Source organism: Vulpes lagopus, chromosome 9, assembly GCF_018345385.1.
Source record: "Vulpes lagopus strain Blue_001 chromosome 9, ASM1834538v1, whole genome shotgun sequence".
Classification (NCBI taxonomy): Eukaryota; Metazoa; Chordata; class Mammalia; order Carnivora; family Canidae; genus Vulpes; species Vulpes lagopus.
Window position 1 is genome coordinate 16,226,269 of NC_054832.1, and position 72,089 is coordinate 16,298,357.

The 72,089-nt window shown below is 43.8% G+C and overlaps 1 protein-coding gene across 2 annotated transcripts; it reads left to right on the forward strand.

The window, feature by feature from the left end:
• Positions 1-3,138: 3,138 nt before the first annotated feature.
• On the forward strand, positions 3,139-53,775 carry ANXA13 (annexin A13). 2 transcript variants are annotated; one of them, XM_041769332.1, is made up of 12 exons: positions 3,139-3,230; positions 4,393-4,515; positions 24,383-24,458; positions 33,623-33,717; positions 37,049-37,219; positions 39,806-39,839; positions 39,945-40,024; positions 40,543-40,611; positions 41,057-41,158; positions 45,717-45,792; positions 49,282-49,394; positions 53,116-53,775. In XM_041769332.1, exons 1-12 carry the CDS (start codon positions 3,216-3,218, stop codon positions 53,233-53,235), a joined length of 1,074 nt encoding a protein of 357 aa, XP_041625266.1. In that variant the 5' UTR covers positions 3,139-3,215; the 3' UTR covers positions 53,236-53,775. The 2 variants fall into 2 exon arrangements, with proteins under 2 accessions (XP_041625266.1, XP_041625268.1); XM_041769334.1 differs by lacking the exon at positions 4,393-4,515 and having other exon boundaries at positions 3,147-3,230.
• Positions 53,776-72,089: the final 18,314 nt, after the last annotated feature.

The window sequence follows — 72,089 nt, forward strand, 5'->3', positions numbered from 1 at the left end:
GAGGAAAGTAACTGATCAAACCTTCTAGGAAGGGTTAGTGACACAAAGGGTGGTTTCAAACCAGCACAGATGTGGAGTAGGAGAACTTGGCCCTGAGAAGCCTGGGGCTGAGAGAAGGAGGCAGAGACTTATAGAACCCAAATCAGCCAACATCATAGGGAATGGCCAAAGTATCAGTTGTTATTTTACATCTTCTTGTCATTCCCCACCCCTATTCTACTGCAAATTTCTGGAGGAGAGTTTTGGAAGAGTTTACCTCCTACTCCCATCCTCCCACCTGAGAAACAATAGATTTCAGCCCCTTTGATCATTGTTCTCTTCCTCCAGTTAACAAAGCTCTTTCCAATCTCTGAGTCTCTGCACAAACTAAGGGCATCTGATCTGGAACACTTTATTTTTTCAAATGATGGGCTCCTTCTCATCCTTTAGTTCATAGTTTAAATGTTATCTCCTTGAAGAATTTTACCACTGCTTAAAGAAAATTACGCACACTCACACACACACATTCACCTCTATCATAGCATCCTGCTGGTTTTCTTCATAAGTTGCAACAACAATTTATAACAGTTTGTTCCTTGTACACTTGACTACATTCTAGAAAGAGAACATTTGAATCTATCTTATTCACTTTTATAGTCCTAGCAATTAGCACATCCAAGGCACTCAACAGATAAAGGTTAAAGAAATAAAGAACGAATACATATGATCAGAATTTAATAAATCCATGAGAATTTTAATACTGTGTTACATGGGAATTAGCATAAAATAAAGATGGAATCTTGGACCAGATGAGGAAAGATGAATTATTTAATAACTATCTGGGATCTATAAAATAACCAAAATTAAAGCTGAATCCATTCCTTCCTTATTCTACATGCAATCAATTCCAAATGGATCAAAGAGATATGTCTTAAAAAATAAAGCCATTATGGGGTACCTGGATTGGCTCAGTCAGTTACCTTCCAACTCTTGTTCTCAGCTCCTTGATCTCAGGCTCGTGAGTTCAAGCCCTGCGATGGGCTCCATGTTGGGCATAGAGCTTACTTAAAAATAAAAATTAAAAAATATATAAATAAAAAAGAAGCCATTAAAAACCTTGATAAGGTATAAGAAGTCTTAATCATCTTAATGTAGAGATATTTTTTAAGCAAGCCAATGAATCCATAAAAACTAATACTTTCTGCACTCACATATATGTGCTCAAAATACACCCTCAAACAGAAACAAAAGACAAACAACAAATTGGTGGGAAATAATTGTTACATTTGGCAAAGGCCTAGATCTTATTATAAAGTGTTGCTACAAATAAACAGTGAAGAGGCTAATAACTCAAAATAAAAATAAAGGACATAAGCAGACCACAGAAAAATTCATGCAAATGACCTTCAAGGGGTATGATACATAATTTAAGAATATCAAAAGAAAGGAATATAAATCAAACACTGAGGTAACAATTTTTCATCTTTGAAATTGGCAGAAATGAAAAACCCTCATAATATATAATGTAGCCAATATATAGAAAAAATGAGCCCTGGCATATGATTGTAGGGGGATACATATTCTACCTTTTGAAAGTCAGGCTCAAAAATAAGTAAAGAAAGAAAGAAAGAAATTGGAAAAGAAATTTAGGCTCATGGATCAGCTGGACTTTGAGTAGTTCAACATTTTGATGTCTGCGCAGAGGACAACTGGGAAAAGATCTATCAGGATTTTTTTTTTTTAAGATTTTATTTATTTATTTGAGAGAGAGAGAGAGAGCAGGGGGAGGGGCAGAGGGAGAGAGAGAAGCTCTACTGAGCACAGAGCCCAACGTGGTGCTTGAACCCTGGGTGCTGGGATCATGACCTGAGCTGAAGACCTGAGCCAAAGGCAGACACTTAACCAACTGAGCCACCCAGGTGCCCCATCAGAATTTTAAATGTACACATTCTTTGGCCAACAATTACATCCTAAGATTTTATTCTACAGATAAACATTCACATACAGGCAAAGATGTAGAAATGAAGATAGTCATACAAAAGGCAAAAAAAAAAAAAAAAAAAAACCTAAATAATCTTGAATAGTGGACTGATGACATACGTTTTGGCTAATATTCATAGGAGACCACTGGAAAAGAAATGTACCAGTGTCATATATCTCTTTAATATATGAAGCATAAAAGGTATAGAAAAAAGTATTGTGGGGCACCTGGGTGACTCAGTCTGTTGAGCATCTGCCTTCAGCTCAGGTCATGATCTCAGGGTCATGGGATTGAGCCATACATTGGGCTTCCTGCTCAGTGGAGAGCCTGCTTCTCCCTCTCTCTGCCACTGCCCATGCTTGTGCTCACTCTTTCTCTCTGTCTCTCAAATAAATATTTTTTAAAAAAAAAATAACATATTGTACAAACCCATTTGTTGACAATAAAATGAAACAAAACAAAAAACACAGGCCAGAGAAAGAAAGAAAGAAAGTAACAGAGTAAGGAAGGGAGAAAGAAAGAAAGAAAGAAAGAAAGAAAGAAAGAAAGAAAGAAAGAAAGAAAGAAAGAAAGAAAGAAAGAAAGAAAGACAAAGAGATAGGTAAATGGAGGGATAGGCAGACATGGCTATGTATGCAAACCATCCAGAAACCACTAGGAAAGGGCCTGGGAAGTCAGGAGGCTTATTTTTCATCATACCCTTTCACACTATTAGGGGGAAAAATTACCATCTGTACATATTACCTTTTCAGTTCAAAAACTAGCTGGATTATAAAGATGATGTTGGCATAAGTCAATGTCACTCTCCAAAGGATTCTGTGCAATAATAATAGTGATGTTAGTAAAACAGTAAGATTTTTTCAGCCTTGTTTGGTTAATGCTTTTATTATCACAATGTATAAGATTTTAAGTAAATGCCCCAAATAAAAAAATAAATGGACTCTTTCAATAATCTAGAAGTAAGACAGGTTTAGTAGAGAATAAGCTATTCACTTAAAAAGCCTATACTTGACGTGTTAATAAATATTTTACTTTGGAAAGATGGCCTAGAAATACAGCTTGGGAAGGCTAAGCTCATTTGTAGCTATCACCACTCCCTACCCATCCCATCCCCAACAATGTATTCAAATTCAATACCAAAAGTTACTTATTAAACTCAAGAGATATTACACCCTGGGAAAACTATTATAAACTTGGCCTGTAGGAGAACTGATCTCCTAATGAAATACAGAACAACTGTCTTAGAAAAACGAAAATGGGCAATCGTCATGTAAGTATTTATTAGCTTTGGGAGTCAAAGTTTTCATTTTAGTTAGCATGTGGAGAAATTTAAATTATGAAATCATGATTTTATATTTTATCATTGTGATTACTACGCATTGTTGGTTTTCACAACAGCATACCATGCTTTTAAAATGCACTTGGAATATACTTTTTCTCCATTAGTAAAAAATCTCTTAGGAGGGAAGTATTTAAAACAAACAAGTAAATAGTGCCCAGCACAGAGCAAATGGTTAATATGTATTTGTGGACTGTATGATTAAAGGTGTTACTTGTGGCGAAGTTGCACAAAACCTTGCAGACTCAGACTCGCAGACTATGCCCATCAGAGTTTTGTGGGGAAGACAGGTTCATGTTGCAAATATCCATAGACTAAGGTAAAAGTATTCCTACAAGGCTATATAATCTGGGCTGAAAGGTAAAAATATTCTAGTATTCTTTATAAGCAGCATCAAACAGTCAGATGTTTGCAGATATCCAGGGAATGGACTTGATGTTTGGGGCTTATTTGTTGTTGTTGTTTTCCTGAAATGTCTAGGCCCATGTGAATACTGTGTCTATAAATTATTAACGAATCAAAACTAACTAAAATACTACCATTTGGAATCAACAATGTGCAAGGCAGGTCAGAGTTAAATCTTGATTTTTTTTTTTACATTGAAAAATACATATCTAAAGCTGTTGCAATAAGCATTGTAGTAAGGTCTTGCTCTACGTACTATAGCTTCCCACGGCAACAATGATTTATTCTAAGTAAGTTAGGAACAAAGAGAATAAAACTCCAAAATTTTCTGTAAACTATAACTTTGATTATAAGATTTTTTTCCTTTGCTGTAAATTAAACTTTCCCTTAGTGGTTGTAAGCCTACAAATAACGTCTTCAGGGAGGTGTCATATTTAAAATCTTCTGTAGGTAACATTTTTTCTTTATCTTTTTTTTTTTTTTTTTTTTTGCTAGCCAAGATTAGGAGCCTTCCATTCATTATATCTTTTGGAGATACTAAAGCCTACTTTGAAGGTACTTCTGATAGCTGCAGAGGGCCTCTGCCATAGCAGTTTAGGAAGATGTTTCCATCTTTGTGTCATCCCCATGGGGCAACTGGCTTGTGAGTGGTCTAGCATTTTTATGTATTTCTTTTTTGAATCCTCAGAGCCAGTCTTACTCCCTCTCAGAAGGCAGTCAACAGTTGCCCAAAGGGGACATCCAACCCTCAGCAGCCGTGCAGCCTCTCAGCCACCCATCAGGGAGTGGAGAGCCAGAGGCCCAACAGCCTGTAAGCACTCAATTTTCCCTCCAAATCATAGGTATGACTGGGCTCTCTCAGGGGCCCAGTATTGCTCACCAATGACGTGTCATATGGGACCCTCCACAATCCTCCAGCCTGAAAAATGTCATCAATAGGTGTTACTTCCAGGCAGGGAAATCTTCCCTTGGAAAATATTTGTTACAACGTTTGTAGCTAATGTAAAAAGGTAATGGAGGGGCTCAGCTTCCATGCCCAATAGTGTCCCCTTCCTTATGCCCCTACAGTGGAGGGCATGTTACCACAGTATGACCACTGTGACATTTTAGAAAATGTAAATGGGAATTTAACATGGCACAAGGAATGAATATGTTCTAAGATTGTGTTTCTGAATAAGTAAATGCAAAACCTTCAAGGACAGAAAATCGTCCTGCTAGTGACTTAAATCATTTGCCTTAGAAGACAGCTTGAGTATGTACAAACTTCAAATAACAATGTTTCCAGTTCTGGAGCAACTGTACAACCAAAACAAATATAGAAAACTAGATACTAGTAAAATACAAGATCAGAATGTGCAAGTAGATGCATGTAATGGATAGAGTATAATAAACAATGTTATTTTGCTGAGATAAAATGGCCACAGTCAGTGTAAAAAAAAAAAAAAAAAAAAAAAAAAAAAAGGTCCTGATTGCTATAATGTGGTTTCTTTTGTGTTGCAGCATGTTTAAAATATAATCTGGTGTGTGACTTCTTAGTTCTCCTATAATGTTTCTCCATCTAAAACTGAGACACTTTTGTTTGTAGGACTCCCTATAAAATAATCAGGACTTCTCTTGGCTAAAATGCATGATTTTTGTACTAAACCTTCCTCCGTTCTCTGTTCTTTTATCACTGGCCTGCAACAATTAAAATATGGCTGTTTGGTGTATATACAATCATAAAGAGAAACGCAAATGCAGGTGTTGAAGTAGTGTGCCAGGACTTGGTCATCCTAATGATTCAATGCACTTTTTATTCATGTTTAAGTAATTAAGTTTTAAGTTTATGTATTTAGTAAATACATATTTTAAAAGTCCACCAGGAAAGTTACGAATTCCCTAAAATAAGTCCATAGACTGAGATCCGCAGACAACTGCTTGACAAACAATACTCCAATGCCAGTAGGATATTGGCCAGGAAATTACATTTTCCTAGGAACTGTGATATAGAGGCCTTCCTAGCCAATTCTGAAAACTGAAAATTACTTTTTTACTTTGTGCTTTCCTCCAATCCTTTTGCCGTCATTAATGATTTCTTTCAACTGAAGACATGGTAATTGTGACTAACCTACTTGGAGCAGAAATAACCAAGATAGAGGGTGACTATCACTTGGTAAATCACACAATGTTCAGAGTTTGCTTAGCCTAGAGGATGTGTCCTTGTGCTCAATGAGCTTTGTGCAGCCACAGAAAAATAAGATCCACAGGAAAATCTGCTTAGGTTTAGTGAGATGACTCTTCCTATTCTCTTGTGCGGGTTGTTTTCAGGAGAATCACTCTCTAGAGGAAAATATAGAATTGAGATCAATAGTGAAATCCCTTCACCACTAGAGTATGGCTGTAGGGTACGGGCAGAGCAATAGGGAGGGGGGCAAGACTTAGGGGAGCTGTGGACAAATGTGGAAATAATCACAAACTCAGGAGGATTTATGATTTCTGGAAAAGTCTTTTCAAGGCCAATGAATAGACACTAGGAATGATTTGCCTGTTCCTCAAAGTGTGGTCTCTGGATTAGTAGCTGCATCTACATTACCTGGGTGTTTGTTAGAAATGCAGAGTCCCAGGCCCATGAAGACCTCCTGAAGCAGATCTGCATTTTAACAAGATCTCCAAGCGATTCTTATATGCAGTACAGTCTGCGAAGCACTAAAATAGGAAACAAGTTCACACATTTGGCTGCACATTGGCATCACCTGCGGAGTTGTAAAAACCACTGAAGCCTGAGCCCCACCACCAGCGAGTCTGAATCAACTGGTCTGGTGATCTGCTGGGCACTGGGATTTGCAAATCCCTCCTGGGTGGTGCTAAACGTGCAGCTGAGTTTGAGAAACGCTGAACTGGAGCATAACACAATTCTTCCGAGAACAGATCGGCATACCGCCGATGATAGCAGGTGTCATTTTAAGTGCCCATAAGCGAAAACCAACTTGTCAATGTTAGAACACCTGCTCAGCGATCTGCCACGACGTTTGTGAACATGCCACATTTATGACTTGCTTGTGCCAATATTTAGCCAACATCAATATTGTCTAAAATGGAAAACAGTTCAGGACTTGTAACAGGGCAACAGGCAAGCTCAGATGCAGGTGGATTAGGAACACCCAGGAGCCACACAGCAGGTGGGACTCAGTCCAGATGCCTCAGAAAAGAAGGTAGGTTCTGGAGGCAAGGAAAAATGTGTCTGGGAATGTGGGATAAAGTAAGTATGGTTTTCACCAAGAGAGTGCCTTGAAGTGTGATTCCAGACCCCAAAGAAGAATTAGTGAGAGAAACCAAGCAGAAACCAGCCCAGACGCTGCAGGTCTCCTATCAGGAAATCTTTTATCCCAGAAAATTTGTTCTTCGGAACACCACCATGACTCATTGGAGGAAACACAAAGGGCCCCCTCTGATATCAAACCATGACAGGCAGTAAAACATATGTTCTTCATTTAAAAACAAGCCTCCCGCTCAAAGCTGGCTGCATTCTAGACCCCATCACACAGCCTTGGCTTTGGAGAGGGGTTTCTTGTCTACAGTAGATAAAAAGCAGTCATTTTTAAAGAGGTGCAAAATAGGTTGCCAAGGACAAATACACTGGCAGAAGGAAGAATGTGGGAACCGAGAAACTGACACAAGAGCTTTAAAGCGGAGGGAGCCTGGGGCCACGTGGTGTAGGGGATGGAAGCTGGTACTTGCTCGCTCTGCTGCACAGCAGCAAGAACCAAGACTCCCAGGGATGGGGGGCATGGCTGGAGGTCTCAAGGCAGCCTCCTGAAAGGATGCTGATGATCACTGACATGTCTCAAGTGCTTGCTAGACCCTGAGCTGCTGCGGGGGCACGGGCTGTGCACATGAAGTATGCAGCCTGTCACTCCACCAAGCACCCTGCGTACATGTGTCCTTCAGTCCTCACACAATTCTGTGAGGAAGGTAGTATTATTTTCCCCTTGGAAAAGTGGGGAAAGTGAAGCAAGGAGAGATGAGGTAATTTGTCTAGTGAGAGGTGAAGCACAGCTTGGGATTTAGGTAGAAGTTCTTCACACACTGCCTTGGGCTCACATTATACCAATTAAAAGCTAACTAACTGGGATTTCTAAAATGATTGAACTGGATCATCACCTTCTCTTTATCCCCATTCTTGAGCTTCCTTCTTCTCTCCTAACCCCCTATCTGGATTTTATGCTCTTCCTTAGTGCTTCCATGCTACCCTGCACTACTCTCCTTCCATGTGATTTTTAGAATGATCTGTTCACACATCTCCCCCACACTGGACTGATGGCCCACTGGGGGTGGGACTATATCTTGTTCATCTTTGTACCTCCATGACTGACACAAAACCTGGCACATAGCAAATGCTTGATCAAAGTTTGATGAATTCATCAATTCATTACCATTTATAAATCAGCCTTACTCAAACCAATGTTTTGCTCACATGCAGTCCAAATCCCTATGACCAGGAACAGCCCCAGACCAAGGTGTGAGTAAGGTCCCTGTATCTGTATTTTTTTAAAAAAACCCAAGTGATTCTAACATACCCAAAGTTGAGAACCATGTCAGGTTCTCCTACTAATGTCAGGTGTTCCTCTAGTGTAGGAAAGTGCCCAAATGCAGTCCGCAGACCATCATCAGGACACCCTAGGATCTTGTTAGGAATGCAAATCACCAGGCCCCACTCCACATCTACAGAATCAGAAATTCTGGGGTTAGGACCCTGCAACTACAGCTGAACAAGTCCTCCAGGTGATTCTGAGGTTCACTCAAGTGTGAGAATCCAATGTTGAAGCAAAAGCCTCTCATGGAAGTAGCCTGGAGCTCTGGCCCAGCTTTGGCTTACAAAGCGCTCCCATCACTCAGGCTGCAGAGATGCCCGGATGATGGTCTTTAAAGCTTAGTCTGACACCCTCCTCCGGGACCAGGCACACCAAATGCAGCCTAGGGAGCTACTCCATTCTGCTCCGCCCACCTGAACTGGGGCTGCACTCTCCTACCACTCATCTTAGCACTGCACAGAGAAGAGGCAGGTCAAGAGCCCCTCCACCAGTGGAGGAAGGAAGCCACTCTTCATCCTTCCCATCAGTTCAACATATTCTTTTAAAGAAACTCCTATGAGCCAGGTACTGGCTCTATAGATAAAAAGAGGAATAAAAGACCATAGTCCATGCCCTTAAAATTGCTCACAGTCTAGCAAGGGAGGCAAACAAATAGCTAAAACGAGGTGTGATGGATGCATTAATAGAAACGTGTCCAAAACTTGGACAGAAGAGGAACTGATTCTGGGTGGGAGGAGAGAGTAGAAGAGGCTCCTAACATGGAGAAGGGCATTCTTTATAGTGCTGGAGTACATGCACAGAGGCACAAGAAGGGTAGTGCTGCCGGAAGTACAGCTCTCATGCTCCCACCCCGGACAAAGCACTTAATCCATTAAGCATCACCTGCCTGTGCAGCTGCTAGCCCCTCCCCCTGGGCTGGGAGCTTCTGCAAGGCAGACACTGCCTCTTACTCAGGGCTCTATCTCTGGGGCTTGACACGTAACAGGTGTGCCATACATATTTTTGATAGAAAGATCCCTGAACAGGAGGCCAAGGCACAGATGCACAGGGGTGAGACCCAAAGGCCCTTGTTTGCTATGCAAAGTGTATTAGTATCCTAGAGCTAATATGCAAAGTATTACAAACTGGGTGGATTTTCTTAAAGATTTTATTTATTTATTTGAGAGAGAGAGAACAAGCAAGAGAGAGCATGAGCAGGGGGAGAGGGAGAGGGACAAGCAGACACCCCTCTGAGTGGAGAGCCCAATGTGGAGCTCCATCCCAGAACACTGGGATCATGACCTGAGCTGAAAGCAGATGCTTAACCAACTGAACCACCCAGGCATTCCACAAACAGGGTGGCTTAAGACAATGAAAATATATTCTCTCCAAGTTCTGGAGTATAAGGATTTGAAATCAAGGTGTTAGCAAGGCTACTGTTCCCTCTGAAGGCTGTGGGGAAGAATTCTTTCTTGCCTCTGGTGGCCTTAGGCGTTGCATTTCTTGGCTTGGCACAGAAGCAGCTCAGTCTCTCTGCCTCCCTCTTCACATGGCCTTCTCCTCTGTGGGTATTTCTGTTTCTCTTCTTCTTCTTAAAAGGACCCCAGCCAGTGGGTTTAGGATCCATTCTAAATCCAGGATGATCTCATCCATGATCCTGTACTAATTACATCAACAAAGATTCTATTTCCAAGTAAGATCACATTCTGAGGTTCCAAGTAGACAAGAATCTGGGGGATACTATTCAACCTACTATAACAAAGAAATTGGGTTTTATTGCTTCAGGCCAGTAGTGGTTTCTAAACTTTGCTCATCAGATTCCTTTGGAAGGCTTGTTTAAAACAGAGAGCTGGCCCCTATCCCCAGAGTGTCTGATTCAGTAGATACTTTAGAGTGGGGCCCGAGAATTTGCATTTCCCACAAGTTACCTGGTGATGCTGATGCTGCTGGTCCAGGGACCACACTTTGAGAACCAGCATCTTAGGCAACAGGCGCTAACTGATCTCAGACAAGGCAAGGACAGGTCAGAGCAGTACTTTGGATGGACCAGGTTGGAAGCCAGTAAAAAAAAGTTTTGGAGAGAAACATGGCCAAAGGCAAATTAAAACAACTGGGAGGCAGTGGCCCTGGAGAAAGATGATGAACCCCTGCTCCCAACTAAAACAGTGGCAATGGGACTGGAGAGAGGACAGATTGGAAGGTCAAAGAGATGTAACTCGATGGCTAACTTGCCAGGTATGTGAGGGACAAGGAGGACTTAGAGAGTGAGTCCCAGGTACCTGGCTTGTGTACTCAGATGAACGGGGGTGCCTCCTGGGGATGAGGGAAAGTGGAGGTTCATGCTGTGTGAGGATGAGTTTGGTTTTGGGACATGTTGAATTTGAGATACCTGTGACACCTGGGTGTAATGCTTAGCAGGTAGCTGGCTGTGAGACTCAAGAGAGACATCTGGGCTCGAGGTAGTTTGGAGTATGAATTCATAGTTGTTTTGTTTATCTTGTTTTCTTTCTTTTTTTTTTTTTTTTTGTTTATCTTGTTTTCAAGTCAATATGTGTTTGATTACAAGTAGCAGACTACAGAACCAAGAGTGGCTTAAATGACCTTGACATTTCATTAGTAGCCCTCACACGCAGTCTGAAAGGAGGGGACTTTAGGGGTGGGTTCATCATGAAGGACTCATGCCATGTCTGCCTTTCCCTGCCACCCCTGATGTGCTGGCAACAACTCCCCTCATAGGTACAAGATAATGGTCTGTGTTTAAGTTCGTGATCTCACATGATAGGATCACAAGTAAGAAGGAAGGAGATAGAGGAAAAAAGTGCCTTTCTTTTTATGTACCACTCCCCTATCAATGAGAAAATCTTTTATGGAAGCCCCAAGCAGGCATCCCGTTCTGGCTCAGTGGCCAGAGTTGGTCAAAAGCCCATCCCTAGACCAATCACTGACCAAGGGGGAGAGGAGAGCCATGAATCATGGTTCATCCCTGGGGCTGGGGAAATCATCTTGTCAGCTAGCACGCTCTCTCTCAATCTCGTTCTCTCACTCTCTCTTTCTTTCTGTATGTTGGCCTCATTCTCTCCCGCTGAAAATGAACTTTTTCTTTTTCCCAGTGGTGTGGGAGGCAAAAGTTGTCGGTGAGAAGGAGGCATGGCCTCAGATAGTTCAGATACCACAGAGAGTTCCACATAGCTCCAGATTAACAACACCAATGAAAAGAGTTTCTTTTGCTAAGGACCCATAATATGTCAGGGAAAAATTCTGATTGGCTTGGGTCAAGTACCTACTCCTTGGATGTCGCTGCAGTGGAGGTTGGCCTTACCAGTCCTTGGGGTTCGGGGATATTGCTTTCTTAGAACTATTATTTTTATTAATATTACTACTGCTCCTGCAGCTACTATTGGATGGACTGAAATAGAGAATGAAGACTCAAAGATCGGGTAGAAACATAGTCAAATAATTCACCCTTCCTGGAATGGGGATTTGGAGCGTTGCAGTGGGAAGATTAAAAATGTTTAAAAGAATTTTAAAGAAAAATTAATAGGGTTGGATCCAATGCATATTTAAACTCTTACCAGGGGGAAAGAATGGCATCCATTGTTTTGATTCTGATGGAGACAGAAATTTGCTCAAAGCAAATTTAGCTATTTTACCTTGTTTCCTTTCTAGCAAATCAAAACTTGTTCACATACTGTTGGTTATGTCCTCTGCACAGCACCATTCAATGCCATAATGCCCCAGCTCAGCCCCCAGCATTTTCTCTTTTCAATTCTGTCTACCCACTTATCATTGACTCTTGAGGATCCCAGAGTACACTTGCTTCTTTTTTTTCCTGCAAGCAATGAATCCCAAGTTTATACTCTCATTGAATTGGCAGAAAAACAGCCTTTGGCAACAGAAGAAGGAAATGGATAATTCTTTTCTAATGAGAAAAGTGCTTCATTTTTCATAACTTCTTGAAGGCATGATTCTTTTCACGGTTGAGGAATGGCTATCACCTCCCCATGACCACCTTCTCCTCCAAGTTCACTTTCGTTGATGCAATACAGCAGTAATTAGATATCTGGAGGTTTAACACTCTTCAGAGGTTTCTGACTCCCCAAACAATCTGTGGACAACCTCAAGGCAGTCACTTTCCCTAGGACACAATCTTGTTTCCAGACAGTGCATGTAATTCTACCTCTAGGAGAAACTCCGAGTTGTCCAGCCCAACATAGTACTCGAGGGCCCCCAAGAATGAATCAGCCCAGGCTGCCGGGTGCAGACTCTGCAGGTTGAGGCCATGATGCCTACAGTTGTGATGCAGACAAAGAAGCAGAGAGTGAGAACAGGCTTCTCACTTTGGACCAACTTTAACTCAGATTCTACTCCTAGTTACCTTGTCCCGGTACTCATCTTTCAGATTTGTCATTGGAATTTCTTTGAAAAAAAATTAAGGGAAGAAAGACATCATGGTCCGCTTCTAATCCTCCCTTTTATGTAACTACAGTAATTCGTTCTCTGTCACTGGGGACCTTTCCTGAGTCAGGTCCTATGTGCCATTTGTACCAGCATCCCAGCCTTCTCAACACCTTTTAAAGAAATATGTTTATGGAATTATTACAACCATCCATAGACCCTCATCATGTTAGATTATGGCACGATTGATACTAGAACCAGATAATTCTTTGTTGTGAGGGGCTGTTCTGTGCCTTGTAGGATGTTTAGCAGAATCCCTCATGTCTATAACTAGATTCCAGTAGCACTCCCCTATAATGACTACAAAAAAATGTCTCTAGACATTGCCAAATGACCCCAGAGAAGCATAATTGCTCCTAGTTGGTAGGAAATGACTTTATGAGCCACAGACCCTAGCAAAAGCAAGGCTATAGGGCAGGAGATGGTCGCCTTCATCTGACTGAATTTCTATCAACAACCGTGTGTTCCTATCCCTCTGGCCTAGAGAGTCCCTCACATGATTGCCCTTCTTATCATAGAATAGAGCCAACTCATCTCCAAGATTGACCTTTGTCCTCTTGATAGTGACAACAGCAGCTTAGAGGCAGCAGTTTCCCTCAAAAGACTGTTAGCCCATTAGTAACTTCTGGTGGCCACAATGAAAAGGGCTTCCCTACAGAAATACCCAGTACTGAAGCTGTTGAGCTGCTGGTTTTCCTGTCCAGATGAGCAGTGCTCAGCCGGAAAGTCACTAATTGAAACAATCATGAGTCTATTTGCTCATCTCTCCCCTATTTGGGTATAGCCTCCAAAAGGACAGCTCCCTTTAGTCTTCCTATAGCAGAGCTCAGTGCATAGTGGGTCAGTCACATGGTTTGTACTTCTGATCATATTGTCAGTATCTTCAGAAATGATAGTGCCTACCACCTTAGGGCACTAGATCTGGTCCCAACCCTGGAGTCACCTTTGATGGGTAACTATCACACCAACTTAAGGTGTAACACAGAGGGCATAGCCTGAGAAAGTTTGTCTTTCTGGGAAATGATCTGACTATATCAATCTTCATCAAAAGCTGTTCTCAAAATGCCAACATATAAATAATCCCAAATTTAGTAGAAGAAGGGTCAGTTTTTAATCGAAAAAAATTTCACTTACTATTTTAAGAACACACGGGCAGCATATATATGTAAATCATATCAAGATCTGATTCAAGTGAATGTTTTTCCTATTTTCAGCCCTTTCTTTTGCCAAATGATGCAAATATTCCTACCCATTTAAAGTGATGGAAATATGACCATCATTCTTGGTCCCAAGAGGTTTACAGTCTAGGGAGGGAGATAAACTAATGAATAAGTGTAGAGGGACACTACACTTCTTAGAGGGACAAGTGGCGTTCAGCCACCCGAGATTGAGCAATAACAGGTCTGTGATGCCCTTAGATGTCCGGGGCTGCACGCGCGCTACACTGACTGGCTCAGCGTGTGCCTACCCTACGCCGGCAGGCGCGGGTAACCCGTTGAACCCCATTCGTGATGGGGATCGGGGATTGCAATTATTCCCCATGAACGAGGAATTCCCAGTAAGTGCGGGTCATAAGCTTGCGTTGATTAAGTCCCTGCCCTTTGTACACACCGCCCGTCGCTACTACCGATTGGATGGTTTAGTGAGGCCCTCGGATCGGGCCTCACCTTAAGGAGATCTGATAGAAATCTCTAGAATGGAGTAAAAGCACAAAGGAGAAACTGGTGTGCTAGAAAATGTCTCACCAGATCTTGATGGGGGGTGGAGGACAAAACCCCAATTTGCACCGTGTGCCCATTTCCACAGCATAAATATGAAATCACAACTGATTTCAAGTTACTAACATGAACATAGAGTTGGGAAGAAATGCACATGAGTGGCTCTTGGAAGCTTGCAAAGTCAGCTACAGCTTGGGTGGCCAACCATCCTGGTTTGCTCAGGATGTTTTAGCATTGAAAATCTCGCATCCTAGGAAACCCACAGTCTTGGGCAATCAAACCGTTGGCCACCTTGGGCCCCATGCCCAATTGGCAGAAAGTTTTCCGTCTTTCCCAAGAGGGTCAGGAATGGTTCCAGAGAGGAGATGAGGCTTCAGCAAATTCCCTCAGGTAGATATATTCTCCACTGTTGTCAGTGGACTCAATGGTGGGCAACCAGGTATTTAAGAAATGGATGAGCATGAGGCCAGTGCTGCCAATCTCCCAACCCTTTGGCCCTCTGAAGATTTCGGAAGTTACGGAGAAGAATTTGCTTGCAGTTAACCCGCCTTCTTCGTCCCCCACTGAACACTGATGGAACCTTCCTAATAAGACAAATCTAGATTTTGTCAAGTAGGGAGAAATGAGATTTTACCTATGAAAATGTTTGGCACTTTATCAGGCTGGAAAGCAGTTACCTACAAGAATAAACATATTGGAAACCTTGGTCATCCTGCTGGCCCCCTGCTTTTCAGCCTTCAAACTGTCTCTAAGGCCCCATACCTAGGATCCCTCTGCTACTCAGAGGGCAAGATGTTTTAGTAAAGAGGGAACCAGAAGGTTTGGGGTGAAATGGAGAAATAAAAGGAGGAGGAGGAGATGGAGGAGGAAGTGTCCTGACAGCCCGTTAGAGAAAGGCAGAAAAGCCAATTTCTCCCCTGCCAGCTCTGGATCATCATAATGAAATCTCCCTGCCCAGAAGTCTCCCATTATCTTTTTATATGGCTTTGTTGAGATAAAATTGACATATAACACTATGTAAGTACAAGATGTACAATGTGTTGATATGATACGCTTGCATATTGCAAAGTGATTGCCACCATAATCTCAGCTAATACCAGCATTAGGCATAATTACCATTTCTCTTTTGTGGTGAGAACATTTAAGATCTCCTCTCTTAGCAAATTTCAAGTATACAATATAGTATCATTAACTCTAATCACGTCAGATCCCCAGAACTCATTCATCTTATAACTGGAAGTTTGTATCCTTTGATCAACACCTCCCTTTTCTCCCCACCCCCATTCTAGTCTCTGTGCCATTAAGTTTGGCTTTTTTTTTTTTTTTAGATTCCACCTGTAAATGATATCTATCATACAATATTTATCTTTCTCTATTTGCTTATTTCCCTTGGCGTTATGCCCTCAAAGTCCATCCATGTTCTTGCAAATGACTAATTTCCTCCTTCCTTTTTTTTTCTTTTTGAGAGGGAGAGAGGAGAGAGAGAATCTGAAGCAGGTTGCACACCCAGCATGAAGCCTGATGCAGGGCTCAATCTCACAACCCTGAGATCATGACCTGAGCCAAATTCAGGAGTCAGATGCTTAACAGATGAGCCACCCAGGCGCCCTGACAGTATTTCCTTGTTTCTCGTGGCTAAGTAATATTTCATTTTGTGTCAGTGTGTGTGTGTGTATGTGTGTGTGTCTGAACACTCAGGTTGTTTCCCTATATAGGTTATTGTGAATAATGCCATAACGAATCGATTTGACTTATTTCATCTCCCCAAGATTCTCCTACTGTTAGTTTACAGGTGAGAAGCAGAAAACATGATTCCATTTGACTCAAAAGGATACTGAGAGCAGAAGTGACAGCAATGCCTTTCCTGCCCCTACCCTGTGCCCACAGGGAGAGGCTGTCCATTTTGCCTTGCAAATAGTGGCAATTGGCCTTCATTTGCATTTGACTTCCTACTGTCTCATCGTCAAGGACACTTCTTGATCTCACACTCTGCAAGGGACCCGTGGCTTCCCTGGTCAGCAGATAAATCACAGGTCTCAGCTGGTATTGCTGTAAAATACTAGCATTCTCAGAGCCGGACTGAGATCATCTACCATTAAATCAAAAAATAATACTTTGAAAGGGACAAAAAAAAATTGGTTAATGAGAAGTCAATGGTAGAGTTTCTCGGTCCAGACCATGTAGATTTGAATTCCATCACTTCGTAGTTTTGTGACTGCACACAATTTATTAACCTTTCTGTCTCTTGGTTTTCTCAACTTATCTCATAGGGTTCTTGGTGAGGATTGAATGAGTGTTATATGTGAATTATTTGGCCCAGTGCCTGGCACAAAGGAAGTGGCTTATATTCTGTCGTCATGCAATTTTTAGGGTTAATCCCTTAAATTTCTCTTCAACTCTCAGCCCTGCTTACTACTTCTCAGTAAGTAAAAAATGGTTTCTGATTTAGGACAAAATTATGTAATCAGATATTTTAAAAGTGCCGCACAAAGCAACCTGTCAGGGGGCTTGTTCGACACTCAATAGGAAGCAGGTCGGGCAGCCCTGGTGGCTCAGTGATTTAGCGCCTGCCTTCAGCCCAGGGCATGATCCTGGAGACCTGGGATCGAGTCCCATGTCGGGCTCCCTGCATGGAGCCTGCTTCTCCCTCTGCCTGTGTCTCTGCCTCTCTCTCTCTCTCACTCTTTCTCTGTGTCTCTAATAAATAAAAAATAAAGTCTTTAAAAAAAAAAAGGAAGCAGGTCAAGATGGAAGGAAGTAATAAAAATAACACTGAACACGCACCACGGGCCAAGCTTCCTGCCAAGCATGTTTGATGCATACCCTTGTAACAACCCACAAGACGCTGTTATCTTTCAGATGGAAATCAGAGACTTAGAAAGCATAAGGAGAGAAAAATGCATCACGCCAGGTTCAAGGGCAGATATCTTTGTGAGAATGGATACCTATGTGACCACAAACTAGACCTTTCTCAAACTAGACCTCAGTTTCCATTAAGTCCATAGCACTTTATTTTTTTTTAAGATTTAATTTATTTATTCATGAGAGACACACAGAGAGAGAGAGAGAGAGAGAGAGTGGCAGAGACACAGGCAGAGGGAGAAGCAGACTCCACGCAGGGAGCCTGATGTGGGACTTGATCCCATGTCTTCAGGACCATACCCTGGGCTGAAGCCAGCACTAAACCATTGAGCCACCTGGGCTGCCCAGTCCATAGCACTTTAAAATCCCTACTAAGCAAGGTGAGCCCAGATCACCAACATTTGCTCAAGGTACCATTAACCAGCAGTGGCAATGGTCATTGCTTACATTGGGGGAGAATTCAGGCATGTCTGAGGCTCTCTCCAGCACAACCCTTGCCTGCCTCTACCTTCCTGCTTAAAAAGCCCAGGCCACCACCTGGTTCTAACCCTGGTCCTCATTTTTTATTTATTCAGCCTGCCCCTAATTTCATGTTGGCTCAAACAGCAGCCCCATTTCGATCCATGTGCAATGAGCCCTCGGCCCTCTGCTCTCCAGCACTTCCTCAGAGCCCTCCTGTCTAAGGGCCTGGATACCAAGCAACCACTTTCAAATATTTACCGAGCAAACTGCAGCAAGCCAGGGCTTCTGGGGGAACTGCACTGGAAAGAGCAAACAATCAAAATGCCACTCCTATTACGTTTTGATAAAGCTTCAGGGTTTACAAATGACCCCCACATCCTTATGTCACTGAGCACCTCCTACGTGCTACCAACCAAGTGCTCACTATAATCTGGCACCACGTCCCAAACGCAGCTGCATCCAAACCTCAGGCTGCCCATGAACAGGTGCACCTCCACTCAAAACCCGAGGCCACAAAGGCTCAGGGAGATCAGTCAGCTTGCCCAGGGGTGAGGGTTGGGGGGGTCGTACAATCAGCGAGGGTCAAAGCATAACTGAACACAGTAGGTCCTACTCCCAAGGCCACGTGGCATCATTATGTCTTGTGTGAATCAGTCATGTCTGTCCTGCAGTAGTTCAATGGCAGGACATAAGTAGGCACATGGGTACACAGACCCAGAGAACATCATGCTGTAGTCTCTCCCTGCACTGCCCTCCCCCCTCCACCCCTCCATATGTATGTACATATGTACCTATATATGTATGGATGGATTTAGCCTGCCTAACTCCCAGTCTTCTTTCAAGAACCAGCACAAATGTCAACTTCTCCCTAAAAATTCCTCTTCCTCCTCCCAGCTCTTTGTAGGCAGTGTGCATCCTCTCCTAAATGCGATTGGCACTGATCTGCTTCCGTGTTTATTTCCCTGGGGAAAAGGACTGCACTTCATAGATCACGTCCCCCTCACCTGGGGCAGTACTTGCCACATGGCAGATCTTCACTACTTCTCTGCAGAAGGAAGGGGAGGGAGGCACAAGTGAGGAAGAGGGAAGAGAGAAAAAGAAGGAAGCGGGGAGAGGAAGAGAGTCTAATTTGCCTGCTGCATATGCTCTTTAATTAAACTCACATGTCTCTCTTGAGAACCATATACTTAGTTTCCAGTCTTGATGCTCTCCAAATAGATCAGGTCACCAGGACTGATGAGTGGGAGTGTCCTTAAATAGGAAGACACTTAAGGCTGGGTCCTGGAACATCCTGGTTACCACAGAATACATAGCAACTGTCTGCCACTCATATCCCTCAGCCAACTTTTTCACAAACTCTATCCCCGGAATTCACTGCAAGCTGGAGGGAGGTTTTCTTGGAATGTTCCCTTCGGTCCTGAAGAGTTAAGCTTTCTGTGAACTGCACTGGGGCAGAAGCCTTTGGTCGGGGGTCTGTTTCTCCACCCAGGCCCTCATGGCTGGCGGGGCTGTGGGTGGCATCTGAACCTGATATAAGAGCTAACCTCCCTCCTGGGCAGTCGAGGTGCTAAAGCTGGCCTGTCTCTGAGTCATTTCAAAGAGTGGGTGTTCTCAGCATTCATTCTGTCCAGGTGACACTGCTTCGAGGCTCCTAGTAGCTCAGTGTATTTTGTATGCCTCCTCCTTCCAGAAAAATGGATCATTCATTTCCTTAAGATGCAGGAACATGGAGACACAGAGCAGTGCCAGAGAGGCTGCTAGAAGGAGGTAAAAACAAGACTGAAATTTCCCAGCTTATTCATGCATGAGGAAGTCAGTACCTTTTGTCGAGTTCTTGGTATTTGCTTCCGTTTGTGAGCTTGACTATACTGGCACTTTGGCAAGCACCCCAGGGCTGTATCTCAGTGAGCTCCTCACACTCCGGGAGGTGCTAATTATCACACTAGCCAAATGAGGCAGTTAACAGAATGTGGTGTTGGGGTGTCATTCTGGATTGCCCGGACTCCACACAGCCTAATTGTGAACCACTTCACTGCCTGGTGTGAAATATGTGTCTAGATCCAAATCGCAGGTGATCAATGAAAAACTGATCCCTAAGGTGCTGTTTGCAAAATGAAAACCTCGCAAGCAGGAGAGGGTTTAAAATGTTCTGGAAGGTTCATTGCTGATCTGCCTTCAGTAAATATTGTTTATATTTTTTAAGCACATGCTGTCTGCTAGGCTTCATTTTAGATGCTTTGTATGAAGGACTTCATCTAAATTCTCATAGGAGACCTATGAGTAGACTCTACTATTATCCACATTTTGCCATAAGGAAGCCACAGCACAGAGGGGTTCCCAAACTTGCCCAAGGTCACATAAGTTATGCTGGGATTCAAATCCAGTTTGGGCCATTGGAGATATATCTATATCTCACAATATCAAGTTCGGAAGATATCTCTTGATAGATAGATGGATAGATAGATAGATAGATAGATAGATAGACAGATATAAATCTTCCAAACTTGTAGAATCAAAATATGCAGAATTTAAAACCTAATATCATAAGACCTAATATCATAAAACCTAATATTTGCATGTGGGGCCCAAAGAAGCAGAGGAAACACTAGCAGTTTGGCATGGCTCCCTTTGAAAAGTTATCCCACATAATCAAATCTTACGAGGCAGACATCGTCCCCATTTTACAGGTGAGAAAATGAGGGGTTTGAGGTTAGTGGCCCAAGTTCCCATGGCTGCCAAGGGGCAGAACCACATTCAAACTTGGATTCACACGGGCTCAAAGCCCAGACTTCTGCAATCATTTTTATTAACATCTTGTCTTTTTAATGTGTCTCATGAGAGTCAGCACAAACGCTGCGAAAAGACAAATTGAAAGAAAACAAAAAAGGAATGTCGCTCTGCCTCTCTCTTGCCTAGAAAGCAAGTGGAATATCATGCACTCGCCTAAATCCTCACAGTCGTGTCTGTCCTTATGCTGGAGTCCCCTGCCCTGCCATGTGCGCCTGACTCGCATTCCTGCAGACCTGCTTTCTGTGGACGTTCTGCTCAGTGGCCGCAGGTTTCAAAAATAAAATGTGATGGGCAGACGAGCCCGAGCCCCATAATCAGCTGCCTGGCTTGCTAACAATGAACAATGGAGGTGGAATGTCCACTCCACATGCATTCCGGAGAAGGTGGTTACCCAGCTCACCAGAACAAGCCAAGGACATCCCTTTCATCAACACTGGGCGGCACTGATGAATATGGCCATTGTGGAGGCAGTCCTAGCCACCAGAGAGGGAAATTCCTAACAGATTGCTTCCTCGCCTTCCACCCTCCCCCCCTTTTAAATAAGTCCCATCCTGTGATTCCTTCACTCAGACACCAAATAGCCTGCTGTTAGGAGGAACAAGACTGAATTCTCTTTGGATTAGAAAAGATAACCAACACGGCTAAGAGTGGGTCTTAGAAGGAACCTGGGAACTTGACTTCCACCTGCCCTGCTGATGGTTGTGCATCCGATAGAGACTTTTACGCTGTGATTTTTTTTAAGACAACATAAATTTATCTTACAGCTCTATAGGTCGGTCAGAAGTCCAACGGGAGTCTCACTAAGTAAACACTGCATTTTCAATTAAGCAAAAAAGGAAAAAGTTGTCTCAGTGTCATCTTTATTCCTAACATGTGGTTCAACATTCTCCCACTCCCCATCCCACACACACCCCACCCTATATCACTGTTATTTTGGATGAAATGACACTACCTGATTCTTTTTTTAGCCTTGGATAATCTAGACATGCTCACAGGGTTTTTTCCCCCTTCCTTTTGCTCCTGTGTTATGTGTTACATGGAACCACCTTACTAAAACAGGGGATGAGGGATGGAATGCCCTTTCATACTTGACAGAGCCAGGCTGGCCCTGGTTCCAACTCAGCCATCACCTGGCCCAGTGATCTTAAACAAGTCCCAACACAGCTTCTGCAAGTCCTGGACGCATCTTTGTGCAAAGGAGGAAAAAATGTGTCTCTCTGGGGGAGAAGCAGCCCTGCCAGCACAGGACTTAGCAAACGGAACCCCAGCTGAAATCCAGCCTCTCTGCCTTCAGCCAGGACATCACCTGCATAGCTGTTCACAGAGCCCTGTGTCTCTGTTTCAATTTATGTGAAGTGGGGCAGATAGTAAGTGTCCCACCAAAGCCAGCACTGATGAGGCTAAGAGAACAGTTTATGAATCAGCTTTTTAAGAGGAGATGTCTGCTGTTCTGGTTCAATACTACTTGATTACCTGAACCCTCCACAAAATACTTCTAATGAAAAGCAAAGACACCATTCACTCTTCTGAGATTGCTACTACCCAACGCTCCCACCCTTAGAGAATTCAATCAACAGACAGGACAGGCCTTATCATATGCAGCCTGTGCAGTTACATAGGCCCCACACAGGCTTTGCATGTGCTTGAATGCTCTGATGTCACCATCTTAACATTCTAAATCCATTTGAACATGGATCCTACATTTTTATTTGCACTGAGCCCTGCAAATTATGTCACTGGTCCTGCCAACAAGCCTTCTGCAACACCGGATAGCTTTCTCACACTACAAAAGAGATTTGGAAGGAAAAATGGGATATGTCATCCCTGTGCCAAACAAAAAGGCTCCAGTCATACTTAGAACACGAGGCAGGATGGTGCACGGGATTAATAGTATGGGCGTTAGGAGGGGATCTGAGCTCAGTGCTGTGCTACATCCCGCAAGTTTTCAGACACATTCCCTAACATACTTGAACCCAGATGTCCTTCTCTGGAAATTTAGACTCCTAGTGGCTACTATTCGGGGTTAACAATGAAGAAAAGTCTCTGTAAACCAAGAAATTGGCATGTGGCAGGTACTCAACAAATGTAAGTCCCATGCTTCAGAAATAGATACTTCAAGATGGGCCATGTCATGGAATGAGTCCATAGAGCAGAGAGGTGATCAGAGGCCCTAAAAGATCCCTTGGGCTCTAGGATTACATGATTCTCCATTGAACCAAGGTCTAGAAGCCAGCCCTCCTCTAGTCCATAGATATTAAACAGAACATTTTTGGTTGCAAGGGCAGAAATCCAACTCATTAACTTTGAGAAAGTGTTAGTTTATTAATAAAACTGGGAAGTATTAGGAAACAGGCATTTCTGTGTCTGAGGATTTATACAGTGGTATTCAGTTTCTGTTTCTCTCTCCATATTTCCACTCTTTTTATCTCTGCCTTGCTTTGCTCTGAACTCATACCCTCTTCATGCAGAGGACAAGATGGCCTGCAGCAGGCCTAGACTCATTCTCTCAGCTGAACAAGCCCAGTCAGAAGATCTCTCTCTCTCTCTCTCTCTCTCTCTCTCTCTCTCTTCCTCAATATCTCAGAAAAGACTCTGACCCTGCTTGGGTTATACTCCCACTCTTGAGCCAGTCATAATTGCCAGACCGACAGGGTTTATGCCCACCTAAGGGCAGGACAAGGGGGCTCGAGCCTCATGACTGCAACCCCAATGAACACACATAAAATGGAGAACAGGGAAGCCCCCCAAAGGAATCGCAATGCCAGCCAAACAGAACATGTCTGTGCCTTATGTGGTTTCCTATTCCTTCCCCAAAGGGGCCAAAGCAAATGAAAGGTAAAAGAGGGGAATTGGGTGGGTGGTGCAGACAGTAGCACTTAAACCAGCCTTCACTGAAGGATGGGAAGGAAATAAGTGACACATGTCATTAAAGAGAATCTCTGTGAGGAAAGGCCAAGAGCTGAGAAAACACGGGGTCTGTTCAAAGCTACTAGTTGTGTCACTACAATTAACCTCACATCTTTACATTTTTAATAGAAAAGTATTTATTTTTATGCTGACCTTTTGTTTAGGCAACCAATACTGATTTTCCATTTTAGTGCTAATAGAGAATTTCCTTTTAAAAATGACTTTAAGTAAAAATCAAGTAGGTCAGCTGAAAGAAAAATAATAAGCAACTAATAATAACATAGACTTCAATAGCTGTGGACAAATTGGTGTATGTGTTATGCCAATGACCAAAGTCTGAGAAACACTAGTTTAGTTTAAGTAGAATGTTCTCTCCCCAAGGAACAGTAAAAACCAGTAACTCTGCTATTGCTGCTCCATAGGTATCTCTGGCAAATTAAATATTGTGTCTCTCATTGTGTAGGTGGCAAAGCTTTAGCCCAGGTCACAGAATGGATCTGTGATAAGATCCTAGAACCCTCAGCTCTGCCTGGCAACACCTATTCCCTAGATATACTTGTGTCTCATGGCAAAAGGGGAGAACCAGCATTCCAGGACATTGGCCCACTGTATTATTGTCTGTTTCAGAGGCAGTCACACAAAGGTAGGATTGATGTCAAAATATCTCATCCCAGAGATGGCCAGGCTGATTGTCCTTATGAACAGAGGGGCCCATTCTCAATGGTCATCCAGGGCCAGCTGGCTCCAAGGAGTACCAGTCATCTCTCTGGGGCCAGAGTTTCCCCAGCTGATTTCCACATGTAGCCACGTGTAAAGTGGCAGCTGGTCTCTCATTTGGATGACTTAGTCATCTTCCAAGTAGCTACCAATGTCAGCCAGAGATAATTCAAGAATGCCTATATTGTCCACTCATCTTTTCGATTATTTTCTGCAGGCCAAAGCGAAAAGCCATCAGGGTTTTGATGTGGATCAGGATGCCAAAAAGCTGAACAAAGCCTGCAAAGGAATGGGTATGAGATATATTTTGTTTTTTAATTTACTTTTGAAGTTGATTAAATTTGATGTCATGTCCAACTTTCCCATGATCTTAGGAAGATGACCATGTGCATTCCAAGCTAACCCAAGTTAATTACTTTTAGTTGTTCTCTTTGTAAAAGATCCCCAAACTATAATCAGATCCTAATGCTTTTCAATATTCAATATGATAGTTAAAAATGGGATACTGTGATGTTGAATTTGACCTTGAGGTAGAAGAAACTTCATGAGGAGTGTAGTCATGCAATCCTAATGTCATCTAAGCCCCTCTTATCCCTTTCATGAGAGGTGGTGGGAAATAGGGGCTAATGAAAGCTGGATTAGGAATCTGGGGATTGCATCTAGAAGTAGATTAAGTAAACATAAAACTGGGACCAAGGCCAAGAATCAAAGGTCAAAACCAGAGGAGCCATTTATGTTGATGCCTAAGGTAAGTGTATAGCCAAGAAAGAGATCAGGATCAGGAATAAGGTAACCCCAGTAACAAGGTGAGATGAGGGAGAGAGCATCCAGAAAGAAGGCCATGAGGAGAGGCTCTGAGACCCAAGGAGGTCTCTGTTGAAACAAGTTTTTAGTCCCAGAAACCTGGGTTTTAGTATAGTCACAGGATCAGTAACCATCATTATTAATTCCAGAACATTTTCACAGCCCCCAAAGAAACCCCATTTCTATTAGTAGCTGATCCCCCACTCCCCACCCCCTTATTCCCTTCAGGCTCAGGCAATCATAAATCTGCTTTCTGTCTCTATGGATTTGCCTATTCTGGACATTTCATATAAGTGGAATCATGCAGTACGTGACCTTTTATGACTGGCTTCTTTCACTCAGCACATCATTTTGCAAAAACAAGTGCTAGATTTTTACTTAAAGTAAATTAGTGAAGATTTACTTTCCTAGGAATGGGTACTGTTGTAGAACAAATATGGCCATAAATTCTTTGTGTGACTCCAGGGAAAGGACTGGGATCCATAGTGGAAGTTCTAAGAGATATTTTGCTTCAATATAAGCAACTATCTGAATAAAATAGCCTGTCTTTCCCCAAAAAATGTTGGAGAAGTTCCAAGAGAGTCAGGGTTGGAGAAGATCTGGTAGGAAAGCAGTAAAAGGGATTTCTATATGGTAAGTGTTCTTGAATACGTCAGAGGGAGAAGGAGCTGGAAATGAAGGATGACAACACACTTGCTTGGTTTAGGGGGACATCAGAGGAAAGTTCAGCAGAGAGGAGCTGCTTCTCGCTCATATCCTGACCTGGCTCATGCTGTATTTAGACAACAGCTGCCGGGAGCCATGTTTGCCTGGAAGTGGCAGGATGTTTATAGTTCTGCGTTTTGCTGAGTGGCTGGGCCAGCCTCACAGGTGTTTCCCTGCTGCCTCTCAAGTGAGGTCCTGACACCTGGATGTGGGTTGGAGACAGGAGTATTGTGGGGGTGGGAATAACTCAGCTGCAGTTAATGATAAATCCCTGCGTTCTTAGCCACTTAGTGGGTTAAGTCCAAAAAGCACAGATGGAACACCTACTGAATGCCAAAATCTGTGTTTTTTTTATCCCTTTTGGATGAGGCTTCAAGGTGGGACCACTGTTGTGCTGATTACTGTTGTAGAGCACCTTCTGCGTGCCAAGTGCTAAGTTGATCACCGCATACATGTCATCTTGTGTAGCCCTCTCAACAAGGCTATAAAGTTGCCTTCTAATGACTTAACAGATGAAAATGTTGAGGATCAGAGGTTAAATATCTTGCCCGAGTTCAGAGAGTTAGGAAATGAGGGTGGGGTGATTGAAAACTAGGGCCATCTCAGAAAGCTGTGATTTGGTTGAAGGTTTAGAATTCTAGAATTCCAATCTCTATTAAAAAGTACAAGCCAGGAGCACCTTGGGTGGCTCAATCAGTTGAGTATCTGACTCTTGGTTTTGGCTCAGGTCATGATCTCAGGGTCATGAGATTGAGCCCCACATCAGGCTCTGTGCTCAATGGAGAGTTTGCTTGGGATTCTTTCTCTCCTACTTCCTGTCCCCCAATCCCCCACCTCTCAAATAAATAAATAAATAAATCCTTTTTTAAAAAAAAGTGCAAGCCAAAGCAAAATTTCACCATTGGCAAAATTTGTCTGCAAGACCGTGCACCCATCTCATTGATATACCAGCCCTACCAGGGCTGGCTTTATAATGTGTAGGGCCATGTTGTCCCATAGCCACAAGGGTGAGTGATGTAGGTCATTTAAAATTTTTGAGAAGTCAAATTTTTAAAAAGCAGGTGAAAGTAATTTTATTAATAAGCATTAGCTAAGTCAATACTATATCAAAAATATCATCTCAACAGACAATATAAAAGTTATTAATGAGATATTTGACAACCTTTTTTTTCACATTTAGTCCTCAAAAGACAGTGTGTATTCTATACTTACAGAACATTCCAATTTGATCCAGCCACACTTCACGTCCTCCATAGCCACATGTATCCACTGTGTGGGCCGCAGTGGGTCTAAGGGCTGTACTCATCAAAAAGATTATGAGCACTCCCCACCCATTCATCTTCCTACACAATTCAAAATACAAATGATGTATTCTAAAATGATATTTCATTTTTCCAAATAACATAAAAGTTACAAATTTCCTTATTTATTTGTTGCCCCTGCTTTCCTGGGTCCTAATGATGCATATGGTCTGGGTCTTGGTTAACCCAGAACAGCCTTTTACCCTTCTCCCTACACTGACACTCTTTGTCAGACCTTCCTCTTGGGACTCTGTGACCCTCTGCTGGGCCTTCTGAGAAGAATGCCTTAAACCCGAGAGTGCATAGACCTAACACCTATTATCATTTCTGAAATTTTACATTGTTGTAAAATGAACCTGCAGCTTGTCGTTCTCCCTCAAAGAGACACAGAAAGAGGCTCCAGAAGGAAAAGCTGCCATGGCGATTACCCTGGTTCTAGTTCATGACTTCTCAAACTTTAATGTGCATTTGAGTCATGAGGGTGTTAATACGCAGATTCGGACTGGTAATTCTAGGTGGTTTCTCAGATCCTGCATTTCCAATAAGTTCCCAGGGGATGCTGATGCTACAGGTCCTGTGACCACGCTTTGGGGAGCAAGGACTAGACCATCTGAGATCCACAGAGGTTAATGCCGCTCAAGACACACTGGAGGCAAACCGGGCCTAGGACTCAGATCTTGTGACCCCGAGCCCAATTCTCTTTCCCCTTGCCAGGCATGGGAATGAACTTTGGACCTGGGTTTGAGTCCCTGCTCTGCTACCTACTGATGCTGTGACCTTAGTTTTCTGAACTGCAAAGTGGGGTTAATAATCCCTTGTTACAGAAAGGTGCTGAGGATAAGGAGGCAGCACAGTGCTTGGCACTTCTTACGCTCTCATTACATGCTACTCTGCTCCTTTTGAACAATAAGCTGAGATCCAAAATCCCCACAAAGGCCCTTAGATCAGTATGGGCAGTGAGGAGGCCCACCCTTGAGTGGCCTTTATTCTTCATCACTGAGGGTATACCAGGTTGAATGGCATCCCCCCAAAGATATGCCACCCAGACCCTGTGATTGTGACCCTTAATCGGGAAAAGGGTCTTTGGAGATGTAATTAAGTTAAGGAATTTGAGAAGAGATCAACCCAGATCACCTGCATGGACCCTATTGACAAATGTCCTTAAAAGAAACAGAAGAGGAGCATCTGGCTGGCTCAGTCAGTGGAGCATGGGACTCTCGATCTTGGGGTTGTGTTCAAGTCCCACACTGGGTGCAGTAATTAAATAAATTAATTAAACTTTCTAAAAAGAGAGAGAGAGAGAGAGAGAGAGAGAGAGGCAGAAAAAGAGCAGATACCCAGGGAGAGGCCATGTGGAGCCAAGGCAGAGAGTGAGTAATGCTTGAGAAGCAGAGCTAAGGATTGCTGGCAGTCTCCGGAAGTTAGAAGAGGTGAGGAAGAGATTTGACCCCAAAGCCTCTAGTGGGAGTGTGACCTTGCTGACATCATGATTTCAGACTTTTGGCCTCTGAATTGTGAGGGAATATATTGCTGTTTTAAGCCACAGAGTTTGTGGTAATCATTATAGAAGCCTCAGGAAACGAATACAGTGAGCAAGTGAAAAGCAATGAGCCTCCCTGGCAGCCAAAGTTCTCCCCATTTGTTGCTTCCTCTACTTTCCCTCCACCTCCATTTCCAAAGGAAGCACTGAAGGACTAGGAAGCCCACAGCCCCTGGCTCAGCCAGGCTGCTGGGGGCTGGCATGTGGAGCCCAGGGAGGGAAGCCAAGCCCCCGCCACCAGCATACTGCTCAGACCACTCACGTGGCACATGGGCCCCTGGTGTGAAGTGGAGGGCACTTCAAACCCAGTGGCCTCCATCCTGCCGAAACTCAGCCTCAGTCTCCTCCCAGAAAATTGCTGGGAGAGCAAAAGCGAGGAGGCCCTCTGGCACTCCCAAGGCTGATTATCACCCTGGGCCTGACCTCTACTGTATAATTACTCTGCAGTGTCTGATGCACAGGCAGGGCTGAGGTTCCTTCTTGTTTTTTTAAAAACTCTTTCCCAGAACCACTGGGGACTGGCCCCAGTGCCTCAAACCATTGTAAATGTTTACAGGAAATTGTTCAGCAGCACAGACTGCTTATATGACACACATATTGTGAAATGTAAAATGAGGTCATTGTTCAGTAAATCACTTCTTGGTTGGGTAGTGGGAAAGGCTCCCAGGATAAACCCGAGACCCAGATTCAAAGGGCTTGAGGGAAATCTGGTCATTCCAGACTCTCCTCTAACCTCCAGGCTGTTGCTGAGACATCCCAGAACTGCTCTGGTCTCCAGTCTCACTTTCTAAAGCATTCCAGGAAGGAAAATCTAAAAAGTATTATTTTTAAAATTTTTACTTTCCTGAATTATCCAGCTAGGGGTAGACTGTGGCATCAGAGTGGAAGATTTCCAATTGGTCCCTGCTACATAGAGCCCACCCAAGTGGAACATGCAGCTTACACCAATGCAGAGACAAGGTATCCCATGCTATGCAAAAGTCTCCATTCACTCATTCATTCATTCACCCGTATATGCATGCATTTAAACAAGTATCCCACTGTATCCACGCATTCAACAAGTCATCTGATGAATATTGAGAGGCTTCTATGTGGATACAGCTGTAAGCGAACCCCCCTGTCCCATGGGACTTGCAGTGTGGCATGGCAGAGATGGGACAGAGGAGAACAGGCCATGTGAGGGACACAGAAAGCAGAAGGCCTCATCTATTCTAAGAAAGCCCAGTGAGTTGAGTTCTAAAGGCAGAGCGGGAATGAAAGTGAGGATCAAAGACAAAGGTGTTTCAGGTAGAGGGAAGAGCCCATGCAAAGGTATGGAGGTGAGAAAGAAAACATTGCTTATTCTAGGAGTTTCACATGGTTATGAAGAACCTGGGAGAAGATGGGTGGGAGGGACATGACTTTGAAAGGCAATAGGAACCACTCCAAAAGGCCTGGACATCCCACTGAAGACTTGAAACTTTTCTGGACTTGAAGAGCCCAATATTACAAGCTTTGATAGAAAAGAATGGCCAGGTGAGCTGCTCATAAGTAAGCACAATCCGGGAACAGTGAATGTGGTTGGAAAAGGTGTGGGAGACGCAGGAACCCCATTTGGGTATCGGTGGTTCTGCTGAGTAATGTGACAGAGGTGAGGGTGAAGAGAAATGGATGGGTCTGAGAGATACCAAGGAAGTGAAATAGTGCCATCTTCATGGTAACTAACTGGGCGTGGGGTGAGGGGAAAGAGGGAGCCAGGGATGAGCCCCAGATTCCTAGCTGACACTATACAATGAGTGGGCCATCTGGGAGGCAAGAAGGCTCCTTCCAGGGATGACACCTGTAGGGCTCCAGGCCTGAGATGCTGAGGCCCAGGACCTGGGCAGGAGCAGCCCTCACAGAAAGAAAGGGGCTGATTCAGGAGAGTTTTACAAGAAAAAGAAATCCCTTCTGAGGTGAGATTTCTGGCACTCAGAAGTTTAAAAAAAAAAAAAAAACACATCACAGGGGAAGTAACTGGATCCCCATCACAAAGGTGGAACTGTAGGAAAAATGAAGAAGAACAACATAAATAACAGCACTCAAACTGAACCAGAACTAGGCAGCAATTAATCACTACTATTCTTGGAGATGAACTCATCCTAGAATTTGCTGTTTCTCCACTTGGAATCAAACAGCTAGGTCTTCCCAGAATTGTAAAGGTGGAACTAATCCCTGATTAGTTCAGTCTAATTGAACAGTCTGAGGACACAAAGCTAGTGGCTGTGCCAGGACCACCACACAACTCTCATCCCTGTCTCCCCACATCCTGCCCTGAGGACTAGCACCAGAGTCTAGACAGAGGTAAAACACCTCTAGCCTTCGCCAGCAGAAACACTGAGTCTTCTTATTTCCTTCCCCGTCTCTATAGGCAACTCCTCCTTCCACACCTTCCCCGACCCACCACCCAGATTTCTCTTCCTCCCAATCCTTCCACCAAAACGCATCAAATGCATCTAGCCCCTCTTGTTCCTTGAGGATCCTGATCTCTCAGCTGGGTAGGAGCGATCACACAAGTTCAACTAATTCAGTTCCATTCAAAGGAGACCAAGCATGTGCTAGTCCCAGGGAGTGGCCAGGGGAACAGGCCAATGCAGGACTCTCCAGATTCTGGCTGTGAAGAGAGAGTTTGGGGTTCCTTTGTTTCTCCCTTTTTTTAAAAAAAATATTTTATTTATTTATTCATGAGAGACACACAGAAAGGGGCAGAGACACAGGCAGAGGGAGAAGCAGGCTCCCTGCAGGGAGCCTGACGTGGGACTCAATCCCAAGACCCCGAGATCGTGCCCTGAGCCAAAGGCAGACATTCAACCACTGAAGCACCCAGGTGCCCCGGGTTCCTTTCTTGAAGGCTTGAGATACTGCTGAGGATAGTGGGCATATGAGTTTCAAAGGGTTGTGTAACCAAGTACCACAAACCAGGTGGCTTAGAACATTAACCTACTGTCTCCTAGTCCTGGAAGCCAGGGTCTGAAGTCAAGGAGTCGGCAGGCCATACTCCCCACTGAAGGCACTAGGGGGGACCTGTCCCAGGCTTCTGTCCTGCTTCTGGAGGCCTCAGCTCTTCCTGGGTTTATAGACCCATCTATCCAATCCTCCATCCTTACGTGGCACTCTCACTGTGACTTTGTGGCCAAAAACTCCTCAATTCTGTAACAGGCTTTCAAACCTCAATCATTCAGATACCACCTTCCATGATCTTGGTCAATCTGAGTCCTATAAACATAACATTTTTCTTTTAATCAATTCCTTCAGCTCCTGTCCTTTACAAAATGTCAGCAAAATCACACATTTAATGACTTAATGATATCTTCATATATGGTTGGCCCTTGAACAACACAGGTTTGAGCTGAACGGGTCCATCATATGCAGTTTTTTTCAGTACTGCAAATGTATTTTTCTCTTCCTTATGATTTTCTCAGTAATCCTTCCTTTTCTCTAGTTTATTGTAAGAATACAATATATGATACACAAAACATACAAAAATGTGTTGACTGTTAATGTTATCAGTAGGGCTTCCGGTCAATAGTAGACTATTACTTAAGTCCTTAATTTGGGGGGATTCATAAGTTACACATAAATTTTCTATTGCGAGGGGAATTGGTACTCATAGCCCATGTATTATTCAAGAGTCAGTGTTGTATGTGTGCATATATATATATATATGACATATATCATACAGTTGATAAGTCGATTTGAATCTAGGCTGAAGAACCTTTTTTTTTTTTTAAGATTTTATTTGATTATGGATGAAAGACACACAGAGAGAGGCAGAGCCATAGGGAGAAGCAGGCTCCCTCTGGGGAGCCCAATGTGGGACTTGATCCCAGGATCCTGGGATCACGACCTGAGCCGAAGGCAAATACTCAACCACTGAGCTGCCCAGGCGTCCCTTGGGCTGGAGAGTCTAAATCAGAGTTTGCTGTTTAGTCTTTCTCATTCCCACACCTGCTACACATGGATCATCTTTCCAATCCTGTCTCTGTGGATATTCTAAAGGATATTCTAAAAAGGATATTCCCCTCTTCTTTCTTATTCATTATGGCTTCTGGTACTGACCAAATTGCCTACAATGAGCATGTATTGCTTTGAGGATCAGGGGGAAAATTTTTTAGAAAGAATGTCATTTAAAGGCATAATAGGAGTTTAACAAGGCAAATGGCCATCATGGTCCCTATTAGGACTTCTCTCTTGAGATTGACAAGTTTATGGGTGGGCTTGTAGCAATTTGGGCTTCTATTTTAATCTCTTCCACCCAGTTTTAAGTACCTGGAGGCTAATGAACAGACTATACTTTTTTTTTTTTTTTTGAGATTTTCTGTTTTATTGAGGTATAAATTCACATACAATATAAGTCACCCATTTAAAGTGTACAATTCAATGGTTTTTAATATATTCACAGATACATGAAAGCATCGCTACAGTCAATTTGGAACACTTTCATCAGCTCAGAAAGAAACCTCCTACTCTTTAGCTATTACTCCCCTACCCACACCATCCCCACACACTACTTTTCTACTCTATAGATTTCCCTATCCTACACTTTCACAGGAATGGAGTAATTATAATATGTGGTCTTCTGTGACTGGCTTCTTTCACTTAGCATGATGTTCCAAGGTTCATTCAAATTGTAGCATGTAAAAGTACTTCATTCTTTTTCTGGTCACATAATACTCTGTTGTATGGATATACCTCATTTGTTCATCCATTTGTCCATTGATGGACATTCAGGATGTTTCCACCTTTTAGCTATCATGAATGGTGCAGCAATGAACATTTGTGTGCAAGCTTTATGTGGACATTTGTTTTCATCTCTCCTGAGTATAGACCTAGGAATGAAATTAAGGCTATACTCATTCCTCTTTCTGCCACAATGCCCAGTACTGTGCTTCAGGCAATGTGAGGCCTTCATGGATATTTGTCAAGTGAATGAGAATACACTTCTCCACAAGACTTTAAAGCTAAAAGGTCCATCTAGGTTCCACCAAAGCCTCTGACCATTACCCTAGCTTCCTGAGAATTGATGAAAATCAACCTCCATCTTCTTTCTTATTCACTCTTGACCTTGTTTCTTTCTCTTGCACTTTAGGAACTGATGAAGCAGCCATCATTGAGATCTTATCAAGCAGGACTTCAGATGAGAGGCAAAAAATCAAGCAGAAGTACAAGGCAACGTATGGCAAGGTGATTCCAAGGGTTCTTGCAAGCACAGCCTTGGCCAAGGCGGTCTCTGCTTTCTCTACATTCCCAAGGCAGCGGAGAATATCTTTAAAGCTTTACTGAGTTAGCTCCAGAGAAAACAAGATGAAACTATTCTTGACAATTTTAACTGATCACAGAGAAACTGAAATTGCCTTGTTAACTTAATAGCCTATAAAATCATATGCCTTAACTCCTCTTGAAAATTGACTTCCTTTTTCTAATTAATCCCTCTGCCATTTTTCTACTCCTTTGGTCTAATTCTACATATTAACCTACTGGTAGGCCAGTGACTTGAGAACCAGTTTTCACAGGTGGATCTTCATACAAGAATTATTCATCTATACACTGACCTTCAAGAATGATACATTCTTCATAAGTGATTATGACAGAAAACTAAAAAGAAAAAACACAAACAAAACACAAACTTGTGTCTTTTCTTTCCTTCTTTTTGTTGTTGCTGATGGTGTTATATATAGAAATCTATAAGTATGCATTAGGCTTTCTATTTTCTTTATTGATTTATGATGAACACAATTTAACCTTTTCTTAATGTCATTAGAATTATTAGCATGCAAACCGAATATTGATCATTAGGCTGTTTTTAAATCCATATTTATAAGACCTTTATAGTTTCGATCACTATGTAGAAATAGATACAGAAATGGGTTTTCTTATTTATTTGACACTGGGCAGGCAACAATCTCTTTAGGCCCTGGTGTCCTCAGACACAGAATGAAAATGGTCATTTGGCTTACTTCCCAGCTTTTGGGAGAATCAAGCTGATGGCTGATGGCATACATATCAGTAAAGGGAAGCACTCCTAAGTATGGCTATTTCCATTTTATTTATTTATTTTAATTTTTATTTATTTATGATAGTCACAGAGAGAGAGAGAGAGAGAGGGGCGCAGAGACACTGGCAGAGGGAGAAGCAGGCTCCATGCATCGGGAGCCTGATGTGGGATTCGATCCCGGGTCTCCAGGATCGCGCCCTGGGCCAAAGGCAGGCGCCAAACCGCTGCGCCACCCAGAGATCCCTGGCTATTTCCATTTTATAGAGAGGAAACCTGGGGCTCCTCTGTATGACCTGAAGCTCACGCAAAATTACTCACTTAATAAGCAAAAGAACCAACATCCAATCCCAGTCTTTTAACTCCAAGGGCAGCATCCACTTCCGAAGAACCCATTGCCATGAAGAGGAGCTATTTATTTCCACACTACCTGGCCCACCTGGGTGTGCTTTTATAGTTTTTCTGCTTCTCTCCTCACAATCAGGCTTGCCAATGTCATTCCTTGATGACATTGATGAAAATAATTGACTCTTCAGTTCAGCTGCAGGGAGCTGAATTGAATGACATTGAACTTTTATCCTTGTCAGCGTGCCTAAGTGTAACAGCCTCTCAAGTGCCATGTCTATCCCCCACTCTACCAACGTGGAATGTCAGATCAGGCTTCTTAAGCTTGAATGTAAAGCAGAGTAACTGATCTTGAGGTGGGGACTTAGGGGCTCTGCTAATAGGAAAGTGGGCATGCTCTAGCATCAAACCACAATACCAACAGCCTGCCAATCTTTGCTTACACACCTGTTCACACCTGTCTCAGATAGCTGAGACTGCCAAGGAGGTGATCTGGAATCACAACATCTGAAGCATGGAGATGTTGGCAGGGGACAAATCCAAGTCCCCATGTCAACTGAGCTCCAAAGAGAACACACATCCCAAGGTGACACAACTAGTGAGCAAGAAAACCAGGATTAGAGCTGAGACACCCTGAGCCAGCTTCTGTGTCCAAACAGAATGTAAACATACAAGGATTTGTTTTCATGCCTGTGGCTTGTAAGAGTAGACAGCTGGGACTTCTCTGCAGTTCTATATAATGTTCATCTGACCTGAAGAGACATGACCAATATTTGGGGGGATCCACACTGTAGAGTGCTCAGCAAAGGGCCCCATTTATTCCTCTCATGTCCCTGTAATGATTGCAGCACTAGATGGGGTAACTGCCTTAAGACAGAGGCAGTAATACCATGTCCCCACATAAGACTGCAGATCCCCCTCATAAGGCAAAATCTCTGAGGTTTTTCTCCCAGGCTCAGAGCTCAGAGGTTCATGTGAGTAACATGGATTAGCCTCTTAGAAGATTCCTCTTGGTGTGAAATAATAATAATAATAATAATACTCATTAATTAAACATTTAAGTGTCCCAGGCACTGTGCTTGGGCTTGAAACAGATTGTTTCTCAGCTTTTTCTCCCCAAAACCCTAAGAGATGAATCTTATTATCTCCCCATTTTTCAGAGAAGGAAACTGACAGCTGGTGAAAGTACATTTCCAAAGTCACACGGCTGCTGTGACCGTGTCATTAGCCATCATACAGCATTGCTGAGTGGCCAGACCAACTCCATGCTGTAATTTGGGTCCTTAAGATGCTAGCTGCTCCGGGGTCCTGTGGTCTGATGCACACAGAGCCAGCTGGACATGAAGGTCCTGCTCTGAGCTCCTTCACTGAAGTTGGGGGCATTGGCAACTCTAGTTAGACTGAACATCACTTCATGTCCCATTCATCATTAACCCATGTCAGAGAGACACAGGTATGGCAGGCAGTTTGCCTCTAATAAGACAGAACTTGCCAGAAAACATCCATGATGATGGACACTTGCTAAAAACAGTCATTTCGTGTCCTTCATTCCTTCTGCCTACCTGAGTGCTTTCCCACGTGTGTTCCTTTCCAGATTTAACAAGTTAACCAAAGTGGCTGTACCTCTGACATGCCGAGGGTGGTCCCCATTTACTCCTGCTATACCCCTGCAATGATTGCTACTTTATCATTGCCCCTTTCACTCTCAAAACCATTCCCATTTTGAAGACAAATGATCTGATCCCTCTAGAGATAATCGGTCCTTTCTAGTTGAGCAAGGGTTGGGGCTGGGGGGCAAGCCCTTCATTTTTTTGAGGTCAGTAAACGGGAATGATGCCAATACTTCTCCACCAGGGCTCTTCTGAAGATCAGTGAGAGGGCCCTCTGAATCCCAAAATGTCCGGCAAAGGCTGGTTGTTGTTGTGACTCATCTTCGGGGTCTCCCACCCTGAGTAAGGGATCTTCTCTGCCTCTCTGCCAGTTCCGGGAGAAGACGGATAGGAAGGTGACTTACTTCCAGCGTCCTCCAGAGCAGGTCACTCATGCCAGTAGAGCTCTCTCCCCCACTGTATCCGTGCAGTTTTCCTGTTGACCCTAAGGCCAAGCAATAGAGAGAGCAACACTTGTCCCTCTGCTTTGGGCCATTTCCCAGTCAGGGCTCTTGCCTTCTTCCTACAGGACCTGGAGGAGGTGTTCAAGAGTGACTTGAGTGGGAACTTCGAGAAGACAGCCTTGGCCCTATTGGACCGCCCCAGCGAGTACGATGCCCGGCAGCTGCAAAAGGCCATGAAAGGTCTGGGCACAGATGAGGCAGTGCTCATCGAGATCCTGTGCACGAGAACCAATAAGGTTAGTTCCAGCCAAGCCCTCAGCCCCAGCCTTTGAGGGAGCACCCACATGCCCATCAGACACAGTTGCAGCAGCCAGAAGGAAAGCTACTCCCTGCATTCCACTCATGGGATGAGCAAGCATCTGGCCAGAACCGTGTCTACTTGGCCAGTGCCAAGATTGGGATCCCTCTCCCAATCTTCTGGCTGTCAATCTTGATGCTGCTGCCTCTGGCTTGACAGAGTAGATCCTTCCAGAAAAGCTGTGTCAACGCCGCTTTTGTTTCTCCAAAAGGAATGCATAGTTTTATATGCAGGAGGCAAGATCCTACTTTCCTCTTGCCCGCCAGACTTTGCGGGTCTTCTGGCACGAGTAATGCAGTAAGTGGTCTAAGCATGTTTGTGCAGCTGCCTTGTCCGTGGCTGTCATCTAGCATAGAGTACAAAAAGGACTGCAAAGAGGCCTGGAGGCAGGTGGTGCAGAGGGGATCCCAGTGACTCCCCTGGTGGCTGCCAGCACCTTCCTGGAGGGTTCCATCTGCTTCTCTCAGCAGACTTCTCCCCTTGTTCCCTGGGGCACATGCTGCCATTTCAGGAGCTGAAAAGAGCCTTTGTTAAGGCCTTAGTAGAAGCTCATTCGTCTTTGGGTCCAGAAGTCATAAGGCCCAAGGGATCCATCGAGAGTAGAGTGGGTCTGCAAATCATTATTGGGAGACCCCTTCCCTCTTCCACAACCACTTGTCCTGTAGAATGAGAAGTCCAGCAGGGAAAATGCCAGAGAGTCCCAACATTCTTGAGCCTCCAGGTAGGAAACAGAAGTAGTGTTTGGAGCAGACAGCAAGGAAAAGCTTCAACAGAGCTTTGATGCTAAAATGCTATTTTAAAAGCCTTGAGAACAGACGACTCTGGGTTGACTCCTTCTGCTCAGCTTGTGCTATCCAGCGTCTGTTTCTTTCTTTCTTTCTTTCTTTCTTTCTTTCTTTCTTTCTTTCTTTCTTTCTTTCTTTCTTTCTTTCTTAAGGTTTTATTTATTTGTTCATGAGAGACACACAGAGAGAGAGGGAGAGTCATAGACAGAGAGAGAAGCAGGCTCCGTGCGGGGAGCCTGATGGGGGGCTTGATCCCAGGACCCCAGGATCATGCCCTGAGCCAAAGGCAGATGCTCAACCACTGAGCCACTGAGGCGCCCCTCCAGCATGTTTCTTAAAGCGCCACCATGCTCCAAGCTACAGCTTAAACCCCAAAGCCCCTTTCCTAAGCATCCCTGGACTTCTCTTTTTTCCACAAGATCATCAAACCCCCCATTTCAAGGAGTTTCCATTCAGGGCCCAGCCTTAGGGAAGGGTCAGTGTTCTTACTCAACATCTCCCACCTTCTGGAAATACTGCAGTCCCGCCAGGAGACGTCTAGTATTGGGGCAATCGGCAGCCTGCCTGGGCAAGAAAGTTCCGATTATTATTTTTCTAATCTTACTTGACATGTGGTTTCCCCTCTTGGTCTAGTTTCCTTAAAGCCCTGCTCTCAAACAACAGACAAGCTCTTTTGTTTCCCCCTAATCAAATAGATCTAACAGTAAAGGGAAGAAAAGTAGGGAGAGAGCAGGCCCCAGGTTCAGGCAGATCCTGGCGGCAGGTTGGAAGGAGAACAGGAGGAGATGCATGGACACGAGTGGTCAGCCCCCACCAGCTCCTACGTCCCCCTGCCTCCCGGGCTCCTCATCTTTCACTGCCCCCCCCACCTGCTCCCTGGCCTGCCCGCTGACTCTCTTAAACATCTTGCCGGGGAAGCTCTGGGGAAACACCTGCTCTTAGACACTGCTGGTTTAAAGGTAAATTGAGGCAGCTCCTGATGGGGCCAGGCAGCACGAGTCCTTGAAATACAAAGCACTTCTTCCCAGCACACAATTGAGAGAGAAGCTTGCCCTCCTGCACGCAGCTTATTGTTTACTGAATGAAGCTTTGTTTCAAGTAGAGAAAAATTGGAAACAACCTATATGTCCATCCATCAGGGAGGCTGGCTAAATAAACTGTGGCTTACTGTGGGGTGGAACATTTTGTGTCCACTTAAAAAACCCTAGGCGGCTAGGTATCAGCAGAGCTGGATCTCCAAGACACATTAGTGAGTGAAAACAGTTAAGTCAAAGAACAACATACGCAGTATTCCACTTTTCAAACACATTCCCAAAACAGCTCCGTAGATTTTCAGTAGCACGTCTACCTGTATATAAATGCGAAGACAAATACCTGGGAAGGTCCCCACTGAACTTGTGACACTGGCCCCCTGAGGGGGGTGGGGGGATGTGAGATAGGGTGAGGGAGGTAGTGCAATGTTAGCTTAGCTGTAGGAGCTTTGCTTTGAAATAAGGAGAGTGTATACATGTGGTAACTCATGTGGTTTGGAGCGTTTGCACGAGGGGGGCTGTTTCACACCTCCAGGGACCCACCCCAGAGCTAGGCCCTGAGCCACGGGGTGGCCCTCTCTGGAGGAAGTCAGGGAGGCATCCTGCATCCAGAGACAGGCTCCGGCCACTTCCCTCTGTGTGTCTCTGTGTCTCCTACTGATTAACCCCACCTTGGAGTATTGATTTTTCTTTTATCACCCTTCCTAGGAGATCACGGCCATTAAGGAAGCCTACCAGAGGTGTAAGTGACCTTTTGTTCTGACTTTGGATAAAGAATGTTCCTTTCCAAATACCTCTGGGAAATGAAGTCATCTGCTTTCTTCTCTCTCTTTTTCTTCTTCTCAAGTATTTGACAGGAGCCTTGAATCAGATGTCAAAGCTGATACAAGTGGAAACCTAAAAGCAATTCTGGTGTCCCTGCTACAGGTAAGATCAGGCCTAGCAAGGGGAATATCTCTTTTGATCAACTCAACTAATTACAGACCTTAATTATGTCTGCGAAATATCCTTTTTATATTAACACAACACAATCATGGGTCGGGGGGTGAAAGCTTCTATTCGCAGGTCTCACCCACACTCAGGAAGGGGGTCATTCAGGGGCTGAGCTGCTCGGGGTCATCTTGGAATCCTGCCTGCCACAAAGCGCTTAGGTTAGACTCCAGGCCTTTCCATGACCAAGTCTCAGGGTTCTTCATCCTGCTTTAAGGTCCCTAAGGTTTGTGAGTGACCCTGGTTTCTACAAGAAAGAAAACTGTGTTGCCTCAGAAGCTACTCTTTGTATCAGATGTGCCCTAAAGATGGCAGCAAAGAGCAGCATTGCGGCTTTGCTGGGCTCCCATCTCCTCCCACCCCTCTGAAATCACCCCCAGCTTTCCAGGACTTTCTCTCTTTGTTTTCCGTGGTGGAGCAGGAACTCAGGTTAATAACGATGTCAATTTTTCTAGGCTAATCGTGATGAAGGAGATGACGTGGACAAAGATCTAGCTGGTCAGGATGCCAAAGATCTGTACGATGTAAGTGTGTGGATGTGCCAGTCTCAGCAAGTTCTTTTCCTTTTTAAAAAATGTATTAGCACTATTTTCAACAAATTTTTATTTCATGAAAAATGGGAGTTACTTGAGAAATAAGCATGATCTTTAAAATACTTTTCACATACACGGTCTTTGTGAGCCTATAAGAGTTGTTCCTACTCGTGCACTCTAGAGTTTACCACTTCAGATCCATTTTGGAACAAGGAAGGGCATAAATAATATAAGTAAATATGTGCAGTTTACTTGCAGGTAGAAGCCTTAAGTGCTTGGTCGATCACTTTGAATATGACTATTCAGGGCATATCCTATAATATGACTACTTGGTGCATATTTTATAACTTCCTGTAAGTGAGGCCTGGTCACAGAATAGTATATTCAGTCTTTCTGCAACAGGCTTTTTTCAAAATGTTTGCATTTGGCCCACAAGGCAGGGGAAGGCCGCTGGGGCACTGATGAGCTTGCCTTCAATGAAGTCCTGGCCAAGAGGAGCCACAAGCAATTACGTGCTACCTTTCAAGCTTACCAAATTGTAAGTAAACAAGTACTAGGGCAAGGGAGTTCACACTAAAACTTCTTATTTCTAAAAGAAGGCAAAATCGGGGATAGGGAACAATGGGGGTCTTTTACCACAGTTGTTCTTAATCAGAAGGGATTTTGCTTCTCTCATTATCAAATATCCCTATTATCAAATATCCCTTGATATTTGATAATGTCCAGAAACATTTGGGGTTGTCATTTGGGTGTTGGGGAGGTAATGCTAACAGCATCTAGTGGGTAAAGGCCAAGGAGGCTGCTAAACATCCTACAATGCACCACAACAAACCCCACAACAGAATTATCCAGCCCCAAATGCAGTGCCAAGGTTGGGAAATCCTGCTTTACAACAGGGGCTAGGAAAGCAGAGGAGTGTCAGGTTGTGGAGCAAAGCCTTAGCGTCAGCATCCGGGTTGAAATCCTGGTTCTCTCGCAGGCAGGTGGGTGACCTAACTTCTCTGTCCTCATTTGTAAAACGGGGACCATGATCCTTATCATCACCCCCTCCTAGGATTCTTTCAGGAGTTGAGTAAGAGAAATGTAAAAGGTTCAGAAAAGCACCTGGCATGTGATACGCACACAAATGTTCTCTCCTACTATTATTCCAGTTTACAGTTGGGCTAACGAAGTGCCTACCCCTCCCACGACAGATGTCATACGCCTCAGATAAACTCCTGAAAAGATGTATAAGCTGCTTTTATACGATTGTTTTTTTATCTAATGATAATTTTAAGCCAAGAAGATGAGTTCGTTATCCCAAAGCACTCACTTAGTGGTGAGTCCTTCCCTGAAAATCGGTCTTGAATTGCAAGCCTTTTGTGGCGGATCAGATTTGTTGTCTCCCATTTTATATTTGCAGAGTGCTTTTAACTATTCGAAGCACTTCCGTGCCCTGTATCTCGTTTCAATTTCCCAACAATACTGTGTGTAGGCCGAGCAACCATTGTTACCTACTGGTGCTGGACAAGGCGAGTCTGTTATGAGTAAGGCGCCATCTGTAACTTATCAGGACCACACAGCAAGCCGGTAGCAGAGAGTGGATGAGCACTGCAAGATTCCCCAGCCCCAGCCTCTACCTCGCCTGGAGCTGGCTGCTCCTCACTCAAAATAGTGTTTCCTATGTGTTGCCAGCAGATGAAAAGACAATAAAGCTTAGGAATTTTATCATTACTGTATATAAGCCTTGAGGGCCCTCTGCTTTCAAATCGTGCCCAGAGTCATGATCAAAGCCAGCTGACCCTGCACTCCCTTGGCCTCTGCTCCTGGAACTGTGTAGACTCTGGGCTGGAAGACTTCTCCATGACCTAGACACCCTCTTCCCACATGGCTGGGGCTGTGGATGGAGTTTCTGGGGATGGCTGCCATTGGTGATCACTATGGTAACACACATACATGTGAGCATGTATATGTGTGTGTGTGTGTGTGTGTGTACATGAACTCCTGACCGCCTGCAAGGATACTCTCCAGGTCAATTGTTCTCAAAATTAATCCCACAACAGCAGCATCAGTATCACTTGAGAACATGTTTAAAATGAGAATTCTCTTATTAAGAGGAGAGAGAGAGAATTCTCAGCTCTCACCTTCAACCTACTGAATCAGATTCTCTGGAGTTTGGGTCCTACAATGTGCTTTCAATGAATCTTCCAGGTGATTCTGGTGCATGTTAAAGTTTAAAAGGTCTGCTCTAGACTTCTAGCCATATGACGTTGGGCAAGTTATTAAGGATTCTGCGCCTCAGTCTCCCCAAGGGAGAGGGAAAATAATGGTACCTACTTCATGGGGTTAGTAATTAATTAATGAGTTCGTAGAAGTAAAGTGCTTAGTACCTGGTATACAGTAGGTGCTCATTAAACACTAGGACTGCCCCTTGTCTCCCTACGTGAACCAACAGTATCAAATAAAGCTCAAAAGGACAGTAAGATGATTTGTTGATTTAATGATTCTACATGAAACTAGCTCTAAAATACTACCTATTCATCATTCCAAAAACTTTCCCAGAACATCATTCGTCTTGATCTTTATCACTGATTTTTGTGAGCTTACCCTGATCTTTAGACCCTGTTTTATGAAAACTTATGAGTTTTCACATGGGTCTCTGACTAAAAGCAATAAACTGCTAGCATGAGATCACAGGAGTATATTATGTGGCATAGGTTGTCCTGGCACAGAGCTGAATTTTTATTTTTGGCATGAAAACGTGGGGGTTTGCCCTTTATTTGCCCTCCAAGCCCGAGCCTTCACTACTGACGCTCTCAGAAATCCTCGCCAAGCAAGAGAGCTTTCCCAGCTCTGCTACACTACACAAGAATACCAACAGTCCAAAGCTGACCAAACACGAAAGGCTTGCATAGCTCTAAAGCTCAAGGAAGTTCCCTACATGGAGCTCAATATAAATTGTAGGTACGCATAACCCACAGGCTGGGCGTTCACCTGTCACCATTGCTCCCCTTAACTTTAGGTGTTCCTAGGCCTGTTCCAGAGCCTTTAGCCCTGTAATCACTGAGGCCAAAGCCAGAGGGCATTAGGTTCTGCTGTGGGAATGCTGTCACTTTGGGTGAATCAGTTTTAAAAGAGAGAAATGTCTCCCCTATTCTTCTCATAATCGCCCTACAGGCAGTGCTACCTGGTAACTAGAGGCCTTTGAGGCTTGTCTGGAATCTACCCCGGCAATGTTTTTTGTACTAAGATCAGAAAACCTGATCTGTCTAAAGAGCCCCCTGAGTATTAAGTGTTCCAGTAACTGAAGTGAAAAGCTTGCCATTTGCAAAGGGGATTCACAATAGCTTGGGCCAGTCCATTGTTTTCCATTCCTGTTCCATGGAGGTGCCTCGGTAGCTACCAGGAGGGGGGTGTGGGCAGGAGATAGGTAGAGAAGAGGAGGCAATGTGAACAATGCCCCCTGAAGTTGTGTGATGGAAAGACTCATAGAAAGCAGGAGCCTGGGACGCCTGGGTGACTCAGTGGTTGAGCATCTGCCTTTGGCTCAGGTCGTGATCCCGGGGTCCCGGGATCAAGTCCTGCATTGGGCTCCCTGCAGGGAGCCTGCTTCTCCCTCTGCCTATGTCTCTCTGTCTCTCATGAATAAATAAATAAAATCTTAAAAAAAAGCAAGCAAGCAAGCAGAAGCCTGGCCATACTGCCTAGGGCTGGGGTAGAGAACCCTTCTCCCACCTCCCAGAACAGCTGCTTTTCTGCTTTGATCTGTTGCACACTGAGATTCTGCAGAGAATGTAATGCACTATTCTGGCCCAGCATTAACAATAGAAACAGAAAGCGGTTTAACGGGAGGATTATTTTTTTAGTAAGCGCAGACCTGTGTGAACAAGATGTCCTCTTGAAATGCAATCTCAGTCTACAGAACAAGAACCCTGTTCGTGGGAAAGTGAGACCAGTCCCTTTCAAAACACCAGCTCCCACATCAAACCCAAGAGAAGCTGAGAACAGCTAAGGAAGGGACAGGACTGAACGTCTCCCGCCAATCCCCATCATCGTCTAGGTCCATTACCCACCCAAGACCCTTAGATGTCAAACCATGACAAGGAAATCAAGCAACAGAGCCTCATTAAATCTCAACCCACCCCCCACCCCTAGCTATTGTGCTTGCATTTTGCAAAGAATATTTTGTTCACTTATGTTTTCAGAATAAACTACAAACACTCCACTGGTGTGTCCCCAAAGGCCAATTATTTATAGAACAACAATTGTGTCATACCCTCAAAAAATAATTCTAAGAAAGAAGCTTAGTATTAAGTATTAGTATTCCTAATGCTTAGCTGCATTTCCCCAAACCCCACAAAGAGCAATCCTTTTTCTTAATTTGCCTGCCCTGCATTTGGCCTAGGCGGGACTTGCATTAAACAGTCACCATCCACTCTGAACTTCAGCTTCTGTAAATATTTGGAAAGAAACCTAACGTGTAATGCTGTGCAGAGTCATATGTGAGCTGGTGGTGAATATAGGATCATTTGGAATCGCCCCCGAGCAAAGGAAAGTGGCATTTTGACGTAGTCAGCCCTCTGGCTTCCAGTCCATGCAGCCCCATTCTATCAGGAGCATGAGACCAGGTCCTTATCATGGACTTCACACCCTCTACTTCTTATTTCACCCAAACTGTGGGGAGGTGCTGAGTCCCCAGTCCCAGGACACAGGGGATGAGAAAAGTACAGGTAAGATGATTACAACCACAGCCTCCTAGAAAATTGGAAGTGAAAAGAATTTTAAAAACACACTGGAAACTAAACTATTATATAGATGTAATGAATTATTGTTACGGTATAGATTCATTGCTTCTTCCACTCCCAATTTTACAGATAAGCAAAAAGGCCAAGGGATTGGTCCTCACTGGGGTCTTGTCTGACCCCTTAGAGGCCAAAAGTCATCAGCCATGAGAGGCAACCATCCCTGGCCATGTAAGGCATGGGGCAGGATAGGTTCGTTCCTTAAAGCCGCATGACCAAACCTGGAAGAGTTCTTTTTGTAGAGAACTGACCTCAAGAGTACCAAAGTCAAAAGCAGAACCTGGAATAACGGCCGGCCTTTGGTTGTCTCTCCAGCTCATCGATAAAGACATCGAGGAGGCCATCGAAGCAGAAACATCAGGAGACCTGCAGAAGGCCTACTTAACTCTCGGTAAAGTAAACCTGGGAGAGTCCCTGACTTAGGTCAGGCTCCCTGCAACCAGACTTGGAATCAGAGGTTTGCGTGTGCGAAGATTTTAGGGAGTAGTTTGGGAATAACACAAATAAGCAGCATTGGGTAAGGGAGAGAGTGAGCATGATGCCACTACAGTGGGAGCTTTGCTGGTCTTTCACAGAGCTCTTGAGCAGGGAGGCAATGGAACCAGGTCCTTGTGCCCCACACCAAGCAACCCAGTGGACACCAGCTGTGTCCCAGGAGCATTTGCAACCTGGGGTAAGGCAACTCCTTGGAGGGCCATTCCTGGGAAAAGTTGGAATGGGTGTCTCGGTCCTGAAGAGGGCATCTGGGGAAATGCACCACGGCATCCGGGACAGTCCCTTTAAGATGGTAGGTCCTCAAGAGTATCTGTCAATAGCCTGGGACCATTGTCTGGTCTCGAAGAGTAATATGTGGTTCAGCCAGGTTTCCAATCCACAAACAAGTTTTTGCACATGTGTTCTTTTCCATTTGGTTCCATTCAACATTTAGAATGAATGAGGTCTCTTTAGAAAGAGTGCGGAGGGAGACCAGATCTTCCCTGTGCCAAGCAAACACCACGACCTTCTCTCCAGGGGTTGCCCGTAGGCAGGAAATAGCAGAAAGATGGGCATGGCGCTGTGTCTGGCAGGCTCCTTCTTCCTTTCCACAAGCCCTGGAATGAAGGCATTGTCCATTGTCCACGCTTGTATGGCAAGGAATTGAGGGCACCATCCCAAATAGCACAAGAAATGGAAAGACAGATTCCCCAGAAGAGAAAGAACTGAAAAAAACAGTCCTGGAAGTTAAAAAATGTGCTCAATCCGCCAAATTTTGTGTGTGTATGTGTGTGTGTGTGTGTGTGTGTGTGTTGGGGAGGGTGCTAAAAAATTTTTTTGAACAATGTCAGCAATTGATTTTTTTCATCCATACTCATTTTGCATTCAAATTAGCAAGACCTCTACTGTGATGTACAGAGGCCTAAACATTCTTAGTGTCACTCCTGACCCACACTGAACACACATGGATGACTGTCCTTAGGGCTCAAAAGAGGAATCTCTTAAGTAGATTGAGGGAACCACTAACAGCCTAACTCAGAGGTTCCAAATCCTTTCTGTGCTTGCCTCACAGAGAATCAGGAACATACCAGAATGCAGTCAGAGGATTATATTAATCTTCATTACTATTAATAATTAATGGCAATAAACCACTATTAATATTATTAATAGTAATAAAGCCATTCAATTCTCTAACATTTAGTTGGCCCCTACTGAGGCTGGGTATCGTGCTAGGTGTAGGGATCAGAGGTTAAAAGGTCCAGTTCCTGCTCTTAAGAAGCTTAAAGTCCATGGTAGATACACACAAATCAACAGATTCGGTTATGGTAAAGATAAAAACCACCGGAGGGAAGAGGGCACAGGGCAAGAAAGAGTCATACCCCTGGAGACAAGGACCATGAAATGCAGGACTTCAGTGTACCCCAGTGGTAGCAAACTTAAAAGTGATTAGAATAACCTCCAGTATAAACCACACAAATCCTAGAGCATGACTTCAGCTGTATTTTCTAGACTCTCCCACCCCTGCTCATACCTGGCTCATAAAAATGCCCGTTTATAGCTAAATTTGAGACCAAATGACTCCACCTGTTGCGGCCTGTGGGACAGCACTCTGCCAGCGAGCTTCCCCCACCACATGCATCAGAATCATCCATGCAGGGGACGTGAAAATGCAGTTTCAGGCCCCATTCCAGGTTACCTATTAGGATCTCCAAAAATGGAGCCCAGAAGCCACACTTTCACAAGCTCCCCCAAGGGATGGTCTTCTCCTCACGGTGGCTGGCTCCCCTGCCTTCCACGTGCCACAGCTTTATTCCCACATTGCCCCTGGCTACCCTCACCCAAACTCTTGAGGGATTCCTGCTGCCACTACAACAGATGTTATTCACCAGGCATGGATTGTACACAATAGAAAAGTTGAGGATTCTCTTCTAGAATATCAAAAAGAAGGAATGTCAGGGGAGAAGACACCTCTGAAGGCTGACATGAGGCAATCATTTCCACATCAACAAGTCCTGCACTGAGGGGGGTTCTTAACTGAGTCTCAAGTATGCTATTCCCCAAATTGACAGGTTCTCCCCACAACCACCACCAAAATTTTTTGACATTTCACAGCCTATGGCTCCACATCCTACCTATAGAGGAGAAAAATGAAATGTATCGGATTAAATACAATTAAGACTACTTACTAAAGGGAAATTTCACCTTAACTTTCTTCCAATACCAATTTGTAATATATATATATATCCAACAGCTTTTGGATTGTTCTTGGGATAAAGAGGTCCGACACCTGGGCCTGGGCTTTTCTTTTCCACGGAGACTTTGGTGGATTCCACATGGCCCATAAAAGAAAGAAACAGACCCCCTCCTCCCCAGCCTAGACACTGCTTCCCTAACCCCGTTCCTCCCCAGTGCTCATAAGTAAGAATCAATCGTGTAGGCAATTGCCTAGAAAACAAAATTTCCCATCACAGGACATATGAAGGGTGCACGTTCCACACTTACACTGAGCGTATTACTCGTTACGAATCACAAGCATCAAAAACATTAAGTGTCCTAGGTAAATGTCAACACCTAAAGAGTAAATGGTTCATTCCCCCAAAGCATTTGTCACCATGGGCATATCGTGCCCCAGCCCTGGGAGGCGGGGAGAGGAAAGATGATTATTCCCCCGGAGTAGAGACACACTCTCTGGCCTGACTGGTGAGTCCAAGCTATGCCTCACTAGTTTGTGGATTAGGTCAAAGCAAGGGGAGGACCCTAGCAGGAGCACAGGAAGGTGTCCGAGGACACCATCGAACATTCCATTGTGCCGCATCCCAGATCCAGAGCTAAAAGAGAATGTGGAGCACTTGGAAAAGATTCCGAGATGAGACTCACAGAGCAAAGCCAGTGAGGAAAAACAAAGGACGGAAAGGTTGTTAAGCACAGGAAAGCAGGCCGCAGTCCAGCAGAGTGAGTCTTCAAGATTCTGAAGCTTTATTCTGGCAGAGTGGCCTGCCAATCTGTGGGTGCCCCCCTGAACCCCCAAAGCCAGCATCAGAGAGTTCATTTAGACGAGACAAGTTGCTTTGGCCCCTAAGAATCACAAAGTCAGCAGGGAAAGGCCTGCTGAGGGCCTGAGGGAGGCCACAGCCTTCCTCCTCCCCCCATGGGTCTCCGGGGACCAGCAGGGGGTGCGCTGAAGGGGTTTAGACAGTCCTTGGTTGAAGAGCCCAGGTGCCCTGACCCAAGGGAACCTTCTAGATCCCATCAGAGGGTGGATCTGCACCCTGCAAAGCTCTATCTCACGCCTGAGATAGCTCAAGGGTTGCCAGGGGACACCCCGGGCCAGTTCGGCCCCATCGGAGGGCCTCCCCGGGCCACAACCGGTTCAAGCCTCACCTCCTCTTGTCCCCTGTCCGCCCAGTGAGGTGTGCCCGGGACCAGGAGGGCTATTTCGCCGACCGTCTGTACAAGTCCATGAAGGGCACGGGCACCGACGAGGAGACGCTAATTCACATCATCGTGACCAGGGCCGAGGTAAGACGGCCGCCGGCTGCCCCTTCTCCTTTGGCCACCGCTGATGTCATCCACAAATAGTTTTTCTTAAGCTCCCATTTACAGAAAAGTAAGACAGAGAGACAGCCCTTGCCTTCCCAGACTTTGTGGAAGACACTGTGCCATGCTGCAACCTGTTTCTTCTTATAAAAATACAGGAATGATAGTTGCTTCTCTTCTGGCCTGCACAGAGGGGACCCAGCCGGGCCTTTCTGGGTAGTGCCACCACGCTCAGCCCCATTTTAAGGAGGACAGAGCAGAGACACTGGAAGGTTGACAGCTGACGAGGCCACCCAGCAGGGGACGATGAGCCAATGACTGCCTAGCTCCCCGGCTGGGCCTGCAGTTGAACACACCACGGAAGCCCAGTTTTGCACAAGACGCGTATCAGTACAGGACAATATTTCTGAACCTTTTTTTTTTTTTTTTTTTTTTTACCAATCATCCTGCTAAGGGGCCTCTTGGGACCCAGTTTTTTCCCTAATCACCACTCCCCCCAAAACATTACCACCACAGATACACTATTATGTCTGTTTATGCTCCCTATATGCATATTCCATTATGTTCTGTATGTATATATTGTCCTGTAAATATATATTCTGTTAGGTTCTTTTTAAAATTTAAATTCAATTAATTAACATACAGTGCATTATTTCATTTCAGAGATAGTTTAGTGATTCATCAGTTGCATAGAACACCCCATGCTCATTCCATCACGTGTCCTCCTTTATTCTGCTATGTTCTATATATACGTGTGTGTATATTTATATATATACTTTCACATAAAAAGATTAAGGTTCTTTTTGCCCTCTAATGCACTTTTGCCCTGTTGGGAGCAGCAATGTCACCCTTCTTTGGGATGCCTGAGTATAAGAAAGAGGGAGCTGAGTAGCCCAAAGCTTGGGAGCACCTGTCAAGATTCAGGGCAGATTCTTTGGAACAAGGGGCCCCAGAGAGAAGGAGGGACAAGATTTAGGGGAAGTGGCATTTCATCCACAGTAGGAGAAGACTTGCAGAATGAAGCACTTGAAAGACCACAGACATCTGCCCTCAAAAAATTGTTAATCGAAGGGGACAGTCCCAACCCCAGTCCTGGCCCAAGGCCTTCATCTGACACTGTTTTAAAATATAATTTAGCAAGAAGGTCATTCTTTCGTTTTTATGCCTATTCTTGGAATTTCTCCTCCTCCTCCACTATTCATAGTTTTCTTCTCCCTTCCAGCCCATTTCTCTTGCTCCCACATCCTTCCCTTCCCCAGTCTCTCTGCCACTCTCCTGAGTTCTCTCTTTCTCCTCCCCTCTCTCCCCAGATCTCTGCAGTCTCTGTCTCTCTGTCCCTTAGTAACTCACCCCACCCGCACCCCCACCAAAGTCTCAGGAGATCCTGAGGCTCAAGAAAGCAGGAGCAAGATGGAGCAGGATGGGGAATTCTGGAAGACCCCAGGGGATTGGATCACTCTGGAGGGTTCACCAGGGCTCTGTGTTCACTCCAACGTGAGCCATGGAGTGTACATTCCAAGATGTGTTGTCCCATCTTAGGATTGGCCACATGTCCTGGGTCATCTCCACATGTGGACCATTCACTCAGAATGCTTCAGGCCCAGTGAGATGTATTGGCTGGATCCCCTAATCTCCTAAAACCACTTGGTACTAGAAGGGAGCCCCAGTGTGCCCTGTCCCTGCTCCCCTTACTGCCCCCCACTATCCTGCCCCTCCCCCAGCTAAGTAGTGGAGCCAAGGGGGCGGGGAACACACAGCATCCTGCTCAAGTCTCCCCTCACTCAGCGTCCATTTTGTTTTGTTTTGTTTTGTTTTTTTTTTTTTAATATATTTTTTTTTTAATTTTTCTTTATTTATGATAGTCACGCAGAGAGAGAGAGAGAGAGAGAGAGAGGCAGAGACACAGGCAGAGGGAGAAGCAGGCTCCATGCACCAGGAGCCCGACGTGGGATTGGATCCCGGGTCTCCAGGATCGCGCCCTGGGCTAAAGGCAGGCGCCAAACCGCTGCGCCACCCAGGGATCCCTCAGCGTCCATTTTGCTCAATCCTTCATTCTCCTGCCTTCTGCTCTCATCTTCTTTTTTATTATTTTTTATTTATTTTTTTAATAAATTTATTTTTATTGGAGTTCAATTTGCCAACATACAGAATAATACCCAGTGCTCATCCCATCAAGTGCCCCCCTCAGTGCCTGTCATCCAGTCACCTCCACCCCCCGCCCACCTCCCCTTCCACCACCCCTAGTTCGTTTCCCAAAGTTAAGAGTCTTTCATGTTCTGTCTCCCTATTTCCCACTCATTTTTTCTCCTTTCCCTTTTATTCCCTTTCACTATTTTTTATATTCCCCAAATGAATGAGACCATATAGTGTTTGTCCTTCTCCGATTGACTTACTTTACTCAGCATCATACCATCCAGTTCCATCCACGTCGAAGCAAATGGTGGGTATTCGTCGTTTCTAATGGCTGAGGAATATTCTATTGTATACATAGACCACAGCTTCTTTATCCATTCATCTGTCGGTGGACACCGAGGCTCCTTCCACAGTTTAGCTATTGTGGACATTGCTGCTATAAACATCGGGGTGCAGGTGTCCCGGAGTTTCATTGCATCTGTATCTTTGGGGTTCTCATCTTCTTTCTCTCTTAGTTCATCCCTCCAATCAAGACAGGAGGAAAAAGAATCAGAAACCTGGGTGATGGTCTGTGGATCTGTCTAGAATGCGCAACAGAGTCTAAATTTTTAAAAATTAAGAACACAACTCCTTGTTAAAGAGAGTTCTGTGCTTCTTTTATGAGACACACTGTGTTCTCTCTGTACTTACATCTTTTCTAGTGCAGGTATTGTCTCCCTTACTAGGTCCTAGGGGTGTTCAGAGCAGAACAATCTTTTTATTTGTTTTTCGTCTGTGTCCTCTGCCCATCTCCAGTGCCTGGGTCTTTCAGGTTATCAATGAGTTACATTCAAAATAAGTCCTACAAATTGTAATTGATTTGAATTTTTTTTAAAGATTTTATTTATTTATTCATGAGAGACACACAGAGAGAGGGAGAGGCAGAGACACAGGCAGAGGGAGAAGCAGGCTCCATGCAGGGAGCCTGACGTGGGACTCCATCCGGGGACTCCAGGATCATGCCCTGGGCCGAAGGCAGGTGCTGAACCGCTGAGCCACCCGGGCTGCCCCTTGATTTAAATTTTGTTGATTGGCACTAATAGCCTTGCTGATCCGGGTACAAGAGGGGAAAAAAAAGAACTTCGTTTCAAATCTCTGTGTTGATAATTTTCTTAACCCTATACCCAGGGTCTGGCCTGCAGGCAGCCTCTTTTTGTGTACAGGCTTGCTACCTAAGAATGATTTGTTTTAAGATGATGGTTAAAAAAAAAAACAAAAAAAAAACCACAGAAAAATCACCTGAAATTCCAGTTTTGGTATCCATAAATAAATTTATACTGGGAGATACGTAGATAGATGATAGATAAATGATAGATAGATAGATTCACCTCTGCAACCTTTAGGGAGCTGGACTCCACTTCCCCTTTCCCATTCATAAAATAAGAATAGTAATAGCTCATATTGCAAATGGTTGTTTTGAGGCATAAATGAACAAATGAATATAATGTATTCAGAGCCGTACCTGCCTGCATTCATTGTGAACATACTATAAATGTTCTTGTCTTTGTTGCTATTGTCATCTCTCCTCCAGGTGGACCTTCAGGGGATAAAAGCAAAGTTCCAACAGAAGTATCAGAAGTCCCTCTTGGACATGGTTCGCTCAGACACCTCTGGGGACTTCCAGAAACTGCTGGTGGCCCTCTTGCACTGAACCAAGCCAGCATGGTGGAAGCACATAGAGAAGCCACCTTTGTCAAGAGCCCATTTCAACCCAGATTTGCAAATGTGACCCCAGCACAAAAAGTATTGAAGAATCCTGGCTTCCTTTCTTGGCAGCCTGAATGCTGTGGCCAGGCCAAGCTGTTTAGGGGAAGGGCAGCAGCCTCAAAACGCTTGGGCAGATCACCCTGAATGCTGGCTTAGCAGGTCCCTGAGCAGCCTCTCCGCTTGCCTCTAGCATGGCAAACTGAACGCTTTCTGAACACAAATGAGATTAGCTGTTGATGAAAGAAACTGCACTTGTAATAAAACATTCAGAAGAATAGGTATTGCACAGAGTGGGTAGAGACTGAATGGTTAAGGTACAGGGAAGACAAAATTAATCAGTTGATCAATTTTCCTTCTGTGGGGGGGCCTGGGTGGCTCAGTCGGTTAAGGGTCTGCCTTGAGCTCAAGTCATGGTCTTGGGGTCCTGGGATCAAGCCCCATGTCAGGCTCCCTGCTCAGCAGGGAGTCGGCTTCTCTCTCCCTCTGCCCCTTCTCTCCACTCGCACTCCACTTGTGTGTGTGTGTGTGCGTGCATGCACATGCTCTCTCTTTCTCCAAAATAAATAAATAAATAAATAAATAAATAAAATCTTCAATAAATTTTTTCCCTTCCATGTGTTCAATTTCAAATCCTCAATGGTAATTCAAGTGGGAGATGCCCCCCATCAGCTGCTTTCCCAAAGACTGGGTTGATTAGTTTGGGCTCTTGTCCTGGAAATATATGACTTGTGAAATTCAAATATATGTGTGAAATGCAAATAATAACTTTTGTTAATAATCACCAATGACAGCAATGAAGGCTAGCAGCAAGGAAATAACTGAGGTGTCCATGTGAAATGTGAGTAGGGGTAAAAGTCACTGATCTGTTACCTGGTACAAACGAGTCTTCTTGCTGCCTTAGATATTTCACCCACTTGATTCTTACATCTGATCCTCAATTACAGTTAGCCTGGGCACAGTGCCAACAAGATCAAGGTCAGTGGTCTGACCCCCAAATGGACTGGTTCCACACCAACAGGATCTCTGTTCAAGATGTTTGTCTCATAGCCATGTGTTACTAGACATAAGGGGTCTGTCACAGAACATGGACCCTTTGATCCAGTCATTACGTTTATCATTCATCAAGTGATTATTTGTGCCTGGCACTGCTCAGTAGCACAGTTTCATGTTTAGTCCTCTCAACAGACCTATGAGGTTAATATTACTCCCATTTATCAGTTGAGGAAACTGAAGAGTTCACTCCTAGGCCAATAATGTAGACCCATGCCTCCATATTCGACAGAATGCTCTAAGTAAATTAATGCAGGCACAGCTCTCTGCCCATGAGCAAAAAGAACACACAACTCTGCCTGAAGGAACTGAGGAATGCTTCACCGAGATGCATTTGTGCCGGGTTTTGAAGAATGTATGAACGTTCTCCGGAGAAACAAAGTAAGTAAGAAGGCCAAAAGCAAAGGCTCAGAAGCACAAGGGAGCAGGATGTGTTCAGGAAGTGGTGAAATCCATTCTCCTGGGCATGGATGCGGTGAAGAGAGGGAGAGGGTTGGGGAGGCAGGCCATGAAGCCGTTGAAAAGTATGTTTGGATCACATTAGCGCTGGTTTTGCCTGCCAAGCGTGGGCTCAGTCCTTTGGGCAATGCGCAGTGGCGGTGGGGGGGTGGCCCACTGGAGATGTTCAAGTGAGTGAGAAATATGATCAGATTTGGGCCTTGACAATTGACTTGGTGGTGTAATCAACACACAGCAAAGAGGCCACACTCCCGGTATAAAGGTGTATGTCATGGAGTGTCTTTCTAGTGGCTACGAAATGGTGACTGACGCATTGAGATGTTAACACCTGTGTCCTCCACACACAGGTTTATCTAACAGTCAGGGTTGTCATTATGAACTCTCACACAGTAAAAGGTTTTCTAGAGCCAAGCTCAGTGACAGATCGTACTCATGTTTACTTATTTGTTGCCAAAGCTGGTCTTTGCTTTTAAAAACAGAAACAAGACAACCAGTTCTCGGGACCTGAGCTCACAGTAAGCATAGAAAAACAAACCGACAGGATGAAAGGGGATCTATTAACAACAACCACTGTTTGAGATTGTTGAAGGCCACCAGCCACAAGGTGAGGAGCAGGAAGCTTATTTCATAGGTGAGGAAACAGGCTGAGCAAGACGGAGAGGCAAAGGCATTTATTTGCTCAAGGTCTCAACACGGGAAATGCTGGAACTCAAACCCAGGCTCTTCCAACGCTAATGCCTGAGCCCTTAGCCACACCAGCTCAGGGCCCGAGGGCTTTCCCCAAAACTTTACTGGGCAAGGCACCAGGTACCTCTTTCCATGGCTGCTGAGTGTTGCTCTCTGCTCACAAGCAAAGGTCCATTTCTGGGGGTTTGACTGGGGACTGCCTCAGGAGAACCCTGGTTTGGCCTGTCCCAGGAATGTCCCACCTCATGGTAGACCAGGGATTTCCTCCTTTTCCTCTCCGCACACCCACCATTGCCCAAGTACCCTCTTCCCCAAGTGCTCAGAGGGCAGGGACAGTCTGTGGAGGGGATCCAGGGGAGAAAGAGAAGACAAAGTTAGAAGGAAGAGAGAGGGGACAGCTACACTACCTGGTCACTCTCCCACTGAGCAGCCCTATCCCCCTTCTCCTGAGCCACAGCTCCTCCCCAGATGTTTGAATAGAGGAGTCTGAACCCTACCTGTAGGTCCCATGGGTACATGTGTTTCCCCCATGAAATTCTTTTCCAGTCCCTCATTGGGCTCCCTAACACAGATTACCCAGCCCGAGTCACCTGGACACAGTGGGTAACAGACCTTGGAGCACTTGCCCGAGTGAACCAAAGCAGAAGCTGATGATCCCCCCCGAGGAGCAAAGGGAGTCCCCTCACCAACCGTGGGAGCTCCAGCCCCCTCCTCATTCCTCTTGGGAGCTCTGGGAGTCCCAAGTGGTTCTCTTCATGCAGGCCCACCCCTACGTTTGTGAGTCCCAGTTCATATCCCCTGCTTTTCCCCTTCCTGGGGGTGTGGGAGCTGATTTGTAGCATTTGTTGATTTCCAGGGTACAAATACTCCCACCATGGTCAATTTCAAACTATTGACATGATGTCACTGAACATGAAGTCTTGGAAAGATGAGCAGTAGCACACCAGCATGCAGTATCCCCACCGTACAGATACAATAGATGTGAGTAACCTCAAAAGCATAGATGATAGGAGAACGTAGCAAATAATTAGGAAGTGATGAATTTTGAGTTTTTGCTACATTTGTATCAATATAATTTAATTGTGAGTTTATATGCTTTAATTTTTAATAGCCACTAGGTTTAATCAAATTCATAAAATTCCTGAAAAATTAATAATTGAATCTCATGAATCAATAGGAGCCAGGTCCAGTGTGTCCAGCATGCCACTTGGTAAGGATCTTAACTCATTTCTTCCAGAGGACTCCTGAGACAATTTGCACCATGTCTCCAGGTACTCACATAAGAAATGATTATCTTGAATGCTCTTCCCCCCACTGGGTTACTACCTACAGTACATTTCAGGGTCACAATGAATAGTTGTGTACATTGTCTACTGCACAAGGCTGCCTGGCTGAGGGATTGTTTAGGACCTCAAATCCAGACCTAACTTCCCTATCAGCTTTTGCCTACAGGGCTACACCTAGAGAGGCAGCTAGTTGCTGCCTAGAGAGGGCGCCTTCTGCTAATCTGCACAGAGCTACCCTAGGGACTGGTCCTGGAATTCTAAGTAACCTTTTTTACCTATGAAGGACCATTCAAGAGGCTCTTCCCCAGACAAAACACCTTGTTACCAGTTTCTTATTCTAACTGTTTTAAGTTCTTCTCCTCTAGGCACCCCATATAGTCATATAACCAATCCTTACAAATGTTGAAAGTAAAGATTAGAGGGAAAGGAGATGGGAATGATGGTCCAGAAGATGAGACAAAGATTTTATCACATTCAAGGTGATAGATGGTGAAGAAGCAGAAGAAAGCAGAAGAAGGCTACCCAGGTTGCCTTCAGGAAGACATAAGCCCCATCAGAATTACATGTGACAGCCCCTGGAAGATGCTGCCATCCTCAACACAGAGGGCAATGTGTCTCTGTCCCAGCAGTGCAGAGTATGACCCCTCCAGTGGCAAAAGACCAATGCATAAGACTCCTCAGGCTGCAAACAAACTATTTCTCAGACACATTACAGGCAATAAAAATGCCTCAGATAAGCCCCCAGAAACTAGATAAGCCAAGAAAGAAGGGTGCCAGAAAACCAGAAATGGTATTCAACTCTTCATGTCAACAAGCAAGATGTACCACATTGAATTCAGAGAGATGTCAAGGCTGCCTGTTTGTTCCACTGCAATTTCTTGCACAATCAGGGCATAAGGTGCAGACCAGTATGTTGGGTCTGGAAATAGAGAACATAGGGTCAGGAAAAAGAAGTAGCCAGGGGCAGGGGCAGGGATGGGGGTGCTTCAAAATAAACTTTTAATTTAATATGATTTTATGTTCTGTAAATTTTAGACTTACATAAAAGTTGTGACTATATTACAGAGCTTCCATATTCCCCACTCCTAGTGTCTCACATCGCTAACATCAATATGGAACACTTGTCATGACTTATGAACTAATATCGATACATTATAATTGAATAAAGCCCATACATTATTCACATTTTTAAAAAAGATTTTATTTATTTATTTATTCATGAGACAGACAGGGAGAGAGGCAGAGACACAGGCAGAGGGAGAAGCAGGCTCCCTGTGAGGAGCCTGATGCAGGACTCTATCCCAGGACCCTGGCGTCACGACCTGAGCCAAAGGCAGACACTCAACCACTGAGCCACCCAGGTGCCCCACGTTATTTACATTTCTGTAGTTTTTACCTAATGTATAGTATCAGATTAGTTACCTGAAGCACAAAATAAATATTCCTAAGTCTATACTGATATAAGTAAATTATTGCATAAATAAATAAATGGGGAGAACAGACAACCTCCTGAACAGAAGAATTCCAAATAATTTATGGATTCCCATGAGAATATCACATTGCATTTAGTTTTTGTGTCCCTTTAGGTTCCTCTAGACCATGACAGCCCTGACAGTAGACTGTCCCTCAATTTGGATTCATCTGATGTTTTTCTCATGATTAGACTGGGAGTTGGGGGGAAGATCACAGAGGGAAAGTGCCATTCCCACCTTGTCATATCAAAGGTACCTTCTATCAACATGACTTATCACTGTTGATGTTGACATTGACCATCTTCTCTGTGCTCATTAAAAGAAAGTCACTGTGCATGGCTCACACTTAAGAGGTAGGGAATTACACTCCACATCCTTGAATGGGGAGTATCTACATAAATTATTTGGGATTATTCTATTCAGGAGGTTTGTCTGTTCTCCCCATTTATTTAGTTGTTTGTTTATTTATTTACTTATTTATTTATATTGGTATAGAGTTAGGAATATTTACTTTGTACTCTAGGTACAAATCCAATACTATATTATCTATTCTGCTGCTCAAATTGTTTCAGCTTTTTCTACTGAGAGTTCTTTCAGTTGGTTCCTGTGTCCCTTTGACATACTCCCTCACTTTACTTTTTGAGTACTTCTTTAATTTCTGGCCATATTAGATACTGCAGGTTCATCTTGCATATTCCCCTCCTTAACCCTAGAACCTGCCTTTGCTCCAAGGAGCTCTGGTTCCTTCTATGGGAGAATGGTGTTAGAAACCAAGATCTGAGTACTAGGTGTGCTCATTGCTACCGGGGTGTCATTGCTTCTAGGCTCATTTGGTGGGAAGCACTAGCAAATATAAGTGCATATACTAAGCCAGGTATATACACATACCTGTATACATACATGTAGATGGATGACATAGATATAGATGCAAACAAAGACAGAGAGTCCATTTATACTTCTATTAAGTTAGACACAAGTTCATACCATGTCAACTTTCAACCAGTACTATGTGTTTCATGCTAGAAGCGGGGCTTTGACATCTTAAAAATAGTATATTTTTTAAGACAAGATATGGGGAAAGGAGCTCCTAGAGAAAGGATCCATGGGAAAAATCAAAGCAAACCACACAGTGCCCTGCATGTACTACTGGTTGTATTTCCATTCTGAATGGCTAAGATGTGCCCAGGTCTGGGGAGAAAGTCTGGTCCTTTTTCCTGAGTGGTTCTCTGACCTCCTCCAATACCAGCTACTTGAGGAATTGTCCTTAAGTTTTGAAGAGGATGTTCCATGACTCTTTTGTGACTAAGCCAGAAACACTGACATCTTATGTTCCTAAGGTAACCAACCTTTAATGAGTTCAAAATGTATTCCACCAACATTGATACCACACAAGGGAAAGGGGAAGCAAGACCATCTTCAGTGTCAGAATCAAGAGACAGTGGGCTCTTATGCCAGTCTCTCCTGGTAATGATTTTTGGCCCCCAATCAGGGTCACTTCAGGATTGCTTAGAACAAGGATGTCTTAGGGCAAAAGAGCTCTGAGGCATTTTTAAACTCTGAGTTAGAAGACAAAAAGCACTGGTTTTGCATCATTCCTCACTGTGAGTAATGTGGGCCAGGATAATATGACTCAGAAACCAAAATGGACACACTAATTGGCTGAACTCTGAACTCATTCCAAGTATTGATTTTTTTTTATTGCACTGCAAACAAAATCAAAGTTATTGTTTTTAAAATCCTACTGGGCCAGTTCAAATTAGAACTAGTCTTTGGAAAAGGTTGAACCAGAAGAAAAAAAGAATCAGAAAAGCAAAGTCATTTCCATAAAAGTATTTCATTCACTTCAAGTGTCTGCATACACAGATTGCACTGTATATGTATTTCTTTCAGTTGTAGCTCTTTGAACTGAATCTCACTTAACCTATTAGTGAGATTAACCAACATGTCCCATGCTCTCTACAGCGTCTATTGAAGTCTCTACCAGTCTCTGAAGTCTGGTGGCTAGTGCAGGACTAGATGGGAAGTCCTCTGCCTTCTAGTGGATCATGCATTTTGCAAGAGTGCCTTGTATTTGTCCCAAATATGTTTATATCTATTGCTCTTACTATTCTAATTACATAATTTAATTAGATAGAAAAGAAGCTGATGAACTATAATTGCAAAAAGAAGGACTTCTTGCTTCTATGAGCACTAAATTGAACGCTTTGGAAAGACCTGATAAAGGTGTGTTGCATTTAAAGGAAAAAGAATAAATGACAACTCTGTACATTCGAATGGTTTATATGAAAAATAAAATTAAGCTATATATGTTTTATTGTAATGATTCTCTGCTTTCGGTTTAAATATAAATGACCAGTTGCCTTTCCCTAGTGCATCAAAAGATGTGAGTACACACATCTTTTCTTCCTTCTGAAACACGGATTTGTCTATGATGATCATAGTCTTTTTTGCTGGTCAAAGATCTCTAAGGCACTGCCATCAACTCCCAGAAATCCCAATACCTAGCCCTCTGCACAGTGACTAATAGGAGAAGGAAAGACCAGGGAGAGGCTTCAGGTGGCTCCACTCAAAGACCATGTCATTTACAAATAAGTGGAGGAGCCATACCTACCTCACAGGATCTTGGTGCAGATTAGATGAAATAAAGTACCAGAAGCCCTTAGTACAAAGATGGACCCACGCCAAAAGCTCCCTACACTCCGGCTGTTTGGTTGTCTAACCAAGTCACCCCATCTGTGCCGGGGTAACCAACCCTGAAATGGAATCACGAAGCAGTCTCTTGCACGATGAGGCAAATCCAAGGTGTGGATGCCAAATGGATTCATGCCTCCCACCCTTCCCCACCTGGACTAACACAACAGACCCCCCCCCACCTCCGGGTCACATCCTCCTCCAGGCTATTTCCCACCCTACAGCTGGCACTACCATCCCTAACTGCCGCTCTCTCCCACACAGTCCCCAGGCAAAGGGTTTGCCACTCAGACCGCAAGCCTTTATCAGGGCTGCTTCCCCTCCACTGGAATGTCCAATTAGCATCTCATACTAAATGCATCCAAAGAAAAATCTTCAATTCCCACACAAAACCAGTTCCTTTCTTGGTCTTCCCTCAGTAACCACCCCCAGTCAGACAGCTGGTTAGGCCATAGTCATCTTTGATTCCTTCTATCCCTCAATCCTCAAAGACCATGTATCAGAAGTCTTGCTAGCTCTCTTCCTCCAAACGTCTTGGAATTTCCATGATTCACCACTTCCATAGCTATCAATCCATGTCAAGCCTCTGTCCTCTCCAGCCTGGACCACTACAATATAGCTTCATAACTAGTTTATTCCTTCTCCAGTTGCTTCACCTCTGAATCCTTCTCACACACACACCCTTCCCCACTTTCCAGGCACTAACTATGCTGGGCTTTTTTCTGTTCCTCAAATTTTTCACCCTATTTCAGCCTCAAGATTTCTGCACTATAGTTCTGTCTGCCTAGAACCTTCTTCCAGACTGCCCCATGAGCCAATGTCATCACACATGCCCCCCCCCCTCCAGAGGCTTATATTGGCCAACCTACCAAGCCCCATCCCCACCACCCTCAGAAGACACCCGAAGTCACCCTTTAACATTATCCTATACCATCTTCATAGCAGTTGTCACCAACTGAAAGTATCTTATTTCTTTACTTATTCATTGCCTAACCCACCACCTTCACCATTAGAAGATACATTCTAGGAGGTCTAGACTTTCTCCATTGTTTACCATGTAACCCCAGCACCTACAATAATGCCTGACACATACAGATGCTCAATAAACGTGGTTGAATAGACAACACCCAACAGTTTCCTTTCTCCTCTTCTTTGGCCACCCTGAGCCCTTGACTTCTACTTGCTCTTTCAGTTATTTGCCCCTCCCCGCCATAGTTAGGCATTCTCTCTGTCCTCTCCCTTTCACACAGTTCCATCAGAGCACTCACTGTGTTATTCTTCATCATTCTCTTTACCACATCCCCAGCTAAACCAGGAGATCTGAGACCAGGGGCCACATCTTGCCCAGTCCTCTAGCCCAACACACAGAGCAATTCTCTACACCTCCAACCGCCTTCTGTGCCCTGATAGCTAAATATGAAATAGTCTTTCCCTCCACCCCCTTCTCCATCATGGTGCCACCTTTACAGCATGTATCATTATCTCAAATCATCTCATCTCTATTAACTGATTTATTTGTTCTGCTTATCTATTGTCTGTCTTCCACCTTTATCCCTAGTGACCGGAGCAGTGGTTGACACATAGTAGGTGTTTTAAGTAAAGATTTTTTTACAAATGCCTCATTCAACCTGTTTGTTAAGTGAAGTCCTAGTTAATTGATTAGCCACCATGAGCAATATAAATCTCAAAGGTAAGGAGATGCAATGCTATGTTGACTCGTGGTTTCCAAAACAAAACACATGGATGTGATTCATGAAAATTAAATCACATTAGGAAGCACATGTTGAGGGGAGAGAGGGCAATAGAGATTTGGCTAATGAGCAAAATGGGGCTCAAACTGCCTGGGGCATCTATTGTCTGAATTACTACTTGGTTGCTTCTTTTGTTTGGCATGAAGAGCCCAGACAGGAGCAGCAAGTCTCTCTGCAGCTCTAGTAATTCTATTCCAATTAGTCCAATTAGAGACTGGTCCAGAGATAATTGCCCAGATGTTTGATTTCATCAGAGGTCCCATTGCATATGCAGCCTAAGAAGATGATCATAGATTTTGGCATATGGAGGATGGGGGGAAGGGATGACACTCAGCAAAACAGGTTGCAAATGCAAGTTCCAAGAGTAAAGGAGTTTCAGCAACTCCTTTCCAGGAGGAAGACCTCAGGTCATCCGCCTTCTACAGGCCCTTGACCTGAGCCAGCTGGGGAGCAGGAGCATGAGATTTGCTGGTGACATCAGCTTGGCATCTTCTGTGTGACATGTAAATAATACCAACCATGTTAAGTCACTGTAGGTTCACAGGATGGCTGAGGACATGGGCAACGTGACAGCCACAAGGGCAGCAAAAGTAGAGACTGGGACAGAGCCTGCTCATGGGGCCAGTGGAACAGAGGCCAGCTCAGGGCTGCCAGCAACCAGCTCCAAAATAATGTGTCGTCAAGATGGCACAGAGACTTGGCCAGAATGGTCCACCTCAGTGGAAGGAAAGGTCTGGCTAATTCTAAACAGGTCATCAAATACAGAAATGCACCCAAGAACTAGCTGCATTTCACCTTGGGATAGGGTGTCTGTGAGGAAGAAAATCTATTGATTTCTACTTTGTTCTTACTGTGAATAAGATAGGCCAGTTAATCATGTCTGAAGCCCATAAGAGATGAGAAGAGTGTCTAGCACAGTGGTTCCCACCCTTGGCGGCACAGTGGAATCTGGCAAGCTTACAGAATGCCGATGCCTGGACTCCACCCCCGAAAATTTGGATTTTATTGGACTTGGACCAGGGTGCAGCCTGGGAATTTGGCATTTAAAAATTTCCCCAGGGACTTTAATGTGAGGCCAGGTGAGCATCACTGCTAAACGCAGGTTGAGGAAGCTCTGAAACCCATGGACACTCCCAGAAACTCCCAACACTTTCTGGACTCATTTTAAGCAAAAAGGAAAGAAAAGGACCACTCACTGACTCTTGTCACAAAAGGCTCCTTCTGGGACATAGAGAATACTGTTATAGGTTTTATTGAACCTATCATTTTCTGTAAAATCCTAATTCCTGAGACTAGCACTCTGGAGCCTCTATCTACTGCTCATATAGTCCTTCAACAAATACTTATTGAGCACCTGCTGTGGCCTCAATGTTCTTGTTCTCATGAGGCTTTCATTCTGTTAAGGGAGTCTGAGAATAAACAATGAAATATCACAAATAGAATAATTTCACAAAACAAAAAGTGCAATAAAAAAATAAAATAAGGTAAAGTGACCTAGGAAGACAGGTAAGGAAATGCAAGGTACTTTAGGTAGTCCGAGAAGGTATGCTCAATGAAATAATATCTGAACTGAGTCCTGAACGTCGAGGACCCAGCACACGAATATTTGAGGGAAAAGCATTCCAGCAGAGGGAACAGCAAGTGCAAAGGCCCCAACTTCAGTCTCCCTGTAGCTCCACTTCAGCTCCTCTGCTCACCTGCTGGTTGTCACCACCTCCCCTACCTCTACACTTGAGATTTGTGCCATCAGAAGTACATCTTCCCACCCAAATCTATTACTTCTTCATGAAGCCCCTCCTCCAAGAAGGTTCCCATGCCCATCCCCTCCTCGTTCTGGCCACTCTTCACCTCACGTCAAATGCTTGTGAATGCCCTTGGTAAACCGCAGTAGGTATAAAAGCACAAGACATGATTGTTGCTACTCATACCTCCTTAGCATCAGGCCTGAATCTGCACTGAATCATCACGCCCTTGATTTTATTGTCTTATTGTTTCACCTGGGTACATCTGGTCTCCTCCTATGGGATCGCTGGTTCTTTGGAGCATAGATCGGTTTCCTGCAACTGTTCCTAGTTGCTCCTAGAACAGAGCTAGGCATTCATTCACAGCCCCTGATTAGAGCTGTTTATACAAGGAGCTGACTAGGTTGTCAATTAAGAGTTTGTGTGAATGAAAGAATTAACCAGTAAGCCTTGCCTCAAAACGACACAGCCTTCATTCGATTTTGTGCTAGTATTATCTCCAATTTATAGATGAGGAAACCAAGGCCCAGTGAGATCAGGCTGCTTGCCCCAGGTCATACAGCTGGTAAGTGGCAGGGCTGGGACTTAAACCCAGGCCTATCTGGTATTAGATGCTATACCACACACTGCATAACATGTCATGAAGCGTGAATGTCAGTAGTCCCATTCTCAATTTTCGTGGTTTTTTTTTAAAGATTTTATTTATTTATTCATGAGAGACACACAGAGAGAGGCAAAGACATAGGCAGAGGGAGAAGGGGGCTCCCTGCAGGGAGCCCAAGCAGGACTTGTTCCCAGGACCACAGGATCACACCCTGAGCCAAAGGCAGACGTTCAACCACTGAGCACCCGGGTATCCCCCATTCTCAATTTTTGAATAAAGAAACTAAAACTCACAAAAGAATTAACAGATATGGCCTAGTTCATAGACTGAGCTGGTGCCAGAGCCAGGGCAGGTATTCATGGCCTTGGATGCCAAGGCCTCTGGGCTCTCTGCTTTGCCATGTCCCTTGCAAAAGGTCAAAATTCTGGTCAGGATTCAGCCAAAGTATCAGATCATCACTGTGCCCTCTACTGAATTTAGTGCTGCAAGGGAGCTCCTGACAATAGGTGAAAATGTCTAATGAAATGACAAATGGGTGCAGGCTGGAGCGTATTCATTCACTTTAAATAATATCTCTTTCTTTTCTTTCTTTCTTTCTTTCTTTCTTTCTTTCTTTCTTTCTTTCTTTCTTTCTTCTTTCTCTTTCTTTCTTCCCCCCCTTCCTTCTTCTCTTTTCCTTTCTTTTCTTCTCTTTTCTTTTCCCTTCTTTTCTTTCTCTTTCAACTGTTTGAATGGCAGAGATAGGGGAAGAGCAGGAGAACGAAGTTAACCCTTATCAAGCACCCTGAGCAGGTCACATAACCTTATCTGTAGTATAAAATAAAAGGTCGGCAGCTCAAGCAAGTGAAAAGTACAGGATACATACTTAAATCTGAATTTCAGATAACAAGAAAATATTTTAGTGTAAGTATGTCTTGTGACTATTTGGGACATACTTACACTGAAAACCCTGGCTTAATGAAACCTGCCTCACAGGCTTATCCTGAGGATTAACAACACACCAAATGAAAAGTGCTCATAGGTACCTAGCTAGCAAATTGGCAGCCCTTGGTCCAACTGGCAATCCTAGGTCTGCTCAAAGACTGTCTTTCTCCCTTTATCTTAAAGTTGAAAATAAATAAATAAATCTGTACCTTTACACAGATTAGAAAAATGGCCATTGTGGAATACTGACTCACAGTTTCCTAAGGAGAAACCATGCCCCACTCTCAGCATGTGAGGCTCTTTGCTCAGGCTGGAATCTGGTGGCTAAACCAGTGAAGCCCCAGTGCACCTGGGTGGCTCAGTAGTTGAGCGTCTGCATTTGGCTTAGGTCATGATCCCAGGGTCCTGGGATCGAGTACCACATCAGTCTCCCTGCAGGGAGCCCCCTTCTCCCTCTGCTTATGTCTCTGCCTCTCTCTCTGTGTGTCTCTCATGAATAAATAAATAAAATCTTTAAAGACAACAACAACAATGAAGCCCAGAAAAGTTCTTCATGAGACATAATAGTAGAAGAAATAACAGGATAGTGGTTTTGCAAACAAGAATAAATTCGCTGAGCAAGAGGGGAACAAGAGATGAGGAGATGGTGTGGGTGAAGGCGGAGGGGAGGGAGATAGGACCTCGGGAGACCACATGAAGAAAGTTTGCGGGAAAATGTCAAGTAGGAAAGGTCTATTCCTCCTAAATCAGAACATCTGAGCACCTTGCCTGATGCACTGACAGGAAGGAAACTTGTTTCAAAGGTTCTCAGACAACCTCAGGCACAGTGGGAAAGTGAACAAGTTCCCTCTGCCTCTTCAGTGGTTAACATCAAGTCTGTCAAGCAAACCCCCAATGTCTCAGAAACACTGTTCCAAGAAAAGCACCACCATAATACACCACTGCCGTCCCAGGTTGGCATTGCTCTGTTTACACATCCAAGGTGCCCCCTTCTCAGACCTCAACCAGTTTATCTGACAAATTAATCACAGGGCAGGCACATTTTTTCTACAGATAATACACATTTTGATAATACCTTCTGGAATGACCTTCTTCTCTCCTCTCCAGCATCTTACTCCTTATTGCTATCTAACTGGTTATCTGGGTGAGAGAGGGGGTGCTTCTCAAGTAGAAGAGAGGGCTAGTGTATGTCCTGGTAAAAATGAGATCTCGGTGCATCTCTCCAAATGCCTTCCAGGAGCAAGGAATACAGTAGGTATGCAATAGGTGTTCAATAATTTTGTATTGGGATGAAAGAATCCATTCACCTGCCCTGGTGGCTCTCCTGATTTCAGAAAAGGTCATCCCCAGTGCTGTTCTTACGCAAGCATTTCTGGGGGAATATTCTGAGCAATTGCAAATCTCAGTCACATCATTAGTTACCACCCCCCACAGCCATTGTATAATGATCTACTTTGGGAGTCATAAGGAGAGAAAGTTCTCCTTCAGGCACTTGTGTGGAAGAAAATTCTGGAGATGACAATAGGAACAATGTGCACATCTCCCAGGTGGAATGGCAGGTTTCTGATTGCTATTATTACTACCAATATTGTGCAATGCTTTTGGGCAACTGACAAAGCACTAGGTGTTAGGAAGAGTTTAAATAGCAGGCTTCCCAACCTCCAACTCATGTCTAAGACTCCATAGCCTGTGTTGGCCTGCCCATTGGAATGGAAAACACAAGGTACTCTCTACTTCCTTACTCAAAGCCTTGGGGACATGGCAAGCTCTCCTGGGAATGGGGGTTGCCAAATCAATCATGTTTGTCTTTGCCCACTCTTTTTTCTACCTTTTGATTATTCAGGTGTAGAAGAAAGTAAAGAGGTGACAGGGAAGCCTCTACCTCAGGAGCTCCTGAATCTCTGGTAGGTTCTCAAGAACAGTGTGTGAAGCTAATACAAAATATTGTCTCTCAAAAAAAAAATATTGTCTCTCTTACGGCCTCTCGTGCTCATCAAAAGTGATTTACAAGAAGTGGTGAATATATACCACATCTCAAAAAACAAAGACTGCTTACAACCCAATATAGGAATAAATCTGATATCAGAAGCAGGTACAGTTGGCTTGAGAGAAATAATGATTTACTTATTCATGCTTTACATTGTAGATAAGAAAAGATCCAATTCTCTGGAAGTCAGTTAAGAGAGTTCATTTTTTCCGCACTCCTGCTCCATGACTGGGAGACACAGAGAATGGATCCATCTTAAAACTCTACTGTCTGGGTGATGTTTTTTTGTGACAGCCACAGTATAGTTTTATGCTGTGCATACCCCACAAAATCTTTCCATATCCTTATAGAGATGGCAATTCTCAAGCAAGCAACAGGGTAAGAGGTGGAAAATGGTGGGGAGTGTCCCTGCTAGGAGTCCCTTTGGATCCTGAAGGTGAAATGGAGTCAGAATAAATAAAGTTTTGAAAGCTGTGGGGATAACAGGAAGAGCCTACTGGAGACATTTGTTGTACAGTTGGGGGTACAGTTGGGGGTTACAGTTTCTCATGTATTAGAGATAGAAAATCACACCTCAATCCAGCAGTGCCAAACTACATGAATGCCACTAGACCCCTGGGAATTAAATGAGGGAGTGGGAAGAACAATCAGCCATCCCCCTGTTATCATAAGAAGGATATTTAAGGGGCATCTGGATAACTTAATTGGTTGAACACCTGACTCTTTGATTTTGACTCCAATTACTCAGGTCATGGGATCAAGCCCCACTCAGGCCCCAGGCTCAGTGGAGAGTCTGCTTGAGATTCTCTCTTTCCCTCTACCTCTGCCCCTCTCCCCCCAAAATTAGTAAATAAACCTTTTTAAAAAAAAAAAAAAGGGAAGAAGGAGGAGGAGGAGGGGCACCTAGGTGGCTCAGTTGCTTAAGCATCTGCCTTTGGCTCAGGTCATGATCCTAGGACCCTGGGATAGAGCCCTGCATCAGGGTGGCCTGCTCCTCCCTCTCCTTCTGCTGCTCCTCCTGCTTGTGCTCTCTCTTACTCTCTTTCTCTCCCAAGTAAATAATCTTTTTTAAAAAGGAAGGATATTCAAGTAGCATCCAAAGTGATAGTAGTTGTTTCAAGGGCAAGTTACATAGTCTGTTGGCAAGCTGCTGAGTCTGGATAAGTCTTCTCATTCAAAGATGAATAAGTAGGTGAAACTACTTACTTCTGAATGTCCAGTAATTTCAAACTATTTGTACTTTTTCACAGTACATGAAAGTGATATTTAACACTTTTTGAAGTAAAACTTAATCTTTGGGGATATACAGTATAAATAGGACTTACAGGTAATAGTTGCTTTCATTTCCAGGTCTGCTTAATGTATGATTAAGTAAAACAAAGCACAATAGCCATCCTTTCCATTCTATTACAACACTGATCATGTGCCTTGATAAAATGACTGAGTAGATAAGATGTGGATTTACCTATAAAACATGACCATCGGTTTGTACACTTTGGCCTTTTCTCAATCCATGACATTTTTCATCAATTTTTCTTCAAGGGGAATTCTTCAGTTTTCCTTTCTAGTCATCTATGTCTATGTTAGTAATGTTAATTTCTTTTATTGCAGAAGACTTGGTCTTTATTGCTCAGTGTCCTTATTCTTCTTTCATTACCACATACTGTATTAGTTTCAGATGTAGAATTTGGTGATTCATCAGTTGCATACAACACCCAGTGCTCATTACATCAAGCGTTCTCCTTAATGCCCATCATCCAGTGACCCCATCCTCCCACCCACCTCCTCTCCAGTGCCCCTCCCTTTGTTTCCTATACTTAAGAGTCTATTTCTTTTTTTTTTTTTTAAGATTTTATTTATTTATTCATGAGGCGGGGGAGCAGAGACACAGGCAGAGGGAGGAGCAGGCTCCACGCAGGCAGTCTGACGTGGGACTCGATCCCGGGTCTCCAGGATCACGCCCTGGGCTGAAGGCGGCGCTAAACCGCTGAGCCACGGGGGTTGCCCAACTTAAGAGCCTCTTATGGTTTGTTTCTCTCTCTGTTTTCATCTTATTGTATTTTTCTTCCCTTCCCTTATGTTCATCTGTTTTCTTTCTTAAAGTCCACATATGAGTGAAATCATATGGTATTTGTCTTTCTCTGGCTACTTATTTCACTTCACACAATACTCTCTAGCTCCATCCACATCATTGCAAATGGGAAGATTTCATTCTATTTGATGGCGGGGTAATAGTTCATTGAATATATATACCACATGTTCTTTATAAACTCATTTGTCAATAGACATCTGGGCTCTTTCCATATTTTGGCAATTGTGTGTGGTTTTTATTGCAATATAAGTAAAAGAATTATGTATTTTTAACTAAAAAGATGAATAAAGAAGAGATAAGCTATGCAAAAATATTGAATAACAAGGAAAAAACATCGTTCTGAAGACTCGAGAGTATGTCCAGAAGAAATTATTTCAAAAACCTTAACATCAATAGAAAGAAAAATGAAATTCCTTCTGTAAAATAGGCAGAAATCTATAGAGATCAAACTCAGCCACATAGAAAGCTAGATGAACTACAGGAGTATTTCAGAGCAATAAAAATGCAATAACATATTTCAACTCTGCATTAGAAGGAATAAAGAGAAAAACTAACCCTATGAAAAATACACCAATAGAGCAAAGGGTATATTTGGGATGGTGTTCTAGAATATAGGGGAAAAGAACAAGCAAGTAAATATTCAAAGAGTGATACAAATTTACAGGAGGAAGCCAAGTTTAAAATATATATATAGGGCAGCCCAGGTGGCTCAGCAGTTTAGCACTGCCTTCGGCCCAGGGAGACACTAGATCGAGTCCCTTGTCGGGCTCCCTGCATGGAGCCTGTTTCTCCCTCTGCCTCTGTTCTGCCTCTCTCTCTCTCTCTCTCTCTCTCTCTCTCTCGCTCTGTGTGTGTGTGTGTGTGTGTGTGTGTGTGTGTGTCTTTCATGAATGGATAAATAAAATCTTTAAATATATATATATGTTGTACATGAAGAAACAAAATTGCAATTAAAGTAATAAAGATATAATTGAAGAAAATTTTGCTGGGCTGAGTGAAGACCAAAGTATATAAGCCAGTGGCCATAGTTTCATAGGCAAGTCAACAACTATGTTATACGTTTTAAAAAGAACATACACCCTGGACACATCCTGGTATTTTTTAAAATAGAAGGATAAAAGAACAAAAGAAGTTTAAGAAACAAAAAAAGGATATAAATTGGTCAATTGTGAGGTTTCTTCTCTGTAGTTCTACATCTTCCCAGAATAAAATGGGTGACTTTCAGAAAATTCTAAAGAAAAAAATGTTTGATCCTAAGCCATGATATACCTAGCCAAGTTGTTTGCAAATGATAGGAAATTAAAAGAAAATCTTTGATAAGGAAGGATTTGGAAAAATGCACCTCTCTCATATTGTCTCTAAAAAAATATTGCAAGTCAATGAACTCTGTTGGTCAAAAAATGAGTTAGAGTTAAGCATTTAAAAATGGAGAAACTATGGCATAAAAAAACTAGCAGTGAAAATGTAAATCAGCCAAGCACAGAGCTTAGTCTATAAATTGGATTCAAAAGCAAACAACAAAGCCATTTGTAAAAGATAAGATATAGAATATAAAATAATTTGATGGTAATAATCAGGGCTTTAAATTCCAGGTCATCTTTACAAAAGCCAGGAAGAAAGAAGTAAACAGATTTAAGATTCTTTTTTCTTACCTAGCGGGGAGTCAAAAAGTATTATTTTTATTTATGATCATTAGAAAAACATAGGTTAAAAAAATGTTTTCAGAAAAACTTAAAAGAAAGCCACTAGTAAAAAATATAAACAGTTTGAAAAAAAGGCAAAAGTAAGCAAAGAGTTTCCAGTGTCAGTCTTGTCAACCAATTCCATTATACTTCTCTATTTTTCCTAATAAGCAGATGGGGAGTAAGACTTGTCTTGCCCCCAAGGAGCTATAGGACAGGAAAGAGATGGAAACACATTCTGCCTGATGTGAGAGCTTTTCAAAGATGTATGTTTAATTTCTCCATTTATGGGGACCCGGAATTCATGGTGGGTGGGGTGTGAAGTGGGAAGGAGGAAGATTGGGGAAGGCTTCCCTTCAGAACACTTGGAA

Bases quoted from the DNA above. Each gene is read 5' to 3' on its own strand.
- ANXA13 (XM_041769332.1), top strand. The intron at 40,025-40,542 runs GTAAGATCAGGC...CAATTTTTCTAG, and splicing joins TTCTGGTGTCCCTGCTACAG to GCTAATCGTGATGAAGGAGA. The intron at 40,612-41,056 runs GTAAGTGTGTGG...TTGGCCCACAAG, and splicing joins ATGCCAAAGATCTGTACGAT to GCAGGGGAAGGCCGCTGGGG.